The 72,089-nt window shown below is 38.0% G+C and overlaps 3 protein-coding genes across 8 annotated transcripts; 2 read left to right on the forward strand and 1 right to left on the reverse strand.

The window, feature by feature from the left end:
- Window positions 1-12,286: 12,286 nt before the first annotated feature.
- Window positions 12,287-21,439, reverse strand: PIE1 (SNF2 domain-containing protein / helicase domain-containing protein). Of its 3 annotated transcripts, none has more exons than XM_079028970.1 (21): window positions 21,176-21,439; window positions 20,648-20,743; window positions 20,241-20,321; window positions 20,021-20,128; window positions 19,829-19,909; window positions 19,643-19,731; window positions 19,437-19,576; window positions 19,270-19,325; window positions 18,966-19,101; window positions 18,793-18,858; window positions 18,665-18,714; window positions 18,448-18,576; window positions 18,336-18,374; window positions 18,142-18,210; window positions 17,959-18,021; window positions 14,975-17,867; window positions 14,801-14,865; window positions 14,658-14,719; window positions 13,816-14,557; window positions 13,231-13,730; window positions 12,287-13,081 (listed from the first exon to the last, which is right to left on the reverse strand). In XM_079028970.1, the coding sequence occupies exons 2-21, from the start codon at window positions 20,705-20,707 to the stop codon at window positions 12,667-12,669; spliced, it is 5,844 nt and encodes a 1,947-aa protein (XP_078885096.1). In that variant the 5' UTR covers window positions 20,708-20,743; window positions 21,176-21,439; the 3' UTR covers window positions 12,287-12,666. The 3 variants fall into 3 exon arrangements, with proteins under 3 accessions (XP_078885096.1, XP_078885089.1, XP_078885101.1); XM_079028963.1 differs by lacking the exon at window positions 21,176-21,439 and adding an exon at window positions 20,960-21,154; XM_079028975.1 differs by lacking the exons at window positions 19,437-19,576; window positions 19,643-19,731; window positions 19,829-19,909; ... (2 more) ...; window positions 20,648-20,743; window positions 21,176-21,439 and having other exon boundaries at window positions 18,966-19,097; window positions 19,270-19,302.
- An 18,288-nt stretch (window positions 21,440-39,727) lies between these two features.
- On the forward strand, window positions 39,728-41,885 carry LOC145091305 (uncharacterized). 3 transcript variants are annotated; one of them, XM_079028988.1, is made up of 4 exons: window positions 39,728-39,880; window positions 39,967-40,103; window positions 40,238-41,464; window positions 41,567-41,885. In XM_079028988.1, the coding sequence occupies exons 3-4, from the start codon at window positions 40,278-40,280 to the stop codon at window positions 41,676-41,678; spliced, it is 1,299 nt and encodes a 432-aa protein (XP_078885114.1). In that variant the 5' UTR covers window positions 39,728-39,880; window positions 39,967-40,103; window positions 40,238-40,277; the 3' UTR covers window positions 41,679-41,885. The 3 variants fall into 3 exon arrangements, with proteins under 3 accessions (XP_078885114.1, XP_078885132.1, XP_078885124.1); XM_079028998.1 differs by having other exon boundaries at window positions 39,734-39,880; window positions 39,978-40,103; XM_079029006.1 differs by lacking the exon at window positions 39,967-40,103 and having other exon boundaries at window positions 39,730-39,880.
- A 3,365-nt stretch (window positions 41,886-45,250) lies between these two features.
- On the forward strand, window positions 45,251-46,667 carry LOC145091319 (maltase-glucoamylase, intestinal protein). 2 transcript variants are annotated; one of them, XM_079029024.1, is made up of 5 exons: window positions 45,251-45,403; window positions 45,518-45,746; window positions 46,036-46,094; window positions 46,161-46,214; window positions 46,359-46,496. In XM_079029024.1, the coding sequence occupies exons 1-4, from the start codon at window positions 45,284-45,286 to the stop codon at window positions 46,191-46,193; spliced, it is 441 nt and encodes a 146-aa protein (XP_078885150.1). In that variant the 5' UTR covers window positions 45,251-45,283; the 3' UTR covers window positions 46,194-46,214; window positions 46,359-46,496. The 2 variants fall into 2 exon arrangements, with proteins under 2 accessions (XP_078885150.1, XP_078885144.1); XM_079029018.1 differs by lacking the exon at window positions 46,161-46,214 and having other exon boundaries at window positions 46,359-46,667.
- Window positions 46,668-72,089: the final 25,422 nt, after the last annotated feature.

Raw genomic sequence — 72,089 nt, forward strand, 5'->3', positions numbered from 1 at the left:
AGAATGAAATGAATTAAAAGCTTTGATCCATGATTAACCTAATCTAGCTTAATAAAGCATAAAAATCACAATTTTATTTTATAAGGCCAATGATCACCCAAACTAACTCTAATATTGGGCTTAGGGGCAAAAAGCCCAAAAATCCTTTCTTCCCTCTCCATTCTCGGCCCAAGCCCAAGGAAAAAGGGAGAGTTGACTTTGGATTGCCACCTCACTTTTATTTGTTGGGTCTCCATGCAAGCAACTCATATTTCCAAGCAAGTATAATTCAAAGATCACTTCTCCTTTTCCCTCCCTCACTCTCGGCCGAAACACACACACACATACACAAATCTCTTCCAAACTCTCTCTAGAATACTCAAGAACACATCCTTCCTCTCCACTTAAAAATCTCGAAAATTAGGAAGCTTTCAAGAGGATATTTCCACAAACTCTTCATCTAAGGTAAGATTATGCTTGGATCTATGACTTAGATTCTTTGTTTTATCAAAATCTTTTCCTAATCCATGCAAAAAAATCGTGATCTTACATCCTAGAAGCACATCAAACTCGAGATCTCCAAGAAAAGGGTGCTAAGGCCAAAAATCACCAAGTTTTCTTCCATCTTTTCTTCAAAAACCGAAACCACACCCTAAGGTGAGCTTCATACCCCCTATTTTCTGTTTTTATGAGTTTTGTGGGGGGGGGAATACAAGTGAAAGTGTAGATCTATATGTGTTTTGTATGCCTTGTATGATTTATATGCTTATATGTGTGTTTTTGTGTGTTTATGATGTTGGATCTGGCCATAAACCCCTAAAAATCGAGATATACTCTATGTTAAATGATACTAGCATCAAATATATTTCTACATACAAAGTGTTTCAAGAAAAATAGCTAAATGGCTTAATAACATTTTCTTTAGGCTAAAAACTCAATTTTTGGACATAAAATGTTAAAAATATAAAGTTAAAGGGCCCAAAATGAAATATTTCGAAATCTGATGGGTGAGATGAGTCAAAACAGTTTCCATAATGTATTTTCTGAAAATATACTTTTTGGAGGATTAAAAACATAAATTTCAAGCTTAATGGGCTAAAAATGGCATTTTCGGCCCAATAGGGCCCAATATGCGAAATTTTCTGTTTTGGAGGGCCAAAACTGTGTTTTTCTGTAAAACAGTGGACTACTAGTGTTCCAAGTACTTTTCAAAGGTTTAAAATGTTTTTCAAATTTAAAAAGGACCAAAGTTGCAAAAATTTTCCAATTTGGGCCAAAATTGTAAAAACTGCGAAAAAGAGGGGTTATAACCGAGAAAACTGTATTTTCAGGGACTCAAACTGTTTTCAATGAAAAATATGCTGAAAAATATCAATTTCAATAATTTTTGGTGTTAAAATGTCAAGAAAAATGATTTAAGGACCAAACCGGAAAGTTATTTAATTAGAGGGTTGAAAAAGTATATTTACAAACAAAGAGGGGCTGAAAACAGAAAATTTTCAAGGCTAATTCAATACACTCAACTTGATCAAATATTGGCACCACGACTACCGACGAAATATAATACACAACAATACCAAAAATCGTTGTTAAACGAATTGGTTCGGTCTCGAACCAATAAAAATCCGAAACTACTAACGCGACGATACCTCGATCCACACAAGTAACATTTGGGAATTTAATACACACGTGAGAGTGGACAGACGTCGACGCAACATCTTTGGGCCCCAAAGTGTAAAATCTTGTTTGTTGGGCCTAGCTAGCCCAATGACCTGATCTTAAGGCCCGAAGACTTCTACCTTACGAGTTGTTGGGTCTTACACGATCTAACACAGCGTAAAAGGACTTTCAATGGCTTTTATACTATTGGTCCCCAAGGGTCCTTTGGTACTGCTAGTAAAGTCGGTTATTTTAATGCGAGGCGGGTCAAGGGCCCCTCGTACTCTTTTTTTTATCCCCAATCGGCTACGGAGTTATCGAGGTCTTCGTGACCTCTATCTCTTCGGATGTGGGATTACCTGAAGTCAGGGCGGTTGGATAACGTGATTAGTACGGACGACGCCTACAGGATCGTTAGTATAGTTATAAACTGGTCGTTTGTGTAACGCGTGTTTATAGCAACTCATCATGCGCAAAATAATTCGACGTCGCCTGGAATTGATGACTTCACACGCTGCAATGGTTTTATTTTCAACTTCATGGAATTCAAAGAATTAGGAAAACATTGGGTTTTCCTAGGGTTTTTCAATACATACGGTTTCGAAATGTACACAAGTTTAATGAACATTTTTTTACAACTATAGAAACAAACAAGCATACTTATGGATCTTCACAAACGTTTTCAAAAACTCTTTTCAGAAAATATCGGATTTTCTGGTGGTTTTCAAAATAATACAAAACGTTGCTTTTCAAATACCGCTTATGAACTCACCAACATTTCACATGTTGACGTTTTTCAAAATACTTGTATTCTCAGGTAACAAGTGAACCAAAGGAAAATGTACTCAGTGATGGCTTGCAGTTTACTTATTTATGAATCGAACAATTTATTTTTGGGAATGTAATGTTTAAACAATGTACTTCATGTAAAATTTATCGGTTGTACTATATTAATGCATGATGACGAATGTTGTTACGTTTCATATATATTCAATGTTATGGTATTCAATTAAGTCACGACAGCCCTCGGACGTTTCCGCCGTCTGGTTCGGGGGTGTGACAATCTATGAACATCACTTTGTATTATGAGCAAAAAAAATAGCAATGTAGTTTCATTAACATGTTTATTGTTGTGTCTTACTTTAATTTTCTTCATATTAAACCATGGTACTTGGAAAAGTATACCCAATTACAAAAAAGTCTCAAACTTAAAATGTATGTTACAATGAGAAAATGGTCAAATCATCACCAAATTTTAGTTTGGGACTTATTCGTAAATTATGATAAAATAATGGGACTTTAATGAAACCTGGTAAGTAATGAAACCGCTAAACATGAAAAAATGGGTCAACTCGCCATTTTTACCGGTAATTCATGCTTTTTCGTAAACAAATTTTAGTTTTGGACTTTTTTGTAAATTATGGTAAACTTTTAGGACTTTTTCGAAGATTTCTCAATTATTTATTGCCATTTATTAATCATATAATAAATCAATAAATTAACCTCTTTCTCCACTAGTCAATTACTAGTTTTGAAGGCAACCCAAAAATGACTTAAAATCCCAAAATCATAGTAAAAATTTTCATTTTTAATTAAAGAGAAATCATTTTTTCCAATCAAACCCAAGTCATAAGAACCCAAGATCCAATATATATATTTTCAAAATCAATGTATTATAACATCTCCAAAACATGTCACCAAAGGATGTGTATGATCACGCATTTGCTTTCCCCCGATCATCCGAAGTACCAGAAACATAACACTTAAACCGTAAGTCAAAGCTCAATGAGTTCCCCAAAATACCACCACACAAACATATAACAACATGTATATTGGGCCCATAACCATCAGGATGGATTACCCCCGAGCCCATAACATGAGTCTGGTTTGCCTTTCTGGCCCACAGTTCATGTCTGGATTGCCCTCAAGCCTACATCATAAGTCTGGCTTGCCTTTCTGGCTCACAGCTTATGTCTGGCTTGCTCTTGGGTTTGTTGGCTTCCGCACAAAACAATATTGCCTCAACCCAACCGCACTATGTCGACATATGTAACAAATAAACATATAACAATAATAGTTAAACATGTAGATATTAATAGATCACTATAGGGGTGAGCATTTGGACCGGCCCGGACCGAACCGGACCGGACCGGCTCTTGGACCGGACCGGTTATGGAGAATTTTGTGGACCATGGACCGGACCGGATGAGTCGTGTCCGTGTCCGGGTCCAGGTCCGGGTTTTTCGGTTTTTGGACCCGTTTGGACCGGTACAACTTTAATTGCATAGAGTATAATAAGTAATCTACATTGATGTATAATATTATAACTTGCAAAATTAATATGTTTCCGTTTCATGTCTAACTAATCTACATTGATGTATAATATTATAACTTGCAATTTGCAAAAATTAATTTTCCAAATAAAAACAACTAACTTATAAATCAAGTTCACCAACAAAAGTTAAATAATTTTAAGACAAACATACAAAAGTATTACCGTAACAACAAAAATCATAGTTTAAACTTTAAAATCAATCAAACTAACAAATTTCATAAACTCATAATCTAATCTTCCATTGGCCTCTTCCCCATATCAATGTCGATAAACTAGTTTGATCCTCACTTACAACTCTACCACAAGTGCTAAACGCGGACTCGGAATTATAGTATAAAATAATACTAAAAAGCTGAAATATTTCAGTTTTGATAGTTCTACTTTGAAGGATTGTAACTCAATGAATATAATACCAAAATAAACAAAATTATAGTCTAAATTCATCTACAAATTGTAAACTAAATGTTGGAAAAAGCCGTAGGTCAATCCGACTTAAAACGAATGAGTTATGGGTGTTTAAAAAACGTCACAGATTATAAAATCTTGCTAAAAAGCTGAATTTTTTCAACTTTGATAGCTCTACTTTAAAGGATTGTAGCTCAGTGAATATAATACCAAAATAAACAAAATTATAGTCTAAACTCATCTACAAACTGTAAACTAAATGTTGGAAAAAATCGGAGGTCAATCCGACTTAAAACGAATGAGTTATGGGTGTTTAAAAAACGTCACAGCTTACAAAATGTTGCTGAAAAGCTGAATTTTTTCAGCTTTGATAGCTCTACTTTGAAGGATTGTAACACGGTGAATATAATACCAAAATAAACAAAATTATAGTCTAAATTCATCTACAAACTGTAAACTAAATGTTGGAAAAAACCGCAGGTCAATCCGACTTAAAACGAATGAGTTATGTGCGTTTAAAAAACGTCACAAAAATCTTAATCATGTCCAACCGGTTCTAAACCCGGTAAAAACCGGACCGGACCGGACCGGCGAGAAATCTTAGAACCGAGAACCGGCCCGGGGGTCCAAAAAAACGGTCCGGTCCGGTCCAGTCCACCGGTCCAAATGCTCACCCCTAGATCACTACTGCATAACAACATCCTAAACCACGATACATAATCTACTGGGTTGGTATTGGTGCCTTCGAACCCCAAGTATAGTGAGGAAACTCATCTTACAATTTGAAAATATAGCAGAAAAGAGTGATGCTCCAAATGTCAACTCCACATGTTACCTATACAACAAACGGTGACCTAAACTCAAATTACAGCTCAAAATACCCAAAATGCCCCTAAGTCAAACTTGGTCAAACCCTAGGCCAAAGGTCAAAGTCAACAAGTCAAAAAGTCAAGGGAAGGTCAAGTTGACTGCGTACGCCCTGCGTACTCAGCTACTACATTGGGTGAAGTCGCAACTCATCCAAAACCACGGGTATCTAACCCAGTACGCGCAGCGTACCCATTGGTATGCATAATGTACTCCGTCTGAATCCAAATCTTCATATTAAGAGCTTATTCCTTAAAGACCTTTTTCCCAAACTCATATCTAGTCCCACAACATCATTCTAAGTCATAAAGTTTCCATCTTTATGACTTTCCATGGCTAGACAAGGTCCAAAAGCTAAAACCCTAACTTAATAATCCATTAAGAAATCATAACTCTTGCATGGAAGGGATAGAAGGACCAGAATCACATTTTTATGGTTCCTAACACCTAAAAATGTCTGAAAGGATAGCTCTTCTGGTTAGAGTAATCCATACTCATGAACACCAAGCTTATGAGACCAAAATGAACATTAACTCAAGGATAACAAGATCTAAGCAAATAACTCATCAAGTTTCAAACTTTATACCTCCAAATGATGCTTTGATTGTGAAACACTTCTAGATCCAAAATGCCTTGAACTTCCAAGATGATTTCCTTTCCTTCTCATTCCTTCAAGAACACCAAAAATGCACACTCTTAAGCTCAAAAAGGCTCACACAAAGGATAAAGGTTTGTTAGAGATGAATTGGGAGATGGAGGTTGATGAGGGTAAAGGTCTTGAGAAGTTAACAACTCTTAAATAGAGCTCAAACCCTAAAAATTAGGTTTTGGGCATCAGCCACGTACGCCATGCACGCGTCCCTTATACAAGGGAGCCATGGGACCAAAATGCAAGAAAAATCTACTTTGGGGTCAAAATTGAAAATGTACCTAAATAATGAATGTTACAATTCTCCCCCACTTGAATCAGACTTCGTCCTCGAAGTTCGGTGCCACGAACAACTCATGGTAGTGCTCTCGCATCGCCGTCACGGGTTCCAAAGTCCATTCAGAAACCTTCTGATGTTGCCACTGAACCTTAACCAATGATACCACCTTGTTGCGTAAGGCCTTCTTCTTCCTATCCAGAACCATCACTGGTCTCTCAACATAATTCAGAAAATCATCAACCTGAATTTCATCAAAATGAACAACTGTTGAATCATCAGCCACATACTTCTGAAGCTCGTCGGGACTGTAGAAACGCATCAAAGATATTCGTTTATGTGGTTTTGTGAGCTTAACTCTGATAATGTATGGTTTTCAATCAATCAAATTTTATTCAACAATTTTTGAAACAAAGCTTAAATTGGTTAATCTATTTTTAAAATGAAAAATCTCTTTGTAATTTTGGGACGTTACATAATCCCAAGGACTACCACGTTCTATCAAAAAGGGAATGACCAGATAAGATCATATTAGATGTAGGACTTGTTTGGTATATAAATATATAGTCTGAAAAATCCACTTTAAGCACCTCACTAAGATCTTTACTAGACATTACTCCCGTAAGTAGATAAATTAGTATTATAAATGTAATTACTGATAAATCGTATTCATAGGTTCATAACAATGACAATGAACATAAATATAAGTTACACTTAGAAGCATAGTAAGTGCAACTCAACTTACAGGTTTTCTAGCAAAAACTCAGAAACTTCGTGGGCAGAATGTAACAACCCAAAAACCATGATAAAAATTTTCATTTTTAAATGAGAGTTACAGTCATCAAATTGTTCCAAAACCATCACATAGTAAAAATGTCAAACCATCAGAGTAACAATAACAAAATGTGCGAAAAATAGTGAGGGGAGAACGCTATGTCGCCAAGTCGAGTCATTCCCCTTAGTACAGGAAGTACCTGAAACCATAAATATAAAGTGTAAGCAAAATCTTAGTGAGTTTCCCCAAAGTACCACATACCATACATAAATAAGCTAGTGTTATGGGCCAAATCATAGTCTTACAAGTAATTCCTCCCGAGGGCCAAATCCTATTCTTCCATACATGTGTCAGGGGCCAGATCCCGGTCTTTCATATAGATGCTAGGGGCCACATCTTGGTCTTTCATTCAATTGTCAGGGGTCAAATCTTGGTCTTTCATACATATATCACAAAGATAGCTAGCATCCTATATCACAAATAATGAGTTGGCCTTGGTGCCTTCGACCCATTGATACAGTGAGAAAAACTCACCTCAATCCGTTGATAAATAACTAGATGCTCGGCTACAGATCCGGAAGATCTCACACTAAACACAAAAAAAAAATAACCCTAATTAAAATTAGGTTATAAACCATAACCGTGGGTCTGAATCCCAAACCCAAACTCCTAGGATAAAAGACCATTTTACCCTTCCATAATGGGCCTAACCAAACTTGGCCTAATAACACAATAATGGCCCCCAAGGTCCAAAAATGCCCAACTCATACAACTTAAGGTCCACTAACAAAATCATGAGGCCCCCTCATGCTTCAAAAATTCCAAGGCCCAAAACCTAACTAAGGCTCAAAAGTCTAAAGCCCAACCAAGGACCAAAAGCCCACAAAGAGCCACTGCGAGGCGTACGCTCGGCGTACACGATCAATCGCCAGTACGCGCAATGTACCACTTGGTATGCCCAACGTACCGGGCTGCTTGCCACCCTAAGCCATTTAGTGCTTAATCCATTCAGACATAAGGTCCAACTCTCATATCTCTTCCATTTTAGGGTTCTAATACATAAAGTTGGAAGCTTTAACCCTTAGCATGTCTTAATGGAACCCAACATCCATTTTTGTCCAACAATATCCATAATAAGAACTCAAGCTCATGCATGGACCAATAACAACCATCAAGATGACATTTTTATGCATCATGAATAATAAAGAAGTTGAGATCTAACATATCTAACTCCTAGAGTTGCTCAAACTCACAAAGAGACCCCATGGGACCAAATAAAGCTAAAAAAAAACAAGCCCTAATCTCAAACTATCAAAATGAATCATCAAGGTGAGAACTTTTCACCTTCTAAAGCTCACAAAGTTGATGAAGACTCTGGATCTAAAAGTTTAACCTCCACAAATTCTTGGTCTCCAAGTTCCTTCTTCCTGAATACACACAAAAATGTCACAAAGTTACTTTCAAAGCTCAAGAACACTCAAAGAATGAATTAGGGTTTCAATGGGACGAAATGAACAATGGAGGTTGATGAGGGTTGGTCCAAAGGCTATAATGATGCTTAAATAGGGTTCAAACCCTAAAAATTAGGGTTTGACCCTGGCATTCGTACGCCTAGCGTACACCATGTACACCCAGCGTACGTGGGTAAATCCTCGCGACCAAAACTATCTCGTACTCTAAGCGTACCAAACGTACGCCCAACGTACGAGGGACCAATTTTTCCTTTTTTCTCAAACTTAAAGGACAAAAGAAGTAGTACGCGGAATCGAATGTTACACAGAACTTCGACGATGAATACTTCTTTTTGCCGGGCTTTCCAATACTGGCTGAAAATCCTGGAAACTCATAAAAGATGGATCCCGAGGGTGCGGGAAAAGTTGAGAGAGAATGGTGTGAAAAAGATGTAGAAAAAGTGTCCATTTATACTAGTTTTTTAAAAACGCGTCATGCCCTACCATGTATTGCGTTTTAAGAGGTGCCACAACGTTGCTGGTTAGGTTGGGGAGTTGGGTCTCCAGGTGCCACATGGTGCGTTCTTATGGTGCCGCGTCACCCTTCACAAGCAATTTCTTGAATTCTTCGAAAAATCATAACTTTCGCATAAGAGTTCCATTTTCAACGTTCTTTATATCTACGGTTTCGTAATTATGTGTGCTACAATCAGATTTCAACAACTATTTCGCATTCTATTTTCACTTTATAGTTTATAAAGATTATATTTTGAATGACCTTGCGAAATTCATAATTTCTTCATACGAGACGTCAGATTTTGGCGATCTTTATATTCACAACTACTACAACTTTCATTTGGATCATTTATTCTAAATAAGCTTTATTTGAGGATTTTGATTATCCAATAGAAATGAATAATCATAACTATAATCCCTTTAACCAAAAGGCTTCTAGCACAGTGGTATCAGGTGTTGTCCCTCCTCCTTCTTGAGATCGAGGGTTCACGTCCCGTCTGGGACATAGGTGGATTAAGGAGTAGTGTAGAAGTAGGTTAGGTTTTCCATTCTAAAAATAGCTATAATCCCTTAAACGTCTAACTCAAATTTATGGGTGTCACAACAATGATCCATATTCAATCCATTTAATAAAATGGTAAATGGGTATGGATCATAAACGGGTAAATGCATCGAAAATTAAAATCCAAATTCATAAAATTCATACAGGTTTGGAGCGAATCAATGTTAAAACTCACCCTATTGACAAATTTTTAATCAGATTTCGGACATGTTCTTAAAATTCATAATATTTTTTTTCCCTTTTATGTATTGCTTGGTCTGGAATTTGAATTTGAGATATATATTTTTTTGGAAAAAAACATTTTTGATGTGAGTAAAGTTAGTATGAAACAAATTTGATCTAGTTCGAAATGTCTTATTTTGAACAGGACAATAATTTTGTAAAGGACTCAAAAGTTGGCTATAAGGAGATAACTCCACGTTTTTAAAGGTTTTTAACAGTTTCATATTATTAAGGCTAGCAAGTAACTAACAAGAAAAAAAGAATTACATAGAACTATTCATGATGGGGTTTTGTAACCTGCCATTCCAAGTAAAAATATAGTTTTTATTCTTATTCTTAATCCACTCAAAGGAATGAAGCACTATTCTATCAACAAAGATATTCTTGGGAAACTTTTGCAAGCCAAAAACGAGCATATTTTGATATGTCCACAACACCATATACCAGTGATGCTTATAGTATATGAAGCATTCATTCTCTATCTCACCATCACCATAGTATCCATCCAATTGAACAAATTATGGACCTTGTCAATAAACGGAAACGGGCAATTAAACCACTTGAGCACAAATAACCAAACCTGATTAGCAACTTCACATTTCATGAACAAATGATTGACATCTTCCACTTCTTTCTCACAAATCGGGTGCATCGTTGAAGGTGTATCGATTCCTTTAGCCTCCAAGTTTATCTTTGTAGGAATTCTGTCGTTGAAGGGGTATCGGAACACTTTTGTTCAAACGACTTATAAAACTCCCATTTCCCAACATAACTTCATCAACATATTGTCTCGTACAAACAACATATAAACCTCGGTTGGACTCAACTCCCAAATCCAACCATCCAAGTTCGAACTAAAAGCAAAGGCAGTCACTATTTCCTCCAAAGTTGTGACGGAGTTGAATCAATTTTGTCCTGCCCCTCCCCTTCTCTAGTTCCATTCTCAAGTACCATTTTGTCAACGATAACTTATGAAATAGCCTTTTTATGATTCCATCTCATATAATCTTTTGTACCTATCTTTAAACATTGTCCTCCCCCCCCCCCCCCCCCCCCCCCCCCCAATCCACGTTTCAAACCAAAAATGAATATAGTTCCCATGTCCAACTCTCATTATCAATGTGTTGGTAGGGATAATCTATTTTTCATTAAGACAAAGCATAGATACCACAATCGCATTCCATGCTCTTCACATTCTTGGTTTCTTCCCCTCGTACCTTACACACCCACAAGACCCATGAATCTTTTTTATAACTTTTAACCATAAAGAATTTATCTCCGAATGAAATCTCCACCTCCATTTTTGTCAAAGAACGCTATTAAACACCGAAAGGATACCCCACTCCTAATCCACCCTTCTCTTTCGATCTCAAAATTAGATCCCATTTGACCCAACTAATTTTCTTTTCATTTTCATCCGCTCCCAAAAAAATCTAGCTCTAATCGCTTCCATATGTTTGCAAATAGTTTCAAGCACTTTAAATAATGACATGAAGTATATCCCCAAGCCGCCAAGAACCGTCCACCAATTGATATCATCTTGGTTTTCCATTTGGACATTCTACTTTTAAACTTGTCTAGTTTCAACATATTTAAAGCAACTAGAAGGTCAAGATGCTTGAACAGTAACAAGGTTGTTCTACAAGCCGTTATGATCGCCATATTTTGAACATCAGCTAGTAAAACTCCAATACCCAACAAGTTTGAGTTTTGCAAGTTAATGTCCACACCTGAAACAATATAAAAGCATTTTAACAAGATTGCCAAGTTAGCGATATTGGCTTCATTTCATTCCCTCTTGAATAGAGCATCACCTACATAGAAGAAATGAGACACACTCGATCCTTCTATTGCAACCTTAGCTCAACAAAATAACCCATGAACTAGAGCATCGTCCATGGTAGCATGCAAACCCTCCATAACCGATATGAATAAAAACAGAGAAAGAGGGTTACCCTGTCTAAGGTTACTATGTAATTGAAAATTTTCAGCTTCAAAATTGATGGTGGTTAGAGATGGTTGGAATCAAGTTTTAACTATTAGACCGTTGTTATTTCAACCAAGTCGCCAATCAAGAAGCCTAGGCCTGAACAGCTGTCTGAGAGCCAAATGGTTGTGATAGGTAGGCATTGGGACATGTTAACCGTTTCAGGCCCTGAACCGGGCATAACCGGTTCAAATGGCCCTATGTTGTGCCATCGGTGGATTCTGTGAATATTATGTCTTACAAATGCACAGGACAAATAACTTTCGCAATCTTTTCCTTTTGTACGTTGTAATCAAGAAAATAAATATCCAAATAAAAGATTTGTTTACAGTTTTATTTGCATTTTTTCTACAATTCGTTAACGTTTGTAACCATATCACATTGTACTTCAGCCAGGGCAAAACAGAACTAAACAAAAGCAATCAATATAACCCCCGAGTTTCACCATCTAAAACTACAAACCTAAAGCTGCAAGATCCGATTACTTTCATAAATCTTCACAATTTGACAGATAAAGAAATCAAAAAATAAAGCTCTAAACCTGCGAAAAAAAATGGTCACCATGAGAGAGAGAGAGAGAGAGAGAGAGAGAGAGAGAGAGAGAGAATAAATTTCTTTTTCATTCAAAGACTAATTTCCTGTTTCTAATCCTACACTATGAGAGGGGAATGTGCCTAAAATAATTCAATTCCAACGATTTCCCACCCACCCAACCAACCAACCAACCAACCAGAAAAAAGTTACAATGTTAACGGGCCCACATGCTATACAATGTTACATTTTATGTGCAAAATCTTGTAATCTTCCAAGAATCATCATCGCGTGCCCCTGCCCCATCTTCGGTCCGGTCAGCATTCCAGATACACCAAGTTAGTCTTTCTCTTCTTTCACCAACCCAAAAACACCTGCCCGCCAGGTCATCAAACAATACACAATGTGGGTCCCATCAAAACACACCACCCTGGTTACCTTAATTCCAACCCTATCCAATATCAGTAAACTCCCGAGATAACAAACAATCTTCAAGACCCCAGGTGAATCCCGGGTCGTAATCATGGGGCACTATATCAAACGAAACTTCATTGCCTAAATCGATCGAAGATGCACTTAGAAAATCATCCATTGAAGATTCCGTATCCGTATCAAACCTTGAACACAAATTAACGGGTGGCATCGATGGTTGTAAATTGGGATCACGGAGTAGGGAAAAAGCTTCGTTGGAATCCGTGATTGCTTTCCTTGATTTGGATTTCGACGACTTCGATGGTAATTCAGGATTCCGATGATGCTTTCCGGATAATTGAGATTTAGCTGGTGTCCGGGACTTCACATCGGTTGCCGGAGAAGCCGATGGCGGCAACCCTAAACCACCATCAATGGCTGCTCTTGATGCATCCCTGCAGAAGAGTTTGTGTACAACATTAATATAGTGATGTTTACTTTTTACTGAATGTTAAAAAGGTAATGTTTCTTTATTTACTAAATGACCATTTTACACTTACATTCCAAAAAACAAATTTCACTTGTATGGGTTAATAGAGAGTACCTGAATCGGCATTCAACGGTATCCTTGGATGATCTAAAACAATGATTCCCGCCCACGGGCAGGTTTTCGGGCAGCACGGATTCCATGTCATTTATGGATAAAGATACGACGGAAGGCAACGGAACACTTTGATCATCTCTGCCCGGAGGAAACTCAAGAGTGATTCCCAGCTGCCCGACAGGTCGAACCTCACGTCTTTCACTAAAACTTGAAACCCTATCTTCCCTTGGTATATTTTGAGAACTTTCAAGTGCATCGGATACTAATCTGCTAATCTGCCTTAGGTTAGTGAACTCCATTCTTTCCAATTGTGACCTGACCGGATCGCGAGAAGTATGGTTCACCCACTGCCCGGTTCTGAGAGACAATGGGGTTTTCCGGTGACCGGAACGAGCGGTTGATCTCCAGACAGATGTGAGTAGGTGGAAGAAATGCTTTTGAAGAGTGTAAGCTTGATCAGGAAGTTCCGACACCATATCCAACAACGCCTTTGCATGCTCCTACATTAGAGAAATGTCTCACTGTTATAAAAACCACCAAAAAATTATAGGTATATGCATATGCATAGGAATAGAGGAATGTTACCTCAGTTACTCTTAGAAGAGCTTTCCCAACACCAACATTACTGGCTTTTTCATTATGAACATTATTGTCAGAAATAGACAACACGTGTCTCTGAACAAGCTCTCGATACCTCTCACAACAATGAACTGGGTGCCTTACAATCCCCCGGTAAAACCCGCCAGCTGTCATCCCATTCAAAATCTCACTTGCCAAACTCCAGTTCACACCGTATTCATGTACAACTGCACACAGCATAGCATCCTCCGATGACAACCAAGAATCTGGCGTAGGGACACAATCATTAGGCCATATGCTTCCCTTCTTCAACTTCTCCAATCTTATAGTCATCACCCGTTTCACCGGCATCGTAGTGACTGATATTTTTAGTCCCGTTTTGCCCCTGATGACAGGTTTATGATCAATTTCAAGATTGTTATTTACACACGGTTTCAAATCTCTCGGTTCATCTTGTTGCTCGATTAAGGAATTGGAATCCATGTCTAATGGGATTGGTTCCGGGGTCTTTTTGGGCTTTTTTGACTTTTTGGAAGAACTCTTCACTTCTGAGGTGGATTCGTCCAAAGGTTTTTTGCGTTTTTTTAAAAAAATTATTTCATCGTCAACATAATCATCATCGAATTCTATTGGTGATTCTATGTTTATTGGCTTTGTTTCGGATGATAAAGCTTCTTTTTTCAGAGATTTGAACTTTGTTTTCTTCGTCTTTTTCTTTGACTTGGGTTTCTTAACAACCGGTTCATTCCTGCTCAGATGGGAAGAATAAGAAGTAAATGACCATTTTACCCTTTACACATTAGGAAATGAGAAATGAGACCTAAAAGCTTTTCAGAATACAAACTTACTTCAGTGAGTCAGATTCCTCAAGTTCCTTTTCTCTAGCTTCCATTTCACGCTCTTCCATCAACTACAAACCATTAAAAAAGTAAAGATAACTGTTTAAGAGTACCTATTAAAAATTAACGTAAAATTACCAAACTACCCCTACCTGATGTTCAGCCAACGCCTTGACTTGTTCTTGGTATACTTTAGTCGCAAACTCAGTATCCCATGCTGATAATAACATCACAAAAAGTTGTAAGAAAACTAGTTACCGAAATAAAATGTAAAATTTCCAAGCTACCCCTAGTGGTAATAACGAGAGCACAAAGAAGGAGCTTACTTTCATAAACTAAAGGTTCCTCGTCATCATCACCTTCAGCTTCCATATCCTCCTTTAACTTCTCAATATGATCCAACTCCCATTCCTCTCCCTCAAATCTATCCTTTGACTCAATAACCACATTATCAACAATCGGGTCCCACATCTCAAGAAACCGAACCGCATACCGATCAATCGGACGCAATTGATTCTCAAAAGACAAAATCTCCTGCCCCGAGGCTGCAGCCGCCACAGCCATCTGTTTCACATCATCCGCCATGTCATCATCATCACCATCATCACCCTTGACCAAAGTCAAACCCGGGTCCCCATTCGGGTCACTACAAACAACCATTTCCCGATTATTACCCTCCACCTGTCCCGTTCCCAACTCCTCAAATTTTCCATCTTCTTCATTCAAAAGCTCATCATCTTCAAGTTTCCCAATCGCTTCTTCAGTAAACTCCTGGTTGTCCACAGCCTCTTCCTGCTCCACTTTCTTCAACGCCATGTAATCCGCTTCATCTTCCGCATGTTTCAACGCCGCCTCAACATCGGCATTCGACACCGGAACCGGAACTGGAATCGCAACTCCGGAACCGGAATTCTTCCCGTGACCGGAAAACAACTCCAAAGGATCAAGCTTCTTAAAAAACTCAGTGTTATACTCCCCACTCTGAATCACCAAATCATCTAAAGCCCGTTTCTGTTTCGCCTTTTTCAAAATATTCTCTTCAATCGTGCTTTCACTGATCAATCTATAAATATGCACTTCACGTGTTTGCCCAATCCTATGACACCGATCTTGAGCTTGTTGATCCATGGCTGGATTCCAATCACTATCATAGAAAATTACCGTATCGGCCCCGACAAGATTAATCCCGACCCCACCACTCCGGGTTGACAAAATGAAAAGAAAATACTTCGGGTTTGTATTGAACCGTTGCATTAATGTCTGCCTCTCTTCGGGCTGGGTCGACCCGTCTAACCGCATGTAAGTGTACCCGTATATATTTATAAAAGCTTCCAAAACATCAAGCATTTTTGTCATTTGAGTGAAAATCAAAGCCCGATGACCTTCCGATTTTAACCTTCTTAACAAAACCGCAAGCTCTTGAAGTTTACCACAATCAAACTGTATTAACCGCCTATCGGGAAAGTAAACTTGCCGCCTGACAATGGCGGGTCTGATCGGTGTTAATAGTGGGGACAAAAGTGTCAAACATTTTGTTTTATAATCTTGGTTGACAAACACAGTGGTGCCCGATTTGCTGCACCACCCGACCGGTGGTGGTGCTCGGGCAGCGGGGATCGCAAACATGAAACTTTCAACCTGGTCAGCCATTTGATTGAACCGGTCAACCGGAGAAAACACAATGTCATGTAAACCCGTAAGGGTAGAAACGGAATTTTCCACCGAAACAATTTCCCGTAAACCCGTTGAATACATTGGTTTTCTACGGGCCCGCAACGAATTCCACCATGCAACCGATTTGGCCCGTGCTTTCATTTCTTTGAGTCTCTCTTCCATGAGCGCTTTTTGAATCTCTTCAAAGATGTTAAACCCGGTTGACCCGGTCTTGATCTCGAGTCGACTCATGGATTCTTCTACTACACGTGATTTGATTAGTTCTGAAGGTGTGGCGATTGATTCAACTTCTTCGGTTTCCCATGATGTCATGTCAAAATCAAGATGAGTAAACACAAACCCTAATCCAGTAAGATCAACGGTTGAAAACGGACCGGATTCAAGAACCGAGCAAACCGAAGAACAAAATTGGGTTTCGATTCCATTCATATCAAATGAACTGATAATCGGGCGACCTTCGAATAAATCCGGATGATTACAAACTTTTCTTAATTGCATTATAACACTAATCATCCCGAAAAAGTTAGAACTTTGAAGGGTTGCTTGAGTCTCTGAGCTGGCAATGAAATCTTCATAGAGATTTCGTTGTCTACGCGAGAGTCTACAGTAGATAACATGTTCGTGTTTTGAAGGTAATTGTTTTTCAACATCCCGTTTCAGTCGCCGGAGGATAAATGGCCGGAGAACATTATGCAACCGGTCAACAACTTCTTTGTTGACTTTTTCTTGACCTTCAACCATTCCTGTTATCGGATTACTAAACCAATCTTTAAACTCTTGATGAGATTGAAATATATGTGGCATCAAGAAATGCATTAGAGACCATAACTCCATGAGATCGTTCTGTAAAGGGGTACCCGTTAAAAGTATGCGTCTTTTTGTGTTGAAATTCAAAAGTGTTTGCCATCTTTGAGACTTCCAGTTCTTTATCAAATGGGCTTCATCCAAAATCAAGTATCTCCATTTTTTTCTCTTGAAAATCTTGGAATCTTGAATAACGAGTCTGTAGGTTGTGATGCAAACATGAAAAGAATTTGGTTTCAACCACCCTTGTCTTTTATGTTTCCGTTCTTTTGCACTTCCAAAATATGTCAAGATTTTGAAAGCAGGACACCATTTTAGAAACTCGGTTTCCCAATTGAGCATGACACTTGTGGGGACCACAATCAGATGTGGGCCCCATATACCCTTTTCGCATGCCAGGTGTGCAAGAAGCGCGATTGTCATGATTGTTTTCCCAAGTCCCATTTCATCTGCTAAAATCCCATTAAGTCTTTTTTCATACATTGTTACAAGCCAATCTAACCCGATGTGTTGGTATTCACGAAGAGAGAATTTTAATAGAAAAGGGTATTTTGTCCTGACTTTGGTTGTTAAAAAGGTGTTCCCTGTCGGCTGTGCTGACCTGGCGGCGGCGGCTGCGTCAGCGATGATGTCATCGTTCTCCCCGTCATCATCAGCAATCTCATCTGGCTTCTCTTCCTGATCGGGAACTTCAATTTCGGAGCCTGAATCATTTTCATCACTTTGAATAGTGTCTGGATCCTGTTGAAAATAAAATTTGAGACAAAAAGAAAAGAAGATTAGAATGTATCTAGAAGTTTCTAGAAGCAAGTTTTCATTTTTATCAACATACCTGTCTATACCTTGCAAGCAACTCCTCTATTGGAATTTCACTATCCTTTTGCAACATTGCAAGCTGAAAGATGATAGCTTGGTTTATAAGATTCATTTCAACTTTTAAATTTTTATACTAATAATAATATAATCATGGGATTAATGTAATAATAAGATAAAAATGTGCAGCCAAATCATTCACCTCATCTACTGAATCATGATTTTCAGTCTTTGCTAGTTCTTCTTCCTCCAATAAGGTCGTTTCATCATCCTGTAAATCCAAATACAGATAATGAAATAACATGTTTATGTTATTAGATAAATTCAGAAATCAAAAACATAATAAATCTCATAACTATGTATACTTAATCATATCATGATAATTAGATAACATACCTTTTCCTCTCCATTTGCAAGTACAAAGTCGACATCCTCCTACATAAAAGAAATCATGAAATCATATGAGTATTTGGTATATGTGAAGACAAGATGTTTCTTTTTTACTTACATTTTCATCATTGAAGTCCAATTCCAAATATTTTTTTTGCTTCTTAAGACCTTTACGTTTTCTAACATAATGTTCTTTGACTTCTGGATGATGATTTTCTAAAACTGATAATCCACCATTACTTTCAGCCTGCAATAAGAGCAAGAAAAGTATGATGCTCAACAGTGAAGTACTTCACATTTTAGGTTAGTAACCATAATGAGGACCTACAACTTACACAATGACGACTCTCTTTCAATCCAAGGTCAGAATTGTCATTTCCATTACCTGCAAAAAACAAATCAGTTATAAAATATGATTATATGAACACGCTATTAATAATTAAATTCAAACAACATTACTTACACAGTAAGTTGTCCTCTGGTGCATGGGCTAGTTCTGCTTCACCTTCAGTCTTTCCTGGAGTACTTTCTGAAAATATTTTCATATTAAAAGATAAAAGAATAAAAGTTAAAACCACCATACACATCCAATGAGAAGATGATATGTGGCAGAAGAAGAAGCTCACAAGAACTAACCTTCATTAACAGTATAACGACGAAGTAATTCCTCAAGGGGTAAATCCATTTCATTTTGCAAAGCTGTTAATTCCTCTCGCCTTTCATCTTCTGTTATGAGGGCTTCATCTTCCTCAAGGGTATGCTCGTCATCTTCCTAAAGCAGCAATAAAATCGAGATATTTGAGCTCAACTTCAGCTCATATGAAATATTACAACAAGTTAAAAAGAAACTGATAATGATACTCTATTTGCATTTTTCTTCCCAACAAATAAAAACAAATGAGGTTTCTAACAATTAAACATAAAAAGAGCAAATACTTACAGGTTCATTTTCAGCCTTGTAGTCTTCGTCAGTTTCTAAAATATTTGACTGGGACTCTGCCAAAAGATTTAAAAAAAAAACATGTTTAAAATGGGATTTATGTCATGATTTGGTAACCAAAAAGAAAATTACTTAATTTAAAATGAAAACCAACACTTTCTTCATACCAACATTTGGTTCAGCACACCCATTAACATCACTCTGATCTTTATATTCAATAGCAGGTCGTTGTTCTTGTACAGATGACAGCTGGACATGCTGACGTGGCGACGAATCTACAAGGTTTTCTGCCAGCATTGTTGAATACCTGTTTCATTGAAATAATTAGATGTTAAATGTTAAAAAAACAAATCTTTATTAAAAAAAACGTTACCTTTCTGTTTGGCCTAGAAGAAATTCAAGTTGTTTATCAAGTGCTTTTTTCTTCTTTTGATCAAGCTCTAATCGATGCTTGTATAGCACCTGAAATCACATAATATTTCATGACCTATTACAATTTTGGACCCAAATTATAAAGTAATTTAAAATTCCAACATCACTAAATCATAGAATAACTTGCCAGCTTCTCGATTTTTGTCCAAAATTTCTTCACATCCTTTGAAATATTAAGTGCAACTTTTTTCATCCGAAGCTCTTCCTCCTGTGAAAGCATTGACAATAATGAACACCACATTCATATGTAATTAGATTTTTCATACGATTGAATTTAAGAATTTTCAAACTTAGAAGAGCAAGAACAAGAACAACTAACCTTCACTCGTCTTTCGCCTCTTGTAGCTTGATCCACCATACCTTTGCTGGCCCTTATGGCAATCCTCTTTGCCAGGCCTAATTTAAATTTTCTCTCAGACTCAAAATCCTGGAAGTAAATCATACATTGCAACAAAATTTCCACTTAATTAATCTAATGATAAGAGAGAATATCTAATATTTTGACAAAAAAAAACATTTGATATAGAACAAGATTGTACCTTTGATAACCACACCATCTCTTCTAAAAGATGGTCCCAGTGTGTTCGGGGCCTCTGGGGTTCCTTGGGTGGTTCAAGTGCCTATGATAATCAGACATAATCACATAAATATATCAATGTCATTGACTTTAGTCAAAGTTATCACCTTCTGTTTTTAATTTCTTCTTTCTTATCATTTGACTACAAGAAACCTCTCATCTATAAATGAAAACTAAATGCATTTGGCAGATGAAAAAAGCACAAAGAAAAAAAAAAAGGCAAGATTGAATAGATGAAATGATGAAATACATACACAAAGTAGGATTTCAACTTCGCTAGATGCTTAAATGTAAGAAAGATTCAGCCATGAATAACATCTAAAATTGGGAGAAGATCTATATGCAACATGTTTATGTTCTGCAAATTACCTTTTGCCGTTTGGCCCTTGTCTCATGATCAAGTCTAGACCTTGGACCTTTAGAGGCCATGACTTCCTCAAAATTCAGGACATTACTTCAAAAAATCTGCATCAAACAACAAAAATCAAGAATTTTTCTTTGAAGTTCTTAATCAAATGGCATACAAAGTTTTTAATAGGTGTAAGATTATTTGGAGGATTAAACTTTGGAAGTACAAACAAGGACACAGACATGTACCATTTAAATGGCTAAAAATAATCCCAATGTAGTAAATTACGGTTTTTAGAAGAAAATTATAACTAAAATGTACTAAACTAAAACCTTCAGAATTAAATTTTCGCTCTTCGCTGATAAGAAATCATAAGACAACCATTCAAGCTTCTATTTTTCTTTCTTTTTTCTTTCTTGTTCGTTCTTTCATCCTCGGGAAAACCCAGAAAAGAAAAAACAACAAATCTTGCTTAGAGAACATACGCAAAATCAACAATTGCATGCATGTATACACGTATATATGTATGTACAAATTCAAGAACTCACCAGCTATAGAACAAGAAAAAGGAAAGCTCTTCGATCTTTACCGAAGCAAACCCAACTCAAGGAGCAATCAGTTGAGTTTTCTGGTAACTTTTAGGGTTTCGGAGATTGATGAAGAAGACGGGTTTAAGCGCCGACGAGTAGTTCAGATCCGGTAAATTTATGATTTTTGAATTAATTATATAAATTTAAAGAAAATAATTTTGGGGAAAAACGAAGAGAAAGAGTCTGTGAATCTTGGTTTGATGAGGAAGGATTTGTTAGGGCAAAGAGGCGTGGGAGGATTTAACGAATGGAGATTGACGGAGTAAAATCTTGACGGCTGAAAATTTTGAGTATTTTATATTATTATCGTAAAAAAGAGAATAATCCATTTACCAAAAAGGGCTAAACAATACACCAATTTACCTAAATTCCCATTAAAACAAAACATGTTTTAGTAAAAAAAAGGGTAATTTGGTAAATATATATTGGGATAATTTTTGCCCAATCGTCAAGTATATATATTTTTGCCATCAAAGTGATTTTATTTTCTACTCATAAACCTTCTACATAGGACTGTTCACTATTTGGATAAAACCGAATTGTCCAATTGGACAATTTGGATCGGACTATTTGGTTCGGATATTCGGATTTTTGGATTGATTTTTAGCAAAACCGAATTATTATTTTGGATTTCGGATTGGATTTGGTTTATAAAATAAAAAACGAATAGTCCAAAAAAACCGAATTACAATTTATTATTTTGTTCTTTTTAATATATATCTTTAATAAATTATAAATTTACTAAATTATTCTTTTAATATATTAAAATTTTTCATCTATTATAATCCTTTAATATGCTCTTCTTATCAAAAAAAATTGTCTATAAAGTAGTAAACTATAATATATTTTTCTTGATAGTTATTTATAAGTTTTAATTCACAACTAATTAAACAATATTTTTTAGTTGATATTATAGAGTAAGTTAATACTAAAGTTATATATTTGTTGAAATGTCTTGATTCTTGAAGACCGAATTGTAAAAAACCGATTCAACCGAATTATAATTTGGTTGGATCGGATCGGATTTGAATTTAGTTTGGACTATTTGGATCTACGTTTTGAAAACCGAAATTAATTTGGATTCACTTGATCGGATCAGATTAAACCGATCCATCCAAATGAACACTCCTACTTCTACATTTTATTTTGGCAGCAGTTGAGAAAAATTTAGGTTTAATCAATTATCAGTGTTTGAATATCAAGTACATTTTCGGGTTGATGATGGAAAAAGAAGTGATTATTGAAGGGATACATCAAATCACATAAATACCCCTAGCAAAAAAAAATTGAGTATTTTACATTAATGGTCTATATGGTTTGGCTAACTTACAAATTTATCCTTAAAAAAGTTTTTTAACTTAGATGATTCTCAAAGCATAAACTAGTTACACACTTGGTCTCAGACTTAACAATTTGACATGTTTAAAGAGTTAAACCCATCGCATGTCTTGCACGCATGGGCATTTTAGTCATTTCCAATTAGATTCTCTATACTACATTTTGAAAACTAAAACGTTCATGAAAACTACACTAGGGAAAAAAGAAAAGAGCGTGTACCATCCATATGCGTAAAACCCTCCCACGAGAAACCCCTAATACCAATACTTCAAGAACAAGCTTAATGCAGTGATCACTTGGAACATACATGCTAGAATAGAAAATTTTGATGTTGATCCTAGATACGGTATGCTTACACTAACATTTTTAACTTGTTCATTTATCCAAAGTTTTAATCTTTTACCTCATTAAAGAGTTAGTTATCTTACAATATTTCCCATTCGTTCACACCATGGTGTGGAATTCACAAAAATTTCAGGAAAAAAGTATCTCAATGGGAACCAACTTTATGTTGACTTCGGATATTGACACATTTTCTGTTCGCGATATTGACGAGATGATGGAAGAACTTAGGTATGTTGGCGAAGGTAATTTTCTATACTATCATTATCAAAGACCATTCAACGATTTGGATTTCAGAATGTTTTTTTTTTGTTGGTAACCAGTATGTTCACCATTCGGGTATATTTGGTCGGGAAAACAAGTTTGCATGCATACTTAATGTCCCCCACTTCTAAGGTACATAAAGATGAAATTGAGCAACCTCAACATGTTCAAAAATATTGTTTTTAAATTGGCATGACAATGTTACACTCATAGTTGAGTTAGACAAATAACAACAAAAAGTTAAATCTCCTCCGCTTGAGTTGGACAAACAGATACAACAGCTTAAATCACTTACTATTGACTTGGACAAAGACCCACAACAAGTTGAATCGACCTACAATTAACTTGGACAAAGACCAACAACAAGTTTAACATAGGGGTTTTACAAATAATATTGATTTAGAAAACGATTTTGACGATAATAGTATCAGTTGTGATAACTTTAACGATGACCATACTGATAGTAATGATGGTTATTTTCTTGTGGATGGCGATAATTTATTGGATGATGTTAATTTCTACTGTAACGCCCGCATATTTGGGCTAATCAATTTAGAGACAATGAATGTCAAAAATGACTTTTTGATAGAATATTATTTAGAATAAATAATATTAATTATGTTATAGTATATGTCACAAGGGTTTCGTGTATATAAAGAACGCTGAAATCCGAGTTATAACGAAAAAGCTATGACTGTCGAAGTGTGACAACCCAAGTTGTTCCGTTACATTTCCCCGTTACCGTTAACAGAATATTCCACTGTATAAAAGTTCCGTTACTTAGAGGGCGTCAATTTATTAAACATTCCATTTGGTTGCAATTAACATACCGTTAAGTCGTGATAAAAGGAAATAAAAACACAGGACACACATTTCCATTTATTTGGAAAATGTCAAGTTTTATTATTACGACCACTAAATCGGGTGCAACCAAAAGCCCCGTTTAACGGCAGTATCGGGTAAAATCCCACTGAGCCCCGACTCAAAACCCTATATAAGGGTGAGTGGAGTCTATTGGAGACTTTTTACACTCTCTCTCTATACTCTCTCTCTTTAGACCCGTTTTCGCCCCGAAACCACAACCAAACGCTTCCAAATTGTAAGTCCGCTTACCCTAGCTTATTCTAAACATATTGACTCATGTTTATAGCCCAAAATTCGGACTTAGAAGCTGTTAGAAAGGAGTTTACGGCCTAAGCTCCTCCTTAGGCCGTAAACCCCTTAAACAAGGCCAAAACGACCCAAACTTGTCCCTAATGGCTAGGAAATAAATTAAGGTATTAGCCTAGGAGTGTTTAAACATTAAAACTCATGGATTTAGGGGGTAAAAGAGAGTTTACGGCCCAAGCACAAGCTTAGGCCGTAAACCCCTCAAAACATTGTTAAAATGCCTCCAAAACACTCCCAAACCACCCTAGGGCTTAGCACATAATTTAGGGACTTAGTATCTTGGGTTTAACACAATTAAACACAATGAAATGAAAGGGAAAAAGGAGTTTACGGCCCAGGTGTATACCAAGGCCGTAAACACCCCTAAATGTGCCCAAAAGTGTGGTTTTTGTTCCCCAAATGGTCTTAGACAATTACCATAAAATACTAGGAAGGATTTAAGGACTTAAACACATGAATTGGAGGGGTAAAAAGGAGTTTACGGCCCAAGCAAGTGTCTCGGCCGTAAACTCCCCAAAACTCGTTCAAATGATAGATTTAATCCTCCAAAATAGCACAACACTTCATTAGAAATCACTAGAAAGGCATTAGGGGCTTTAAACTTCACAAAACTCTAAGGATGAGAGTTTACGGCCGTAAACTCCCTTAGGAGTGGTCCCTTGGCCGTAAACTCATACAAAATGTCCTTAGAAGCCTCAAACCCACTCATGCCTTTGAGGAAAAGTGCTTAGAATAATCCCTTGATGCAAGTAGAAGCCTTAAACACCATAGAACTCATCACCATGAGTTTACGGCCGTAAACTCATGGTGAGTAGTCCCTGGGCCGTAAACTATGTATTAAGGTTGTATTCTTGGATAGTAAGCTCCATTCCTTAGTCATACACACCTTTAGACACTACCCGGGACACCCAAACACTTAGCCAAAGTGTTTTCCGCTCCTGTGAGCGCGTATATTTGTTTAATTAGTATTAAATATACTAATTGTATGTGAACATATGTTATCATATGTTAAATAGGTCATTGTGTGTGTTCAAGTCCTTACGTGACACCGAACGCCCAAACGGCACCTTCGTCGGACCTACTTACACCAGGTGAGTTCATACCCCTGAATGAACCTTTTAATGTTTTTAAATGTTTTATAGGGGGGAATACAAGTTAAACATACCAGTTATCATATCAATCACAAGTGATTGATAATCCGCATGCACAAGATTTTACCATTTTACACTGTTTTACCGAGTGGGACACTATAATGATTTTTACTTATTTCGTAACTTTTACTTATACTGATTTATCCAAATTCATTCTAAATTGGTTTATGAAAGATTCTCTAAGGTTTTTAAACATATTTTACAAAAGAATACAATTTGTGATTTTCTCTGTACATAAAGGCTTTTCATTAAAGATTTCCTTTTTTGACGTATACTTTTACTTGTTAAATACTGCTGCTTCGCTTATACTTATTTTATACTCCTACTCGGTAACGCTTTCACTTATACTTGTAGTCGCTTATACCTGATGACGCTTATACTTATTCACGCTCTTACGTAGAGATACGATTCTACCTCGCTTATACTTGATATCGACCCTACTTCACTTATACTTGATACACTCTTGCTTCACTTATTGTCGCCTCTACTTCGTGATACGCTTATACTTGTTCTACACTTCTACTTCACTTGCGACCGTTTCTACTTCACTTGTTAGACACTTCTACTTCATAAAGACCACTTCTACTTGATACACACCCAGTCGTAATTAGATGTATGTATGTGCTTATATAGGTACATATAAGTAATGGTTGAAAGGCTTAGGAAGGCTCGTCTGCCCTATTTCCTTTTCTTCGTTGAGATGTGGTCTGGTGGGATCAGATGGCCGTCCGAAGGTCGTTTGACCCATTAGTTATATATTATCTATATGAGTATGGACATATAGGAATTCTCTAGTCAGTTCAGTTAAGAGTCTCTACCTCTAGTCTATACTTACATTAGAAACTCACTATTGGGAAGTCTCTACCTCTAGTTCAACACTTACCCACTACCCACTATTTGGAAGTCTCTACCCACTATTTGGGATGCATCTTCAGGACACGGCCTTCTCCGTCGTCTAGTTGGTAACCAGAGTCTCCTGTAGGGAGAACGGACATTGTGTGTATAGATCTATACGGGATTAACACCCCCGACCCTGACTGCTAGCTACAGTCCACGGCCCACCAAGCCAAGGGGTGACAAATGTCACAATCTCAAGACGCTCGTAGGGCGTCTGGTTCTTTAGTGTCGGTTAGTATGGTTACGAGTATCCCGGGTTACCTTATAATTCTTTGGCCTTAAGATAACGGTATTTCACCGGCAATCTACACTGCATGCTGGTAATTCATTTTCAGAGTCACACTGTTTTGACCTTACAAGACGTATCTTTCATTTGATATTGTCTGGGGTCTGTTATCTCTGTTTTGACCTTACAAAACGTATCTTTCATTTGATGTTGTATGGGGTCTGTATCCACTGTATTCACAGAATCCACTGTATTCACGGTATTCACTGTGTTCACTGTTCTAGACCTTCCTAGACGTATCTTTCATTTGATATTGTCTGCGGTCTGTATTCACTGTTTTAGACCCTACTAGTTGTACCTTTCATTTGGTACCTTCTGGGGTCTGTGTCTCCACTTGTTAGACTGAACCAGGCATGTCGTTTATTTGACACTTTCCTGGAGTCTATGGTTCCTTGCCTTAGTCAGCAGTCCTCACTGCTGAGGCATATGATATTCCCTGATGTCGTTTGCTTTCCTCAATAATCAAATTCAGTATTCTGATAATGATAGCAATTTAGGGAAGACTACTTTTTACCCCACATCACTGACCAGTCTTGGTAGAAGGCTGCTTTTATTAAAGAAAATATGGGATTTTCTGGAAAGGACTCTAATACACTGAAATCTCTTAAACTATTACTTTATTAAGTTATTTGAATGAAATGTCACTAAATGCTTATGAACTCACCAGCATTTGTAAAAATACTGATACTCGCTTTTCAAATAACTTGTATTCTCAGGTTAGCATTAGACAGGTACATTCCCGGAGCTGTTGATGAAGATAGCTTAGTACCACGCTGTATTTATTCTATTACTTGTATTACTTTAAATTGTTGTAATGTAACCTTGTAAAACTATTACTATTAATGCAATGTTTTGTTGTACTTTGATTACTATAATTCATGTGTTGTGATACTTGACATGACGTCATCCACCCCAGAACGTTTCCGCCGTTCCGGTTTTGGGGTGTGACACGAAGTTTTACGGCAAAACCGGCACGACACGGGGAATCGTAAAAAGTGAGTTTACGATAAAGTACTTTTTAGCCTTAGTGATCTAAACTAAAGTTATAAAGTACGTTTCCACCTACATGTGGATATAAAGAACGTCAAAAACGGAGCTCGTATGCAAAAGTTATGATCTTCCAAAGATGTAGCTGTCTGAGGGCATTACACGTGGCAGAAGCCCTAGCCGCCTCAAGTCCACGACGTGAAACTAGTCAAAGACATTGATCGAGGCTTGAAAACACATGGTAAGGCTACGGGATAACTCATGGAAGTTCACGACGTGAACTTAGGTATTTCACGACGTGGAAATGTCATCCGGACACCTTTCGAAACTAGAACGCATATGACAAGCCTACAAAGTGATTCAGCCATGCGCCACAACGTGAACATGTCATGTCCACGACGTGAACTTGCCCATAACACCCTATAAATATCAAGTTCTACCCCTTCATTCCCTACACCAAATATTCTTACCTCTCTCTCGTTTGCTAAAGGCGTTCCATATCCTGAGGCCGACGATCACGAACCGCTGACCGTTTCTAATTAGATTCTATCAAATCACGCTACTAAGGTGAGTGCATAGTTATTTTTCACCTAACACATAAATATGAAGTATTTAATATAAATTATGTGCTATGTGTGCATATTATCTGTGTTCTTGATATCTATGATGGATAAACAAAATATACATGTTTTATTTGATTTAAACTGCATATGTATTTTATATCTACGAAAATGTTTGGTAAAACATAGGTAGATGAAATAGTTGATGTGTGATAAAATGATGAGATGCCTCGATGTTTAAGTTGATCCTGTCATTTAGAAGAGTATAGATGACGACCACAGACTATTCTAAACAGTCCAGTGGAACACTAGCAGACTTGCAACCTGTAGGTGTTGTGAACGATGTGTTCACCAGATGTACTCTAAATATCCTGGCAGTTGCGCCTAAAGGATAATATTGGCAACTGTTCCTAACCTTTAAACTACGTGTTCACTATTTGTAATTTAAAAACTCCGGCAGCTATGTACTTACTACCTTATGAATGGACATTGATAGTTATAGACTTAGTACCTAAAGGATAGTTCTGGCAGTTGTGTCTAATAGATAACATCGGCAGCTATGGACTTAGTGCATGTTAGATAAACCCTAGCAGCGATGGACTTCGTGCATATTCCTTAGGAAGATCCTTATGAATGAATGAATGAATGAATGATAAATGATTATTAGGATAAATCCTTAATAATAAAGAAGATAATGAGGATGGGTAATTGGGTTGATTGTTTGATTATTAAACATGATAATTATATTATTGTGGGTTGAAAACCCTATGTGCTCACTAGGTTTCCCAACTTGACTCACTCAGTTTATTTATATCACAGGTGTCGATACAAAACTACATTACACTGAGAGATTAAAAGAGATGTGGATCACTAGTGTAAATGAATGTAAGATCTATTTATGTTTATGTTTATGTATTGACAATAAGATCCCAACGTTTTAATATAAACAAAATACATTTATTCGTAAATGCTTTGATAATATATTTATCATGTTTTTCTATGAACAAATTCCGCAACACTTTTCTTTAAAAAGATACTTTGATTTAAAAAATAAAGCATAAACAAATCGGTCTTTTTTTGGCCATGAAAATGGGGATGTCACGGTTGGTATCAGAGCATTAGTTTAAGTGAGCTAGAAATTTGTAGGATTTCTAGACTTAAACTTAAAATATAAGCGATGAATGTGAGATGAGTGTCTACTATATTTTAGGTAGTACACCTGAATTGACACAAGCACTAACTTACTTTAGGACTAGATGCCTAAATTGTTTTTATGTGCTAAATGATTTATGTTATAGCTATAAAGATGCCTTATATTCTATTATTTGATCGGATCTATGGACTGTTGCCGACCGGATCTGGAAACCTTATGTGTTTATGATTCTAAACGTTTGATAACGATTTTAGAACTGGGATGTAACAATTCGGAGTGACAGGGAGGATTTAAATGTCTATCATAAATAAAGTTTTCTTATCTAAATTCTCGTCATTGCACACCGAACGTCTGATTTAGTGTGTAGATCAACATGGCAAGAACCCGAAGCAAATTGGGAAACGTCAATGGAAATGATAATGGCAATCGGCAGCCTCAACCCCAAGTGATTGAGCGTGCACCGGAAGTAGCAGTTGCACCCGAGCCAATCACGGTGGCAGGAGTGCAATCCATGATTCAGGATATGATGGCCGAACAAAGGGAAGAAATGAGGCAAATGTTGCTGAATAATAGGGATGAACCTACGATGCCTGTTCAACAACCTGAACTGAATGAAGGTCAGTCGGAAGAAGGGAATTACAGTAGGACCATTAGTCAAGCCATCAACTTTCACTGAGAAGGAGGATCCAGTCGGAGTTATGGACTGGATCTCGGAGATAGAGTTAACCTTCACAACATGTGGTTGCAAGGGCAAGCTACAAACCACATATGCAATACGTCAGTTTAGAGGTGGCGTTGTTCACTGGTGGAACACTCTGGGGAAGACCATAAGCCCCAATGAGCCACTAGAACTGACTTGGGTTAAGTTCTTGGTACATTTTAAGCACAAGTTCCGCTCGACCTAGAACATGTTAGAGCTGGAGAACCAATGCTTGACATTGGAGAAACGCATTGTTAGATTATGTGTCTAAGCCTATAACTATAATTGGTATGTACCTGACCCGATAATAGCATGGTCCTTTTGGGTTGCCTCCACCGGAGCAATTTAATATGATGGATAATTGAGAAAGATGTTATTTGTGATTTATTAATATATTATATGAATAATATATGAATTAAGAAATCATATTATTTAATTGGTATTAATCAAGAATTAATTTAGTAATCAAAAGATATTGATTAAATTTACAGGGACTGATTAGGTAAATCAGTAATATTTATAATTTGGGCTAATGATCCATGTTGGTTAGGGATGGACTAAACCTATATGAGATTCCGTGAAGGTTTAGTCCAAAGGGAATATCAAATGCGAAGAGTCATGGTGAATTAGGGTTTACATGTAAGAAACCCTAGGAATTCCACACTATAAAAGTAACCCCTAGCATCCCTAAAATCGGCCATAAGAATTCCAAGGTCAAACCTTAGTCGATCTGTGCTTCCTAACCTCTCTCTAACAAGCCCCCTTTTTGCTTTTGGTGTTTGTAACTTATTAAAGGTATCACACTTGAGGTACTAAGCTCTTGAAAGGCCAAGAACTACAAGCTATAACTGAGAGGTATTCATTTAACTAGTTTTTATGTAGTATATCTCTAATTGCATGCTAGCTATGGTATATGCTTTAGATAAAATGAAACTGCATGTATAACTTGAGAAAACTTAGATCCAAAACATTAGGGTTGTATGTGCACCATATGATTGTCATATTGCTCAAAACCTATCAGTGGGATCAGAGACTAAGGGGATAAAGGGTAAATTTTGGATTTAAATTGAAAAAGATCTTGTGAATAGGGACTAATCTTGGAAAAATGGACCAAAGTTTGAAAGAACACGGGATTTAAACCAAGTGTCCCTTCCCCATCGTCTAACCCGAACTTTACACTTGTTCCTCAGCCGTTATGTGAGACCTCCAGCTGCTAACCTCTTTCCTTCACTCCCAACCGCCGCTACTTTGCCAATGAATGCCACCACCACAACCTTACGGCTGGAGATGTCGTGAGAAGTCGGAAGAGCCACCGAGACCAACGAGGGAGGCTGTAAACGTCGATACTTAGGTCATGAACGACCTGGAGACTCTCGGTAAGGCTAATTGTATTTTAATCCTTCTCCATCTACCTTTAGCCGTTACGTCGCCGCTGTCGTTCTGGCGGCCGTTTCATTTCCGTTATCTCATCTGAATGCCATGTGTCACCGCGAGACATAGATGGGGTGCATTTTTCCGGTGTGAACTCGTGTTTTGAAGGTGTGTGCATGTGTTGACGTGTTTGTTGGGCAGGAAATCAAGAGAAACCATCGCCACCACCGTGCGGTGGTGGCTGTCACCTCCAACCACCGCCTACCACCACATAAGTGGATGTGTATGCCGCATGGTGTGTGTGTGTGAAATTCCTTTAGGATGACATGTTGTATGGGTGTGCTTGGCTGGAGAAAAAACAAGGAAAACTTGCTGCCACCACCACCACCGTGAGGTGGTGGCTGCAGGCTTCTGCTGCCACCAACCGTCGTGTTGGGTGGCGGTGTGCATTTGAGTGTGAATGGATTGCTATTTGAGATATTCTTGGACATGTTTTGGTCTAGAATCATAACCACCACCACCGCGAGGTGGTGGCTGCTGTCGTGAGCCGCCATTGACCACCACTACTCGAGGTGGTAGTAGGTGGCGCCCGACTTAATTACTACTAAGTAACCAAAAATTTAACCATTTGTCAAAATTGGCATGTGATTGGGTTGGAAACCCTAATTAGAGTTTAGAAAACCCTAATTTTGGATATATTGGTTTTGGAGTTGTTGGGACCTGCATTTTGGACCATTGGAATTGAGTTATGAATTACGCCCGACCACACCGTATGATTAACTTAGTAGAATGATGGACTTAATGGATTAATTCCTTAATGGGTTAAGTGTTTTTAATTAATCCAAATCGTCATTTTATGTGAAAACCCTAATTTTGGTTGGGCTTGGAGTTGGGCCTTTCTTTTGAGTTTTTGTGATTGGGCTATTGATGGGCTATCCAATAACAAGTATATGGACTAGGGTTTTGGATGGGCTTTAAGGTAAGGCCTATGTGAGAATTTGGGCCCAATTTGGAAAATTGGGCCATTGTTGGGCCTTTGTTGATTATTTAGCTTTTGGGCCTTCAGAGTGTGAGTTTGGGCATGGGTCTTGGACCAAGCTAGGTTAGGGGTAAAATGGTCCTTTTACCCTAAGTGTGAATTTATGGTCATGAATTAAAACCCAAATGGTTAATTGGGTTTTGTTTTGACGATTGATAGTTCGGGGATCTGTCAGCCAGCAGCCATAAATTTATTCGCAAGACTTCAATAGTGCGAGGTGAGTTTCCTCCTCTATGAACGGGTCGAAGGAACCAATGTCGGCCCGTTTATGTATGTTAGTATGTTCCGGACTAAGGTCCGATGTCGGGCAGTACCCAATGAAGGTTTATATGCTTACTGGATTTCGGTCCGATGTTGGGCAATGCCCGATGAATGTTTGTATGCTTGATGTTGTAACATCCCAAAAATACAAGCTAAAAATTTCATTTTTAAATACATTATTATAAAACCAACATTATAAGAAAACATTCATAATATCATGTCATGTCGAAACCCAAGTAAAAATAATCAAAACATGTTATCATCAAACAATATCAGAGTGTAATCCCAAAGATCTCGTGTGTGGAAAACCATAGTGTGACGCGCTGCAATCAAACCGGCTCCTTTCCTTTAAACAAGAAGTACCTGAAACCAAAACTGAAAACCGTAAGCATGAAGCTTAGTGAGTTCCCCCATCATACCACATACCATACAATCACAAATCATACATACTATCGAGCAATTATGGGGTGCCCGACCTACCCGGTACGACCATTCTGGGGTGCCGACCTACCTGTGTCAAGCCATTGCCGACCTACCTGTGTCAAGCCATTATGGGGTGCTGACCTACCCGTCGGTCCTAACAACCGAACCTCGGGGACTATTCCACCCCCTACGACTACTATCACATATATCATAACATAAACATACTATCAGACATATCTGGGGTGTCCGAACTACCCTTCGGTCCTAACAACCGAACTTGGAACTTGGGGACTATTCCCCTCCTACTAGCACTATCACATATAACATATCATGTCAGCATATAAACATATCATCACATACTGTCAGACATATCTAGGGTGCCTGACCTACCCTTCGATCCCAACAACCGAACTCTACTACTATCACATATAACATATCATGCCAACATATAACATATCAGGTAGTAGCAAACCTAGATGATATCACAAAGACAATCATATAACATACAACTCCTACTGGTGGGCCGACATTGTGGCCGTAGACCCACCGCTACTGGAAGGTAACTCACCTCACACTGCTGAAGTCCCGTAGACATAACCCCACATTGCTGAAGTCCCGCAGACTTCACCCCAACTGCTAGATGACAGATTCCCGAACTGTCAACACCAAAATAACACCCAATTAATAATTGGGTCCCAACACATAATCATAGATACTCACTTGGATAATTACTACATTACCCCAAGGTTGGCTTTATTCAAGCCCAAGGCCCAAAAGTCAACTACGAGTCAAAGCCTATCATATGGCCCAATTTTCCAAATTGGGCCCAAACCCTTACAAGGTCTTACCATAAGGCCCAACCATTTAGTCTAGTCCAACATTCAACATTCTAATGGCCCAATATGACATAATCATAAAGGCCCAGACTATGGCCCATCCATGGCCCAATTTTCCAAATTGGTCCCAACCCCTTACATGGGCCATACCTTAGGCCCATTAAATTATTTTAGTCCATATGATTATTCTTGGATGGCCCATTAATAATCCAATCATCAAGGCCCAATAGAAAGGCCCAACAATAAACCCAAGTGAAGTTAGGGTTTCACATAAAATGACGATTAGGGTTAAGTTTCCTACTTAACCCATTGAGGACCTAATCCACTAAGGACTTAATCCATTAAGTCCAATATTGCTTAGATTAATTTCTGCCAATTATTATTATTTAATATTTCAAGTTATTAAATAATTCTCGAGTGTGTCCCAAACAATTCCCACAATTAAGGTTTTATGCCCTTAGGGTTTTCCAACCCAATACTAGCCCATTAGTGACTTGGTTGGGCTTTTAGGTCACTTTGGGCCTTATTGGGCCTATTAGGGTCTATTAGGGTCCATTACACCCATTAGGGTTTCCTTTAGCCCATTGATCACATGTTTGAGATTTTATGTCCATTAAGCCTCATTGGGCTCATTAGGGTTTCAAGGCCCATTAGGGTTTTAGTCCTTTGTCCAAACATCCCCAAACTAGCAATCCCAACACAACTAAGCACACCGCCACCCGAGACGGCTACCGGTGGCGGCAGCCACCACCCTACGGTGGTGGTTTTCAGTTTCTTTTTCAATATTTTTCTTTTCGGTTACAATTACAATACTTTAATCCAAAACTAAACACACACACACACACACTCACTAACTAACATACTAATTAATACACACACAACCACACTATGGTGGCCGGCAGTGGCGTTTGGCGGAAGCCACCACCTCACGGTGGTGGTGGCGGTTCTCGATTCCCGACCAAGCAGATCACACACAACCCACGTCATATGCACATTAGAGGAACCCACCCACTCACCTGGTGGCATAAGGCGGCGGTAGGGGCACCAGAAAAAATGGCAGCAGCGACGTTGATGATGGAAACCACCATGGTTGGCCACCATGGTGGCCCTTCACGGGTTTCACTGGCCAAACGAGCCTTTTCAGTCGAACATCAACCGCAACCCACCCTCCAACATGCATCCCACGGGCTGAAGCACACCAAAATAGCTCCTTCGATTTAATGGATGGCGACTGGAACAGTGGAAGAAGAGTTAGGCGGTTGCGACTATGTGAGGTACCGGAGATCCGAGAAGAAATAAGGGAGCGAGCACGAGTGGCAGTAGCGACATAGGAGGGCGTCCACTTGGTCTTCGTCCTCTACACGGAGGCGAGTAATGGCGACAAACTCCGATCATTCGTGTCTCGCACCGGAGGTTCACAGCCTGTCCTCAGTAAGCAACGGTTCTTCCTTAAAGATTCGCTACAGCTTCACGGTGGCGGCGACTAATTGCGTCGGTGGGGGGGGGGGGGGGAAGACGACATGCTGTCGGACTCATCTGATCGGAGCTTCAAGGCAGGGTGGCGGCTGGAGAATCCCCACCATAGCGGCTGCAACATAAGAGGCATAGGGTTAGGGTTTGTTACCTATATACCTGGCCCCCATAAGCATATTTCCATAATGCCACAATCAGTCCCTCTCTTCATATCCTCTTTCAAAATAAATCCATAAATTACCTTTTCAACCCTGCCCTCTAGAATTCTTCTCAAATCAATCCCAAAACTTACGCTTTAGCCCCTGACCCATAAAATCTTTTCACTTTAATCTCATATTTACCAAACAGCCCCTTATCCTCATAATCTCTTCAAATGAAGTCCCACAAATTACCATTTAGTCCCTGCCTTCATAAATACTTACAAAACTAATCTGGAACTTGCACTTTTAACCCCCAAAATCTAATTTATAGCATTTGGCATTAAAATACTCATAACGATTACATCTCGTGGCTTCAGAGTTTATTATTTATTTAATAAATAAACGGGGTGTTACAAATGTCTTCGTGATTCTTGCATGTGTCTGTATTGTATGTTTTCGGATTACGGTCCGATGCTGGGCAATGCCCGAGGAATGTTTGTATGCTTCCAAATTTCGGTCTGATGTCGGACGGGGCCCGGTGAATGTTTATATGTTTATGTTATGTGATTGTTTATATGTATCTGTTGATATGTTTATATGTATACCGAGCTTTGCTCGATGCCGGACGGGGCCCGATGCCGGACATTGTCTAATGATGGGCGAGGCCAATGATATGTTATTATGTGTATGGTATGTGGTAGTTTAGGGAGACTCACTAAGCTTCGTGTTTACAGTTTTTAGTTTTGGTTTCAGACACTTCCAGTAGCAAAGGGGAGAGCTCGGGGATGACTGCATTGCACACACCATGATGTTTTAGCCTGGGATGTTTCTCTGATATACATTTGACATATGTTTCATTGTTTTGATATCGATATACTGATTTTGATGTTTTGAGATATTATGGTTTCTGTTTTGATAAATGATTTTTATTAAATATGGTTTATTCAATGATTTAAAATGAAATTTTTGGTCATGATTTTCGGGATGTAACATAGACCCCATAACCGGTTGGAATACACCGAAGGGTAAGTCGGGCACCCAGATATACCTGACAGTATGTTTATGCTATGTTATTATGTGGTAGTGGTAGGGGTGAAATAGACCCCGTAACCGGTTGAAATATACCGGAGGGTAGGTCGGGCACCCAGATATGCCTGATAAGGTAGGTCGAGCACCCAGATATGCTTGACAGGGTAGGCCGGGCACCCATATATGCCTGCCAGTATGTTATTATGTGGTATGATGAGGGAACTCACCAATGGCGAATCTAGAACCAAAATCAACGTGGTTCCTTATATAAATAAATTGAAAAAAATATGAAAATGTAGATCTTTTGGCAAAAATAAGGTAGTTATTTATGTTTTTTTATATAGAATTATTGTATTAAAAAAGAAAAAAAGGTAGGTCCTAGGACCCACCTTCATATAATGTAGCTACGCCTTTGGAATTCACTAAACTTTGTGCTTACAGTTTTCAGCTTTTGGTTTCAGGTACTTCTTCTTCGAAAGGAAAGGAGCCGGCATGATTGTAGTGCATCACACCATGATTTCCGTACATGAGATCTTTGGGAGTTATATATTCTGATGTTGTTTTATTGTGACATGTTTTGATTATTGACATATTGGTGTTGACATGGGATGACACTATGGATGTTTTTAGAATATTTTTTTTATAATTACTTAATTAAAAATGAATTTTTTGGTCTTGAATTTTAGGATGTTACAGTTATGCATGTACTTGATTTGTTTGAGGACCCATGCAAGTGTGTGATTTCAACTCTTCAGATTTAACTGAGTTTTCTCATTTTATTGCTTATGTCATTATTGGATCCTCTGTGTATATGATGCCTATGTAATGCAATGTTTATGGTTATATGATTAACTAGACTAATGAATTATTGTTTGTTTGTTTGTTTGTATGAGAGGTTTGCATGCTTTGTATGAGATGATGACGCTACTGGTGTAGTATCGTGAGCCTACATGCCAAAATGGGTGAGGTTCATGAAAGTGGTCGTGAACCGCTAATCACGAAAGTGGTCGTGAGCCCATGTCACAAAAGCAAGCATGACCGTTTGTCACAAAAGTAGTCGTGACCATATGTCGTGAGAAGTGACCGTGGACAACTGTCGTGAAAGTGGTTGATGAGAGACCTCACAAAAGTGGTCGTGAGTAGTTATCATGAAAGTAGTCGTTATGTTTGTAATTATATGTGTAACTATTACACGAATATATGTGGTATTTTGGGAACTCATTAAGCTTTGTGATTACATTTGTTGATTTAATGTTTTTCAGGGAGACCTGCTGACAAGGGGAAGAGCCTAACGTGACTGTACTGCATCCGCATCGATAATGATTTTATGATTTAGACTCTCGTTGTTTTTGTGATGATTATGATAGATTTTTATGATATGATTTGGTGATGTCAAAACAATTTCGTTACCTTGGTTTTTATGGAAAATGGTTTCGGGTGTTTTACTTATGTTTTTAAAAAATTTGGGTTGTATCCCATAAATCAACTTAATTAATTCGTATTCTAGAGAAAAATATTTTTTATAAAAATAATGAAAATCCATTTTTTTTAAATATGAATGATTTTTTTTAAACTTAAGATCTGAGTGAATTTTCAAAAATATTAAAAAAATAAAATAGCAAACTATCAAATAAACTATTGAAATGTAGTATTTTTATTTTTTTTAATTTTTTTGGAGTAGATTGCAAATTTGGTCTATATGTTTACTAAAAACCATGTATATGGTTTAAAAATTTCTTACTTGCATTAGCAATAAAAAACAATATAGTTTTGTGGATGTGGTCCCTCATATACTTGAAAAGACCATTATACCATTTTAATTTTGTTTTAATATTATCTAGACTATGTGTGAGATCCATGTATTACATGAGTTTATTTTAAAAAAATTAAATATAAAATTTTAACAATTTGAAAATTTTGAATTTATAAGAAAAATAAGAAATATTTTGAATTATTAAAATTAATGAGGCTTTAATGTATTGAATACATTACATATATAAACCATTTCTAATAAATACGTTACATATATATTACCTTACATATTAAATGTGGAATTTTAATTTAATAAAATGAAAAATACAATAAAATGACAAGTGGAAAGTCAAAAAATTTAAAATTTTTAGAAAATGCCATGTGTCCAAATGAATGAGAAGATGACATGTGGCAAAAAAACTTTCATTTATTATAGTAGATTTGTTGTAATATTTTAATAATTCTAAAATAATAAATCGGCCGACAAACCCTATCTTTCTCTCCATAACTAGTGTCTTCCAATTTCACCACCATCACACTCCCAATCTCCACCATCATCACCTTCATCTTATTGGACAACTAACACTAACCAACTATAAATCGTTAGGGAATCAAATCTAAGTTGAATTAGAGTAATTTGAAGCTTATTGATGCACACAAAACACAATAGACCTAACTTTTAGGTATACAAAACACCTAATGGATTTAACCCTCTAATTAGTTTTAAAAACCATTTATTGTTGGTGTGCTTAAACCAATTTCAAAAAATCCAACTTGTTGGCTTCTCTAAAAAAAATCGACAAAGAAACCCAATTAATAAACCCATATCAAACAAAAACCACATCAAGAAACCCAAATAAAATCAGAATCAAAATTAATCTGTTGTACCTGCAAGTCAAGAACATAGATTAGAGCAATGCAAGTCATGAAGAACATAGATTAGAGCAATGCAAGTCACATGAAAGACATTGCAATCTTGATTGAAGTCTCGAAACAACATCCACGATAAATCAGTAATACAAAATGATTTAAAGATTCTTTTAGAAATTTAACAGTATTGTGCTGTTTTAATCAAGTGGATGGATTGAAGGGTAAGCATGACTGGATTGAAGTGGAATTTTACAAGTTCTTACCAACTCATTGATCTTAAATATGAACAATGAAAATTGGATTTGGACTAAGGTTAATGCACCTTTATGGGCTGGTCATCAAATAATAGCCCACTTTTTGTATTTTAAATCAGCTAAAAAAAAGTCCTTAGCCCAAGTCCCTTTTAATAGCAGCCCACTATGTGGATTATGACTCACGTGACTATTAGAAAAAAAAAAAAAACTTTCATCACAACTTTCTTTTGGAGGGATCGGTTTTGGGGGTATACATCCACGCACTGATCAGTTTCTTCGGGGCTTCATACGTTCGACAGAAAGAGAGAAAAAAAAGAGGATCGATTTGAAGGGTTCTAGCATCAAAACAATCTTTGATTTTTTATTTGTAAGTATTATTTTTTGTTGATTGAATTGTAGTTTCAGAGGTTTAGCCCTAAACCATCGGGTTTGATGTTTGAATTAATTGTTTAGGTTTGTTTTAGATCGTTCTGTGAAATTGTTAATTGAATCCGTATTGGAGCGCATAATTTCTGAAAATAAACTCGATCTCAAAAGGAGCTACCTAATCAGGGGATTTACCGAGGCAATCGATTCCGTCGGTTGAATTCGTAAGCATATTGTAATTTTGTAGTTCTCTTAAGTCGATTTCGTTCATTAACTCTAGCTTAAGAACATTTTATGGGAAGCCATACGATTATAATCCTATTCTTTTCTACATTTCACTTTTGATTTTTCGTTCCAGGTTTCAGGAAAAAAAAACTAGGGTTTAGTTGGCTGTAACGATGTCGGTAACGGCGGGTGTTAGTGATACTGTCATAGCGGTTAGGGATAAGCTTCGAGGCAAAATCGGGCAAACAAAAGTGAAGAGGTATTGGCCTGGAAAAGCTCCTGAGTGGGCAGATGATGGCGATGAAGAAGGTGATATGCGGATGGCAAGGTCAGTTGCTTTGGAGAAGGCTTTTCCTAGCAGGGAAGATTCCAATATCATGAAAAGAGATGATCGAAGGCTGCGTCGTTTGGCAGAGAATAGATTCGATAATAAGGAAGAAATAAGAGCAGATCATAGAAGAATCAGACAAGCTGAGATCATTTCAACAGAGGAAGAAGAACAGAGGAGACAAGAAAGGATAGAATTTGAAGAAGATGATGAAGATGCTCTTGATGAACGAAGGAGAAGAATCAGGGAAAAGCTGCTTCAGAGGGAACAAGAGGAAGCTGCCATGATTCCTGAAGAAGAAGAAGAGGAGGAAGAGGAAGAAGAAGAGGAGTCATCTGAATACGAAACAGATTCAGAAGAAGAGCAAATGGGTATGGCTATGGTGAAGCCCGTGTTTGTTCCCAAATCAGAACGCGACACCATTGCTGAACGTGAAAAGATCGAAGCAGAAGAACAAGCAATTGAAGAGTTAATGAAGAGAAGAGCAGAAGAAAGAAAAATCGAAACAAAACAGATAGTTGTGGAAGAAATCCGTAAAGACCTACAAATCCAGAAGAACCTTGAAGCAGAAGCCAACATTGCTGACATAGAAACAGACGATGAGTTAAACGAAGCTGAAGAATATGAAGCATGGAAGGCTCGTGAGTATGCAAGAATCAAAAGAGATAGAGAAGATAGAGATGCAATGTCAAAGGAAAGAGAAGAGATTGAAAGAGTTAGGAATATGACTGAAGAAGAAAGAAGAGAATGGGAGAGAAAGAACCCGAAACCTGCATCTGCACCTAAACAGAAATGGAGATTCATGCAGAAATATTATCATAAAGGTGCTTTCTTCCAGGATGATCCAGATGACACTGCTGCAACAGTTGGTGCTGATGGAATATTCCACCGTGATTTTAGTGCTCCAACTGGAGAGGATAAGATGGATAAGACTATTTTGCCCAAAGTTATGCAAGTCAAGCATTTTGGTCGAAGTGGAAGAACAAAATGGACTCATCTTGTTAATGAAGATACAACTGACTGGAATAATCCGTATGTTTTCATTATCTTTTTAGCAACTCACATCTTTTTGCATTTATTATTCATGTTGTGTTTGCTTAATTTTACAGATGTTTTTTTGTTGATGTTGTGCAGGTGGACATACAATGATACACTTAGAGCTAAATACAACACAAAAATGGCTGGTATGAATGCTCCTATTGCTAAACCTAAAGGAAAAAAGATCAAGGATTGGGAATCTCGTTGAAGTTTAATGGAATATGTAAGCATTTAGACACTTGATCATTAATGTTTATCTGTAATGGTATCTTGCCTAAAAATTTCTCTTGTTTTGTACACCTTAAGTTTGATCCATTTCTTCTCTTGTTAGAACAGTTTGGTTGATATTTGATCAATCAGCCATCGTTTTAGAAATATAACATGAAAATGGAGGGAGATATATGTTTTTAGTCAATTGTGGGTTTCCCATTTCTTGACAAATTACCTGAACATGTGGCTATATGCCTTATTGATCCTTAGGGCAAATCGTGTTTGATGTTAAAGAAAGTGGAAACCATCGTTAAACCCGAAGCTACAAGCTTGAATGAATCATGAATGCATATCACCTATATGAAACTGCAATCTCTGTGGCTTAAGTCATAAAGCCTGTTGAAATTGAAATTGCATTGTTTTGAAACACTCATTGAAGTGCTTGAAAATCGAAATACAAAGGAACTATGGTGTGGAACACTTAAATCAGTACTTTAATTCGTGGTGGGTCAAAAGAAAAGCTTTTCACCTTAGATAGTTGTGACATTTGAGCAGTTGCAGCTCCAGATGTGAGATCACAAGATTACTGGTTATGCTCTTCTTTCATTTTACATAACTAGATGTGGTGTTGAATCATTGCTTCAGGTAATTTTTCATAAGTGGAACATTAAAATAGTTGATTTTGTTTATAGATGGTTTAAGGGGGTGTTTGGATTAGATTTTTAGCTTATTGCTTATAGCTTATTTGTGGTGGGAATAAGCAATAAGCAATAAGCATGGGGAGGAATGCTTATTAAAATTAGCTTATTTAGCCTAATAAGCTGGATTTTATCCAAACACTTAAATTAGCTTATTGTAGGAATAAGCAATAAGCAAGCTCTTTTTTTTCTATCCAAACACCCCCTAATTGTCTGTAATGAACGTGTTTAGCTTGGAAATGGGAAGGCGTAGGGGCATTATGCCATGAAGTTTGTGATTGAGAGTCTATCATTTGAATTATGTGATTTTTTGTTTGTAATTATAGTCTTATCATTTGAATTATGTGATTCTTTCTAATTTATTTGATTATAAAAGGACGATGTGTAAAGAATAGGAAATTTGATGAAAATGATGGTTGTGGTTTATACTTCAGAGCTTTTGTATTTAGTTGTTTCACATACTTTCTCCATCAGCATATAACAAAAATGTAATTTAAATGGGTTGATTAACAATTTAACATTTTCTTTGAACATGAATCTAAAGTGTAATGTTGGTTATTTTCTAACATGTAATTTATTTGTTAATTTAAACCTCTAACTAAAATGAAATACTGGACTAAAAAAAGTGGAGAAATATAAAAATACTTAATATGACAATGCATGGTAATAATATTCTTGTAAAAGAAAATTGTTTGAAAATGATAAAAATTTTAAGAAAAATCATTTCCATTCCATTATTTTCTTACAACCAAACAAAAAAATTGATCCTAGGTACATATCTCAGGTGAATTCTTTCTTGGTCCAAACAACAAAATCAATTTTTTTTGGGATAATTTGTTGGACCAAACAACAAAATCAATTTTTTTTCGGGATAATGACTTAAAAGGGTAACATATTATTCGATTGGTACACATTTGGTCACTGAGTTTTTTTTTCGTCCATATTTACCCCTTAAATTTGTTAAACTGTACACATTCAGTCCTTATGATCTGTTACTCCAGGTTAGCCGGGAAAAATAACTTGATAGGGTAATATATTTTTCATTTTGTACACATTTAGTCCTTAATATTCTTGTACATATTTAGTCATTAACATTTTTTTTTGTTTCAAAATAAGTCATTTTTTTGTACTCATTTAGTACTTATGAATGATTTCTTTAGGTTTTTTTCACGACATCTTACGTGAGATAATCATTGATGACGTGCTTGGGTTGTTGATGTTTATGTCCAATGCGATTTCGACTGCTTGGTTGCATAAGTTTTGTGGTTTGGCTTAGGTCTTGTATTTTGAACATTGTAACTTCTTCATACGGTATCAGATTTTAAGGATCTTTATCCACGTGTTCATTTTTTGAGTCTACTACAACTTTCATTAAGATTACTCCTGTTAAAATGTAATATTTTTTTACTAACAATTTTATAAAAAAACATACATACATGCATTCATAAAAAACGTATGGACAGGGGAAGACGCAGTAATACATAGTAGGTGTTGTCGAGATGAAATAGGTGTTGCCGATACATGGAAAATAGGTATAAACGTAAAAAAAGCGAAAATTTTTCCAACGCGAACAGAAAAAACAGGTATTGTCGGTGCAACACCAGGACCATACTAAATCCGCCACCGCATATGAGTATAAAAATTGTAAGTAAAAATATATTATTTTTTAATGGGAGTAATATAAATGAAAGTTGTAGTAGACTAAAATCCGAACGCATGAATATAAAGATCGTTAAAATCCGAGATCATATAAAGAAGTTATGACGTTCAGAACACATGACCTAAACAACAAAGTAGTCGAGCCCGTGATGGATATAAGCATCAAAAGCCCCATACACCTCATTAATGAATGTACCACGTAAGATTTCGTGAGAATAAACTAAAAAATCATTCATAAATACTGAATGAGTACAAAAAAATGACTTATTGTACAAAAAAAAGACTAAACGTGTACAAAAATATTAAAGACTAAATGTGTACAAAATGAGAAATATATTACCCTATTAAGTTATTTTTACCGGGTAACCTGGAGTAGCCGGTCATAAGGACTAAATGTATACAGTTTAACAAGTTGAAGGGGTAAATGTAGACGAAAAAAAACTCAGTGACCAAATGTGTACAAATCGAAAAATATATTACCTTTTTAAGTCATTATCCCATTTTTTTCTCTACATTTCCTACTTCAATTCCATTTCTCTGTATTGGGTTGGAAGAAAATTACTAGCACTATTTTATACACATTTTTTTTATCAATCTATTTATTTATTATACTATAAAAGAGATAAAATTCATTACATCATATTATTTTGAAACTTCATAATTTTTCAAATTTCTAATAAACTTCTCTATAATAATACATAAATTGGTTTGCTATTGTGAAATAAGCACAAAAAAAAAATCATACATAAATTTTAGTATTCTATAAAATTTGATAATAATAATAAGCGATTATAAAGTTAAGTAATAATAATAATTTGCAACAACATAAAATTTTAAATTACATTATATTATTTTATAAACATTGATATTTTAAATAAGGATCCAAAGATTAAAAAACCAAATAAGTAATTTTTAAATTATTTAATCATAACAAAAATTGAAACTATAATTTAAAAATTATATTTATTTTTATTTGCAAGTAAGACACACATGAATGTCCTTAAATAAATGATTTGATTTTAATAGATTTTTTTTGGAAACGATTTGATTTTAATAGATAACTAATAACTTGTAAATTTGCTTTAACAAGAATCCGTTAAATTTCTCTTACACTAACACAAAATAATGTAGAAAGTTAATACAAGGGTCATGTTGACAAAACACGAAAAGAAAAAGGGCCAAAACAGATTTTTCTCTTAACTAATATCTGACCTTAGAATAGTCAAACACTCGAACCTTTTACTCGATGAACATCAACCAAACCCCTATCTGTGATTCAATCTCCGGTATCTCAAGTCACAACTCTCCCATGGCAGAAAATGGTGAAAAATCGGAAGTCAGAGATTCACCATCAGTTCCAGCATCTGTAAGCCTCTCTATCTCGATAATTCTCTTTATATATCAATAATAATTCAGGCTGTTACTGTTCGAATTGACTTTATTCATGTTATTAATATTTAATCACGATGTTTACTTACAGTATCTGGAGGTAAGTTGCAGAAGTTCAAGCAAGATCAGAAGGTTTTCTTCGGGTACGGAGGCCGGATTTGCATTGAATTTGATTAACATAAAGCTTGATGAAGGATTGCCGCAGGCGTTGTATATAGAAGCAGTTAAAGAAGAGGAAGAGCCAATCAATTTCGGTCCTAATTCAGTTCTTGTATCTTACGGCCATGGATGGAAGCTGCGGACAGTTACTGAAACCGAAGGTACAAGTTTGCTTGATTAGTTTGACTTGCAGACGTGTTCTATGTTTTTTAAGTTTACCAAATTTTCAGATCAATAATCAGAAAACGATAACTATTGTGAAATCGTTCTATAATATCAAGTTTGAATATACAAATTTTAGGGTTTACGTATAGATTGAAACATGTCAAAGTGTACATCTAACTTCGTGTGGATGCCAAATTGATATCATAGCAAAAACCTTTTGTTTTTCTAAATTGTTTCTTATTTACTAGTGTTCTTCATTATAATTTTGTGTTCTTGGTCTTGAAGGAGGTCCAAGAGCTAGAACAAGAACCAGAAGAACATCAAACCAAGAATCATCTTCACCGGTATGTGTAATTCTTACTGTTATCAGTTCGTATATTCAGAATATATTTCATTATGTCTACTTGCAGGGATTTAATCACGAAACCTCAATAGGTCTCTGATAAGAATATCTGGATCATCATGTAATTCTTACTGTTATCAGTTCGTATATTCAGAATATAATTTTGTGTAAATGTTATGAAACCTCAATAGGTCTCTGATAACAATATCTTACATTTTTTTCATGGAAGTCGTATCTGACTATATTTCATCATGTCTACTTGCAGGGATTTGATGATATGCAATCAACAAAAGGACTATTACCATCTGTTATAGGTGCCAATTACATTGCTAAAGTATTGCTGGCTTTTGTTTTACTTTTTTTGTTTGGGGCAATTTTCACATTAGCTCTTGAGAACCTTCCCAGGTTTCTTATTTCCATCAGCTCTTCCATTTAAGTACATCAATATATATTATTCCTAGCATGCTTTTCTAGCTATGAAACCTGTTTAATTCTGTAAATTCCCATATCTAAAACTGCTGGAATTGGTATTTTTATGATTTACCCGAAATACTGAAACAGTAACTTAGTTGCATACTTGGTGTTGATTATTGTACTTGAAGTTTAGAAACTTGGAATGTGCATATATTCTAGAGGGATCAAGGACTATGGGGTTGTTTCTTTTTTACTTAAAAAATGACTTAATGAGTTAAGCCCTTAATCTCGATAACTATATATGGTTGTTTCGTTTTGACCTAATATGGAGAGAATGACTTAATGAGTTGAGCTAAAATAACCTTGGTATAATTATTAAGACACCAACCATCTACTTATTACCTTTTTCCTACCAACTTCTTTCACATTAAAATTGATGCATATTTGTGTGTTCCATATAAGGGTTTACCATTTACCTATCTAGGGTATGTTTGACAAAAGTAGCCGGTAAATGTATTTGGGTGGAAGTGTTTGAAGTAGCTTTTGGACAAATTTTTTTTTTGTTTAAAATAAAAGATTTAAGTTCGTACTCCGGAACTTTTTTCTTTTTTTTTTTTTTTTTTTTTTTTTAATTTTTAATTCGAACCTTTTCTTAGAAGTTAAAAGCTGGTTGTCGAACATTAAGTTAGTTTCATTAGACCGTTTATTCGGTCTAGACCATAATACATCACTTTGTCAATACATATATCATTACTTATTCATTTACTTTCAATTACTTTACCGTACAATATTTATTTTTTTGGAAACGGAAAATGAATTAAGCGGAAACTTACTCGCAATATTTTAGCCAACACCCCGGGTTCGAGCTCATTTACAGGGCAAAGTCAGCCTTCATAGGGATTTCTAGGAAAAAATTTCTTAAATGTGACACCACAAGAGGTAGTTTACGGGAATCGAACTCCCAACTTCATGTCCCACATGAGTTTAAGGGAAAAACTTCTAACTCTCCCAAAAAACAAACTTCTAACTCTCCCAAAAGTAGGCTGGTAAAAAAAGACACACATAATGTTTCCCTTACCCTTCCATTCCATCCCCTTTCCATCTCTTTAAAAAAAACATATTTCCATTCTAAATTACTTTCCTTATTTTCCATTCCACTCACTAAATAAACTCAAGAAAAAGGTGTTAAAAAGTCTCAACAAGTCAACAACTATTTCTCATAAAAACTAGCGAAAATGATGGCTATTATTGGAAACCCCTTGATTTTTGGCTCAATCTTAAAACAATTTAAGTATAAGGCCATGTGTATGGCATATGTTTTTACGCGTAAAGGGTGAGGTGGCAGGGATGTTCACGCGTGAACACCGTCCCCCTAGCCACTAAATGTGGTGTGGATTGGAATGAGTTAAGCGCCCTTATGACCAATAACAATCGATTTTACAAACAGTCACTTTTTGACCCATTAAACAAATTAAAAAAAATTCTATCTTTTTAACTTTTAAACTAAACCCTATAAATACCAACACTTTTATACATTTCACACCACAAAACCATTCAAATATACTTCTATTCTCTCATTTTTTTTTCTCAAAGTATGGATCAAAATCAAAATACCCCAATCACTTCAAACACCCCAACAACCCCAAACACTCCAAATGATCGATATCAAGGTTACATGCAAATGTTAACATCTCAAATCTAACAACCACCTCTATTTACCAACATTTCATATCAACCAAACTACTTCCAACAACAAAGACCACAACAATTCAATCAACCTCAGTTCCAAGCTTTCCCACAATTTCAACCTCAACAATTCCAAACACAACCATCTCATCAATTCCAAAAACAACCATCTCAAGTCCCCTTATCTCAATCCCCACCTATAAACCTGGACAATGACGACGACGAACGGGTCGAAGAAACACAACCATCTCAAGTCCCCTTATCTCAATCCCCATTTATAAACCTGGACAATGACGACAACGAACGGGTCGAAGAAACACAACCATCTAGAAGAAGGCAACCAAAAGGAAAAACTATATAAAAAAAAAAGAGGATCGACTTGGAATGAAGATGAGGAGGAAGCTTTAGCTAAACTTGGATTTTTATATCGTGTGACTCGAGGACGGATAACACGCAAACGAGAAACAATTTTTGGCTTCGTGTTTTAGATCAATTTCATTTGCTTTTGGGAAGGCAAATGGGTCGAACGCACGACGCGGTCAATGGAAAATGGCGTGAACTACGGGCGGCTTGCACCAAGTTTAACGACGTATTTGAAAATTTGAAAAATATGCATAAAAATGGTAGCAACAATTTCAATATTTTATCAACCGCTTGCCAACTATACAAGGTTACCAACGACGGTAAAGTGTTCGACCACCAAAAAGCGTGATAAATTTGTTGTAAGGGTCCAAAATGGGTCCTTAACCTGGAGACTTCGCATTCAGAATCGACCACCGGCTCCAATAAAAGGCCAAGAACTTCTGAGTCGGATGTGGGTTTTGGTGTCGACCTCAATAAATACTTTGATGACACCGAAGGGGAGGGTCCACTGGAAGTCCAACTTCATCGACCATCGGGAAGGGGCAAAGAGAAAAAGGCGACGTATTCAAGCGGAAAAGCGAGTAATGAAGACGTACTTGCGGAAAAAATTGAAAAAACTCTAAGGTTGTGTTTAGTTGCGGAAAAATGGGCCGTTTTTCGAAAAAAATTTCCAAGAAAAATGAGAATTTCGAAAACGCGTTTAGTTCGTTTATTTTTCTAAAATTTTCATGGAAAATGAAAATTTTTCGTTTTCTAAAATTACAAAGAAGTTGGAAATTTTTAAAGAGCAAATACTCATTGTTTTTCATATTTTTTCAATTCCAAATTTTTTCCAAAATATAAACACACACCCACTCCCAACTCATCCACCTCTATCTACCCCCACCTTAACACTCCAACCCACCACACCCCTACACACCTACCCACCCATAAACCCCCACACACATACCCACCCTCCACAAACACACACACACACACACACACAGACCCATACCTACCCCCACCCCCACAAACAAACACACCCACACACCCACAAACACTCACCCACCCACAAACACACACACATACCTACCCCCACCCCTCCCTCCACCCCCTACATACACCCACACCCACCCCATCCCTATAAACACACACACTCACACACACACACACAAACAAACCCACCCACCCAACACCACTACCACAATTACCAACCTACCATCACCACTGTCGGCCGCTATCACCACCACTGTCACAATTGCTGCCACCACCGCCATCGACCCGCTACCACTGTCGCCGCCCCCACCCCCATCCTACCATCACTACCGTTTTCTAAAAATGAAAAATCGATAAAAATATACACATCTAAACACATTTTCTAATTTTCTAAAACTGAAAATGAAAAATGAATAAGTTTTAACTAATCGCGTTTTCTAAATTTCCCAATGAAAACTGAAAAGGGAAAACGAAAAACGGAAAATGAAAACTATTTTTCCGCAACTAAACGCAACCTAAGTTTTTTACAAAAAAAAAATGAAGCAATGGAGGGAGCTCAGCGCCGGAAACAAGCACTTACCGATCTTTAAATTTTAAAACACTAAGCCGCAACCGGATATCGACCCGGAAAATCTAGCCGTGTTTCTGAAAATCCAACAAGTTCGTGACAAGTATGGAAATTAGGTTTTAACGCTTTAACTTTTATGTTTAATTTTCTATGGTTTTTTTGTTATTTAGGTTTAAATTTCTATGATTTTATGTTTTTTAGTAATTTAGGTTTGAAATTTTATGTTTTTATGTTTTTTTTAGTAATTTAAGTTTGCAATGTGTTTTTATGTAATGTGAAATATTTAATTATGCTTATTTTATTTTAATCTAAACATATATATATAAAAAAAAGATAAACAATGTGAAATGATAATTTTCCAATGGTTAATGAACATGTAGCCGAGAAATACTTCCTAATTTTAATCTTATTTATTTATTTTAAATTTGTATATATAGAAAGTCGGCCGTATTGAAAATGATAAAGACCGGCAGTGACTAGGAGGCAGGATGGAATGAACCACATGGGCCAACAAATTTGAAATTTATGACAAAAAGTAGAACCAGCTTTGTGGGTGCCTGAGCATTTTCCTGGCCTTAGAGACCCAGCTGGGCCATACTTCCTCATAGTTATTGTCCATGTCTTAGTTTTACCGAACCATTAGATTAGAACCGTTTTTTATAAAAAATTGAGAACCGTTTTTATTTTCTCCGTTAAAAAACGTAAAAGAACTGATTTTTTTAACCAAAAAACCTTTTTTTTAACGTAATTTCAGTTCTAAAAATCTAAAAACCCGAACAGATAATAACCAAAACAGATTTAACAGATAATAACCGAAACCGATATAAAGATAATCGGTTTTAAAAAGTCAGAACCGGTTTAAAACGGTAAATGTGCAAATAATATTAGAAAGATAATATCACCGGTATCGGTATAAATTGCATGCGACATTAGTATTTTTGTAAATGTTGGATGACTTTTATCAAAGGTGATTAGTTATGAGTAATGTTTTTCGTATAAAATATATTTTATTGTCTTATATATGATAGATGTAAAAGTGTTTTTAAAAAATAAATTAATATTTTAAACAAGAGAATTACCTTATTTTTATGTAACTGGAATTGAAAGTGAACGTATAGTTGAGGAATTTTGTGGGAAACCAACCACGTGATATAAGTTGGTTGTTAACGTGTGAACCTAAAAGATCAATTTTAATATGAAAATTATTAAAATACATATTAGGTAAATTTAACGTTTTTTTAACATGATGGTTGTTAATGTGTGAACTTAAACACCATTTTTTTTTCTTTTTTAGGTTTTATACTATTTTTTCTTATTAATTTCATAAAATGTCATTATCATCACGTGCCTTGCTTTTAACAAAACTTAAAAAACTATATTTCAAGTATTTTGTAAACTTCGAATATCTTAATTAAATGATTCATCACCGTATATTTACAAGAGAAATAGACAAAAAAAATGCTAATATAAATAAGTCATTTCCAAAATGTAGGCACGAACCAAACAAATTACAAAAATAACAATGAATATTAAAGATATTACTTAAGAATTCATGAAATGGATGGCAAAAAACGTACATGGGTATGAGAAATGCTAAAATGGGCTCGATCAACTTATCGGTATTTCTTTCCAACAAAAATGAGCACAATTCGATTTCTTATAAATTAAATTGGTGTTTCCGAGTTTCATTAAAGTTATCATTTAATGCTAATATAAATTTATACCCGTCCAAAATGAAAATGAATTGCCTACGCCACAAAGTAGAATCTAATCTCAGTTAAGATTTATTTGATATATAAACATTTAATGTTATAAATGAGTAAAGAACTATATGTTTTTTCTTTCTATAAAATACCATGGTCCTAAAAAAAATACCATAAACTTGTAACTAATTATTTATTTTTAATTTTGTTTTAATTGTTTTTTCACAAGATACCTTGAAATAATGGTATTTTATAAGCACAAAACTCCCGGCTTACCAATAATATTTTTTAACAACAATAATAATTTGTTTCCCACACTGACACAAATATAAAACAATAAATTTGAACAGAGTAGAAATAATATCTTCAAAATGGAGACAAATAAAAGAAGTGGGTGGAAAAAGATGCGTGGCTGCCTTGAAATTACTTTGAAGTGGGTATTAGTCAAAGCAACATGATGGTTGACCCTTGACCTATCAATTAAAAGGACCAGTCAATTGAATAAATGAATTGTAAGATATACAACATTATGTTTATTCTAAAGGTTGATCTTCATAAAAAACAACTAATTATCTTCCAATATTAAAAAAATACACATGTTATTATATTATATATTAAAATCATTTTTTTAAAAATATTTTGATTAAGTAAATATTCCTAATGCAAATAATCGAAGAAATCAGGTTACATAGTCTACATATATAATTAAATTCAAGAAAGGGTAATGATATTACAAAAATTTGCTACCATTTTGAAAGAAACTATAACATCCCGTTTTCGAGTTCAACTTAACGAGTGAAAAGAAATGAAATAGGTGGAAATGAGAGGAAAGTAAAAGAAATTGGTGTTCTTAGGTTTTATTAACACCCCGTTCCCGAGTTCAACTTAACGAGAGAAAAGAAAAAAAATGAATGAAAATAGGAAGAAAATAAAATAAATTTGTGTTTCCGAGTTTCATTAAAGGAAGAAAGTGAAAGAAAATGGAATGATCACTTTCCATTCTAACTTTCCTTCCAATTTGGAATGATTTGAAAAGAAAGAAAGAACAAAATAATTAATTTCCCTTCCACTTCTCTCAAACTCGGGAACACAAAATAAAATTTTCTTTTCTTTTCCTTTCCGTTCTCTTCTTTTCTCTCTTGACTTTCTTTTCTCTTCTTTTCCTTATATTTTCTTAAACTCGGGAACTAGGCGTAAGGGCACATAGTGGCATCTGAGCATCCCTTCGGACCACCCATACCAAAATGAATGGGTAGTGTTCTCAAACATCTCGAATACCACCTTACTCTACACCCACCATGTAACATCCATCAAATTCGTGAAAAATTTATGTTGAGAGAAAAACTTTGAGAAACACTTGAACAAATCGTTAGAACAAGTATATAGCGGAATAGTTAATCTCGAAGGATCTGTTAACTCAATAATAATATTAAGTGTTAGAAGTTAGTGAGTTAGATGCGGAAAAGTAAGGAAATGTAAATGACAACAATTGTTATATCAAGTATACACAAAAGCAGATTCATAACAAGGAATGCATTCAAACCAAGTTAGTAAATGAGATCTAGCTTAGTGATTAAGTCACAAGTGACTTGCTCTTTAAAAGAGATGGTAATCAATTATGAGAATAAGAAGATTTGATAAGTAAGATAGAATGAGAACTGATGTGTATTATAATTTGAGGATAGATTCACACCGGTACCGATTATATGAGAAATGAACTCTATTTATAGAGACAATTTTACAACTCTAAAAGTAGCCATGCAAGGCATACTGGACATTAGAGTGTTTTACGGAAAAGACAAAATATACTAAGTAAATGTAAGGACTGCGGTGCTGATGACTTCGGATGGCCAGATGATAAGATTGCTTGACTGCGGTTGCTTATGAGGCTGCGGTAGCTAAAGTTCAAGAGGGTCACTTTTTTGATTTAACAATTTAAACTTTTAAAACAACCCGTAAATCATCATTATTTACAAATAGTTTTCAAAACATGTTTAATATCAGAGTTTTTCCAAAATCATAAAACAAAACTCGAGGAGATGCACGATCACGCCTTCTCCTTCCCGCGACCCTCTGAGGTACCTGAAACATAATCCAAAATTGTAAGCCCAAAGCTTAGTGAGTTCCTCCAAAATATCAATACATAAACAAATAGCACATATATAATAACAACATGCAATGGGTCCACAACTAACAGACTGGGTTACCCCTGAGCCCACATCATAAGTCTAGCTTGCCCTTAGCCCACAACTTATGTTTGGTTTGCTCTCTGAGCCCACAACATAAGTCTAGCTTGCCCCTCAGGCCCACAACTTATATCTAGCTTGCTCCCTGGACTGATCAGTCCTTTGACTGAATTCCACTAAGCCCTCAGTACGAGTTTACATGCCCTTCTCGGCCCTCAGATCGTATCTGGAATGCTCATGAGCCCTCAGTATGAGTCTGGCATGCCCTTCTCGGCCCTCAACTAATATCTGGTTTGCTCCAGGGTTTGTTGGCTATAGCACGGAGCAGTACAACCTCAACCCCACCCACATAATATGTCGACATATAACAGATAATATCAGATACAGATAAATAGACAGTATCACAGGTAGTCCTAAAGATCTACCAGACTAGCATATCAGAACTAGCATGCATATCTATTCTATACTCAGCATATCAACAATATCATGTTATCAAACCAATGGGCCGACCTTGGTGCCTTTGACCCGAAAGTATAATGAGTAAAACTCACCTTACAAGCTGAATAGAACTGATAAGGCCCGACTCCGAATCTCAGCTCTTTACTCAATCGTGACCAATTTCCATTAAAATCCCAAAATACCCTTAAAGTCAAACTTGGTCAAACATGGTCCAACTTGGTCAAGCTCAAAGTCAACTGGTCAAAGTCAATAAACCCACTGAGTTGACCCAACCGAGCCGAGTTAACTCAATATGGGCCAACCCAAGTGAGTACGCGGGGCGTACTATGGAGGTACGCTCAGCGTACATGAAGCTTCGCAGAAACCACCATCATGGTGGCTAATCGGGTACGCAGGGCGTACACCAAACTACACGGGGCATACCCTCGCAGGTCTAAATTCTTCGTTAAGTGCTTAATGCCTTTAGCACTTAAGATCATACTTCTGATCCAAGGTCCAGAGGCATACTAGGGTCATAAAGTTTCCAACTTTATTACTTTACACGTCCATAAAGTCCTTAACACAAGGTCGTATCCTAGTAAGACCTTCTATAAGATGCATGGAGCCATACTAACTAAAGGGACCTCATTTTTATGGCTTAAGACCCTGCCTACGGTCTGAAAGGACATCTCAAAACGTCTTAATACCAAACATGCATGAAATGGGACTTTTGAGACAAGAAGAACAACATAAAGTTATCGAAATGAGATCTAAGAAAACAAAGCATCAAGGCGAAGACTTTTTACCTTCTGGAGCTTCCCAAGAAGGTAACGATCCAAGATCCACAAGCTTGCTTCAACTTCTAAGCTCCTTGATGCAACTCCTTCTTTAAGCACACAAAGAACACACTTTTAGCTCAAATACACTCTTAAGGGACTAGGGTTTGCCAAAAACGACTCAAAGGTTTTGGAGGCTGAAAAGGTGGGAGTAAATGAGCCATAAAGATGTTTAAATACCCCACAAACCCTAAAAATTAGGGTTTCTCTCGGACATGAGTACGCCCAACGTACTAGGGCGCACCTTAGTACGCTTAGCGTACCCACATGTACGCTTAGCGTACTCCTGCTGCCCCAAAATTACCAGCTTCCCACTAGGGATTCAAGGCTCATTTTCATGGACTTAGGGACTAAAATATCATATGATGAAACCATTAGGATGAATTTAGAAGTACCTGAATCTCGGGATGTTACAAATCTCCCCCACTCGAACTAGACTTCGTCCTCAAAGTCTGCTGTAGAGAACATATCTGGATAATGCTCCTGCATCTTCGCCTCCGGCTCCCAGGTCCACTTGGAGCCCCTCCGATGCTACCATCATACCTTTACCAAAGGTACTTCCTTACTACACAAAACCTTTACTTTCCTCTCCAGAATAGATACTGGCCTCTAAACACAATTCAGACGCTCATTAATCGGAATATCATCCAAGGAAACCACCACATCCTCATCCAGTATGCACTTCTACAGCTGCGAAACATGGAAAGTGTTGTGAATTTGACTGAGCTCCTCAAGAAGATCCAATTTGTACACAATCTTGCCAACCCTGGCGATCACACGAAACGACCCAATATACCAGGACCCAACTTCCCCCTCTTCCTGAAGCGAATCACACCTTTCCAAGGAGAGACCTTCAGTAACACCATGTCGCCGACCTAGAATTCTAACTCGGATCGGTGCCGACAACATAGTTTTTCTGCCAACTCTGAGCAGTATGCAATCTCTGCCTGATCTACTGAATCATCTCCTTTTTCTGAAGGACCACTTCAGTTCGCCCCATATCTCTGTGACCAACCTCGCTCCATCAAATCAAGGTACGACAAATCCACCCATAAAAGAGGTTAAAAGGTGGGGCACCAATGCTGGAGTGATTACTGTTGTTGTAGGAGAACTCCGTACGAGGTAGGTAGGAGTCTCAACTCCCACCAAAATCGATGACACAGGCCCACAACATATCCTGAAGGGTCTATATCGTCCGCTCACTCTGGCCATCGGTCTGCAGATGATAAGCTGTGATGAAGTGAAACCTCGTGCCCAATTCCTCATGGAACTTCTGCCAAAAATGGGAGGTGAACCGAACATCACGGTCTGAAAAAAATGGAGATTGGAACCCCATGGCGAGCAACAATCTCGTGAACATACACATTGGCCAACTTCTCGGCTGAAGAACTCTCCCGAACCGCCAGGAAGTGAGCACTCTTGGTCAATCGATCTACGATGACCCAAATAACATGAAAACCCTTTGCCGTCTTCGGCAACTTGGTGATGAAATTCATTGAAATCTGCTCCCATTTCTACATGGGAACCTCCAGAGGCTGTAGCTTGACACGTGGCCTCTGATTCTCAGCCTTGACCATCCTGCAGGTCATGCACCTCTCCCCGTACCAGGTGATCTCCCTCTTCATACATGGCCACCAATAGCCTAATCTTAGATCCTGATAAATCTTGGTGGCCCCCGAATGGATAGAAAAACGAGACTTATGAGCCTCCTCCAATACAATTTGTCTGACCCCACCAGACATCGGAACCCAGACTCGACCACATCGGGTCAACAACCCACAACTATCTGGCACAAATCTGGTAATCTCACCCCTGATCCTCTTTGTCGTCTAATTCTCTTCCCGAACACCCTCGGTCTGAGCCATCCTAATCAATCCCCAAAACGGGGAATCCACTGATATCCTCATACACGATACCCCATATGAAGACCCAGCCGCCTTGCGGCTCAAGGCCTTTGCTACCACATTCGATTTACCCGAATGGTAAAGGAACTTGCAGTCATAATCCTTAACTACATCCAGCTACTTGCGCTGCCTCATGTTCAGGTTCGGCTGATCCATTATATGCCTTAAACTCTTGTGATCCGTATAGATGGTACAACGGACCCCATAAAGATAATGCCTCCAAATAGTCAGGTCAAAAACCACTAACCCCAACTACAGATCATGCATGGGATATCGCATCTCATGCGACTTCAGCTGCTACAAAGCATAAACTATCACCCGTCCACTCTGCATGAGGACCACCTCCAAAACAATGATGGATGCATCACAGAATACTATAAAATCCTCAATTCCCTCTGGGAGGGTCAAAACCGGGGCCTCACATAATCTTTACCGAAGGGTCTCGAATGATGTATGCTGCTCAGGGCCCCATCGGAAATCCACCCCCTTCCTTGTTAGACGAGTGAGGGGTACTGCAATCTTGGAGAAATCCTGAATGAATCTCTGATAGTACCCTTCCAATCCCAAGAAACTCCTGATATCTTAGGGAGATTTTGAAGCCTCCCACTGCATCACAACCTCGATATTGGCCGGATCGACCAATATCCCATCCTGGTTAACGAGGTGTGCAAGGAACTGAACCTCTTGTAACCAAAACTCGTACTTCGAGAACTTAACATAAATCCGTTCCCGCCTCAAAACCCACAGAAGCTCACACATATGCTCCTCATGCTGCTCTCTAGTCTTGGAATATACCAAGATATCATAGATGAACAAAATAACCGAAAGATCGAGCATCGACCTGCATACTCGATTCATAAAATCCATAAATATTGTATGCACATTGGTGAGCCCAAATGGCATCACCAAGAACTCGTAATGCCCATAATGAGTCCGAAACGTGGTCTTCTCCACGTCCTCCTCTCTCACCCTGACGTGATGATACCCAGACCTCAGATCTACCTAGGAGAACCAAGATACACCCTACAAATGATAAAAGAGGTCATCAATCTGTGGAAGGGGATAACACTTCTTCACCATTAGCTTGTTTAACTCCTGGTAATCTATGCACATCCGGTATGAACCGTCCTTCTTCTTAAAGAACACAATCGATGCTCCCCATGGAGAACCTCTCGGTCTGTTAAACTACTTGCCTAGCAGCTCCTGTAGCTGAGATGAAAACTCCTACATCTCAGGCGGTGCCAAGCAGTACGACTCCTTGGAAATCGGGGCCGCACTTGGCACACGATCAATCCTGAACTTGACCTGCCTCTCAGGAGGCACACCGGGTAACTCCTCTGAAAACACATCGGCAAACTCCCTAACAACCGGGACCTCTGAAACTGAAACATGATCCCCAACACGTGTATCCAACACATAAGCCAAATAACCCGCATACCCATGCTGAATATACTGTCGAGCTCTGGCTGCATAACAAAACCCTGAACCCAACCTGGTGCCCTCTCCATAGATAACCAGTTCTCCCCCACTTGGGGTTTGAACTACTATACGCTGGCCCTCACAATCTATCATAGCATCGAAACGACTCAGCCAATCCATACCCACAATCACGTAAACATCGCATATGGAGATAGTGATCGAATCGATCGGATAAGGCACCCCGAAGATCTCCATAATACAACCCTGATATATTGATGATGTAGAAACCCCATGTTCGTTGGTAATAGAAACTCACAACGGACACTCTAACTCCCCAATGGGCATATCAAACTCTCTATTGAATGATTGAGACATAAAAGACTGACTCACACCCGAGTAAAACAACACTAGAGCAGGCAAAGAGTTCACCAGGAACGTAGCTAACTGAGGCACATAGATAAGCATAACATAAATACGTAATCAACATAATAATGGATAAAAACATATCAGTCACAACATTTGGAGTTGGTCTAGCCTCCTCGACAATGAGCTAGAAAGCGTGGCCTCGTGCCCTTGGGGGCTCCACCCTTCCTTGACTCCCATCGGTGATCCTTAAAGTAGTCGGTGTTGGAGCCTACGCTGGCCTAGCAGCAAGCAAGGGATAATTGGCCTTCACTTGGTCAACCTGATATCAATGATAAGAAATCCTGGAATTGAGTGCTAGGGCCTGTTGGCTGTAATTCCTCATCATAGGGCCCTACCGGCCACAATTGTGGCACCCAGAAGACGATCGACAAGCACCCGCATGCACCTTACCGCACTTCCTACAAGTGCGGCCCTTCCGACCCCTAGATCTGACATTAGCGGTCTTAAACCACTTTGGCAAAGGCTGCGACTGTGTCAGGGGACAACCTCTGCTCCCTTTTCTGCAAATCAATCTCAATCTCACACCATCTGGCAGCCTCCTGCATCTCCAGTAAAGAACCATAACGTTGGGTGGAAAGAATCTTCCTAATCTCCATCTTGAGCATGCTCATGTAACGGGTAATCTAAGCCAACTCAGATGCATTGAACTTAGGACAAAACATAGCCCTCTCTGTGAACATCTTGGTGTGTACTTATTGGCTCCGGCTGATCGTACACATCTCATCCTCCTTGATTATTTTGAAAACCATTTGAAAAATTGTTTAAAAATATTTTTTCTTAGTTTGAGACTGGATTCACACGAGTGTTCCTCCAATTCAATCAAACCAAGGCTCTGATATCAACTTGTAACATCCATAAAATTCGTGAAAAACTTAAACTTTTAAAACAACCCATAAATCATCATTGTTTACAAATAGTTTTCAAAACAGGTTTAATATTAGAGTTTTCCCAAAATCATAAAACAAAAATCGAGGAGGTGCACGATCACGTGAAAGAACCCCTTTCATAATTTACATTATAACTCCAAACATGCTACATGCATATTCATAAACATATTTTACATATATGGTCTTATTACAAAAGACTGGATACAAACCGACTAACGAGGTTTTTACAAAGTTTTATATATGTATTACATAATTTCCCAGGAATTTATACACAAAATAAAAAAGCTATAATATTATCTATTCTACATCTTCTAATAGTATTTAACTATATTGGATGCTTGTCACCTGCAATAATTAAATACTAAGAGGGGTAAGCGGTGACGCTCAGGGAGTTCAATAACAGTTACAATATAACGTTATGCTATATATATATATATATATATATATATATATATATATATATATATATATCAATATGACAGAAGCAAAGGGGAACAAGGAACAACAAAGGCATATGAGTATCATATGACATGCTTTCCATATCAACAAATAATCTGATTCAAAGATTTACAATCAATGAAATACGACAATTTCAACATGATATACATCAATAATACTTTAGCCCATGTGACATGAAAAAAATAAACGATTTCTAAATAAACATTTTGGCTATAAGGCTTTCAGCCCTACTTAGCCTTCTGCCAATGCCAAAGTGAATGCTTACTCATTCACTTCATGGATAAAGGCTACATACCAGTACCAAAGTGATGCTTACTCATTCACATTTGTTCAAAAGTATAGCTCCATTATCATAATAACATGGGAAAGCACATTGCACATATAACACATAACATATAATTGTCCCTATATTGAACTCACCGTGAAATAACCAAATGATAAAATGATAATTTGGGCAGCACTTCGCCTCTAAAAATGACTTTCTTTGACGTGGCACCTGCTCGATTGCCGAGTCTCGGATGTGCCATCCATGCGAGATACGTGGCTTTACACGAAGGAAGGATCGACGTGGCTGGCTTCGGATCGCTTACGTGCGAAGTACGCTAGGCGTAGCCTCGTGTACGCTGGGCGTACGACTTCGGACCAACCTCGAAGTTTGTGTCAAAAACTTCAAAAATTCGTATCTTTTGCATATGAGCTCCGTTTCTGATGTTCTTTATCTCCACGCGTAGGTAAATTGATGCTCTACAACTTTCGTTTAGACTCCGTCGGCTAATTTTGAATTTATTTTTAATAGTATATTTTAAACGGCCGGGATAGGAAAAGTTCGTTAAAAATTCATAACTTCTTCATCCGACGTCCGTTTTCATCTGTCTTCTTACCGTTGTATTACTATTGACAAGATCTTCGATTCTCGTTTAGGTCGTGACGGCTAAAAATCACTCGATCTTTATTTCGAGTTTTTAGTTGTATACTGCTATACTGAAACTTCGAAAAATCATAACTTCCTCATACGAAGTCAGATTTGGACGTTCTTTTTATGAAAATTCTCGGTTTAATGAATACTACGAATTTCATTTAGATCACAAAAACTAAAAAGTAGTTTTTTGTAAACTCACTTTTTACGTCATATGACGTTGTGCCGGTTCTGTCGCGATAATTCAATAAGTCATAACTTCTTCGTTATAACTCGGATTTCAATGAGGTTTTCGCCTAAACGTTTCTAACGAGATAATTTACAACTCTCAATAACATTATTTCTACTTATTTCCAACTTAAAATTTACATTTTCTTTAATTTTAGTATTTGACTTCTGATTGGAATCTCGTAAAACTTCCAATACTTTTCTGAATGATTCTAAACATAGTTTTACTTCAATTCTCATAAAACTATCTTGTTAGAACTCAATGCTCAAAACCATATATTACTTAATAATATTCATTTAAAAACTAACAAAACACGATAACTGCACATGTATGTTAGTTTAACGCGATCCTCTGAGGTACCTGAAACATATTCTCCTTCTCGCGATCCTCTGAGGTACCTGAAACATAATCCAAAACTATAAGCCTAAAGGTTAGTGTAACGCCCTGTTCTGAATCACTTTTCTAATTCGGGATTGTGGCTTGAAGATGGGTTATCATAAGGCTTAGGGCCTTTGGAAAAAAGAGATCTAGACCCATTTAGGTACGGATAATGTAATTGAGGTGATCCGAGAGTTTAGGTTGTGCCTTGGAGCCAAGGGGTATATCGGTAAAGTGGCAGTTCGAGCTCTTTATGAATTTTGGATTTTTGTTCAGAAGGTTTTGAGGTGAGGATAAGTTGATAGATGTGTAGAGCTTCTCGCCACCTTTCTGTGGATATAAAGAACGTCAAAAACGGAGTTGAAACGAAGAAATTATGGCCGTTTGAAGTTGGAGTAGTTCGGGTGAGTGATCGTTGACTTGTTAATCAAGCTCATTTAAGGCTCATGATGTGAGTAGCGCCTGATGCACGAAAACCATAATTTTTGGGTATTTAAAGGTATGAGATGATTAAGGTTGCTTCTCCTCGGCCTCTTTCACTCCCAAGACCTCTGGAAACCCTAATCTCATCCCCCATTGAAGTTCTTGGTCATTCTTGGTGTTATTCAAGAGATTTTGAGGCTTTGAAGCCCTTTGAGGAAGAAGAGGATCATTGGTGGTGCGTTTGTTAGCATCTTGGCTTCATCATCAGCTAGTTGAGGAGCTTTGGACCTTTGTAAGTCCTCAAGCTCATTCCTTTCCTTTCCTTGCTTACTAGATCTAAGTTTCCATGCATTTCATGGCTTGTAATGTTGGTTAGCATGCATGGGGTCCATAAAGTTGGCAACTTTATGGATCATGGTGGTACCATAAGTCCTATATGTTCTAGATCTGGACTTTGGTCATGGTTTTGGACTCCAAGTTTGAGTCTTGTCCCTTTTCCTTCATTTTGATCTAAGTTGGTGTTTAAGTCATGTATTGGACATATGTGACTGGAAAGCTTCGATTTTTATGGTCCTTGGGGTCAAGGAAGGACCTCTAGACTGCCCCATGTTAAGGCTTAATGGATTAGTAGCTTAATGCTCATTTTTGGTCAGATCCGGACTTACGGCGTGAGGAATGAAGCCTCACAACGTGAGAGCGTGTTCGAGGAAGTTTCTGGGCCAAAGTCATGACCTCATGACGTGAGCATAAGGTGCACACGACATAAGCATCACCTGTGCTAGTTTTTGGCTCTTTGATTGTGGGCTAGCTTGGTATTGGACTTATCCTTTGGTTTCGGCTCTTAGTAGACTACAAATTTTAGAGTAATGGAATTCTGGTTGGGCTTGGCCTTGGATGATGAATTGAGCCTTAGTGGGCCCAATTTAGTTAGGCCTTGATTGGGCCCAATGGGCTTGGACCTTTGGGCTATCGGAAAATCATTGGTTTAGAAAAGTAAACGGGCTTTAAGGAAAGGCCCATGTAAAGGTTTGGGCCCAATTTGGAAAATTAGGCCATTGATGGGTTTTTATGGATTTTATAGTTTTGGGCCTCAGTTGTGATTCTTGTTGGGCCAGGGGTGAAATGGTCATTTCACCCCAAGTACGGGTTATGGAACATGGTTTGGAACCTAATTTCTAATTGGGTGACATTTTGGTATTGATAGCTTGGGGAGTCGGCAGGGCTGTAGCCAAGGATTTCTTACAGTGAGCTTCAACATTTAAGGTGAGTTTCCTCCTATTTGAACAGGTCGAAGGCACCGATTCTGGACCATATTTATGTTTATATTTTTCCAGATTACGATACGATGTCGGGTAGTGCCCAAGGAATGTTGATATGCTTGATGTTTTCATGATTCTTGCATGTGTCTGTATTTGTATGTTCCCAGATTACGATTCGATGTCGGGCAATGCCCGAGGAATGTTTGTATGCTTTCTGGATTACGGTCTGATGCCGGGCGGGGCCCAAGGAATGTTTATATGTAGGATTCCGGACTACAGTTCGATGCCGGGTGGTACCCAATGACTATGTGCATATTTAGTTATACTTTTTGTCTTTGTGATACTTGTATGTGCCTGGTAGGGAGGTGAGTATGGGCGAGGTTCCGTATCTCATCACTAGATGAGTGTGGACAAGGTTCCATATCTCATCATTAGTAGAGTAGGGGCAGGGCCCATGATAGGCGAGGCCTTAGGATTGGAACATATAGTATTGTGTATGATTCTTTATGTGCTAGCATCATTATATGATATTGTTGTGTGTATATAGCGGGCGAGGCCCAGTGAAAGGCAGGGCCTGGGAGAAACAGATCTGTATACTGAGCGGGGCTCGATGCCAGGCGGGGCCTGATGCCGAACATTGTCTGATGCCGGCGGGGCCCGATGAAGGGGCGGGGGCCCAGTTTATGTGATTATGTGTATGGTATGTGGTAGTTTGGGGAGACTCACTAAGCTTCGTGCTTACGGTTTTTAGTTTTGGTTTCAGGTACTTCCAGTTGCAAAGAGAAGGGCTCGGGATGACTGCATTGCACACACCATGATGTTTAGCCTGGGATGTTACTCTAATGTTTTGATTTGGAAACTCTGATAATAATGTTTTGAAATACTTTGACTCATGTTTTGATGGAATAGTTTTATAACTATGGTTTTATTAATGGTTTAAAATGAAATGTTTGGTCATGATTTTAGGGATGTTACACTTAGTGAGTTCCCCTAAAATACCAATACATAAACAAATAGCACATATATAATAACAACATGCAATGGGTCCACAACTAACATATTGGGTTACCCTTGAGCCCACATCATAAGTCTGGCTTGCCCTTGGCCCACAACTTATTTATGGCTTGCTCCCTGATCCCACAACATAAGTCTAGCTTGCCTCTTGGGCCCATAACTTATGTATGGCTTGCTCCCCGGCTTGATCAGTCGTCTGAATGAATTCCACTAAGCCCTCAATACGAGTCTACATGCCCTTCCCGGCCCTTAGATCGTATTTGGAATGCTTATGAGCCCTCAATATGAGTCTGGCATGCCCTTCCCGGCCCTCAACTGATATCTGGTTTGCTCCAGGATTTGTTGGCTACAACCGGGAGCAGTACAACCTCAACCTCACCTACTTAATATGTCGACATATAATTAATAATATCATATATAGATAAATAGACAATATCACAGGTAGTCCTATAGATCTACCAGACTAGCATATCAGAACTAGCATGCATATCTATTCCATACTCAACATACTAACAATATCGGGTTATCAAACCAATGGGCTGACCTTGGTGTCTTCGACCAAAAAGTGTAGCGAGGAAAACCCACCTCACAAGCTGAACAGAACTGATAAAGCCCGACTCCGAATCTCAACTCTCTACTCAATGCCTACAATCACCAAGCGGCCAATTTCCATTAAAATCCCAAAATACCCTCAAAGTCAAACATGGTCAAACTTGGTCAAACTCAAAGTCAATAAACCCATTGAGTCAACCTAGCCGAGTTAACTCAACATGGGCTGACCCATGCGAGTATGCGAGGCGTACTCCGGAGGTACGCTCAGTGTACATGAAGCTTCGCAAAAACCACCATCAGGGTGGCTGACCCGGTACGCGGGGCGTACACCAAGCTTCGCAGGGCATACCCTCGCAGGTCCAAATTCTTCATTAAGTGCTTAATGCCTTTAGCACTTAAGATCATACTTCTGATCCAAGGTCCAGAGGCATACTAGGGTCATAAAGTTTCCAACTTTATTACTTTACACGTCCATAAAGTCCTTAACACAAGGTCGTATCCTAGTAAGACCTTCTATAAGATGCATGGAGCCATACTAACTAAAGGGACCTCATTTTTATGGCTTAAGACCCTGCCTACGGTCTGAAAGGACATCTCAAAACGTCTTAATACCAAACATGCATGAAATGGGACTTTTGAGACAAGAAGAACAACATAAAGTTATCGAAATGAGATCTAAGAAAACAAAGCATCAAGGCGAAGACTTTTTACCTTCTGGAGCTTCCCAAGAAGGTAACGATCCAAGATCCACAAGCTTGCTTCAACTTCTAAGCTCCTTGATGCAACTCCTTCTTTAAGCACACAAAGAACACACTTTTAGCTCAAATACACTCTTAAGGGACTAGGGTTTGCCAAAAACGACTCAAAGGTTTTGGAGGCTGAAAAGGTGGGAGTAAATGAGCCGTAAAGATGTTTAAATACCCCACAAACCCTAAAAATTAGGGTTTCTCTCGGACATGAGTACGCCCAACATACTAGGGCGCACCCTAGTACGCTTAGCGTACCCACATGTACGCTTAGCGTACTCCTGCTGCCCCAAAATTACCAGCTTCCCACTAGGGATTCAAGGCTCATTTTCATGGACTTAGGGACTAAAATATCATATGATGAAACCATTAGGATGAATTTAGAAGTACCTGAATCTCGGGATGTTACAAATCTCCCCCACTCGAACTAGACTTCGTCCTCAAAGTCTGCTGTAGAGAACATATCTGGATAATGCTCCTGCATCTTCGCCTCCGGATCCCAGGTCCGCTCGGAGCCCCTCCGATGCTACCATAATACATGAAACACCCAGCAAAACTGTAAGCACGCACTAGTGAGTTTCCCAAAATATACAAAACACATAACCGTATAATGTCATGCACATATACACATAAATCTGCCATGGACTCCCTCCATGGTCTTCAACCGGGATGCCGTGGGCTACCCCCATGGTGTTATACCCAAGGGTCATAGGCTCCCCCTCATGGTCTTAACAAGTGCCATGGGGTCCCCCATGGTCTTCACATAAATCAATACATACCAAATAACAAACCATTGAAAGTTCAACTATAGAAATCTCATATCAAGTAATGGCCCGACATTGGTGCCTTCGACCCATTGGTATAGTGAGAAGACTAACCTCAGTCCGCTGAACACATAAGCTAATTGAATACTAGCCCAAAATCTCACACTAAACAAATATACAAACAACCCTAATTAGAATTAAGCCACAACTTTGGCAAAAGCCCAACATCTTAATCTAAGGCCCTCCATTAAGGCCCAAATGTCTATCCTACATTAATGGGCCTAAGATCAAAGTGCAAACTACAATGGGCCACATGTCCCAATAAGGCCCAATCATGACATCAATGCCGAAAACTAGAACAAAAGTCCAATAACTCTGAATGGGACCAGGCCTAAGGTTGAATAGGGCCAAATAAGCTTACAAGACCAATGAAGCCCAACTCATCCATGGTGTGTACGCCCAGCGTACCACATCAGTGCGCTTAGCGTACTCAACCCTTTGGCCGTACGCGTGACGTACGCAACCTTATTCCTGGCGTACAAACAATCCACACATAAAAGTCCATTAAGTGCTTAATGCTTGAGATCTCAACGTATAACTTCATATATGAGTCTATTAAGATATCCTAAGGCATAAAGTTGGTAACTTTATGCCCTTTCATGCGACATGGGTCCCCAATAATTCATTTTTCCCATTAAGACCACTTTTGAGACTTTAAACTCATGCATGGTCTCAATACAACCTTCAAGATGGCATCTTTATGCATCAAACATGCTCAAGGAGCTTAGATCTAACATTCATAGACTCTGGAGTTTCTCATCTCACAAGAGAGAGTCCATGAACCAAAAATGGACTTCATAATGAAACCCTAACTCAAACTAGCAAAAGAGATGGCAAGGCTAAGACTTTTTTACCTCCAAAAGTTCTTCAAGATGAACTAGATGCATGATCTAGAAGCTCAGTAACATCTAAGGCTTGATTACCACCTTCTTCTTCTTGAAACCCACTAAAAATGGCCACCAAAACGCTTTTCAAGCTCAAGGACTACACTCTCAAGAGAATGTGGGGATTTTAGGACGATAATAGACTATGGAGGCTGACTAGGGTAAGGTACAAGCAACATAAAACTGTTTAAATAGGGGTCTTGCCCTAAAATTAGGGTTTCAGTCCTGAGCCATGTACACCCCACATACTGCTTGGTACGCCCCACGTACATGGTGCATGCTCACGACCAACCTTCCCTCAGTACGCTAAGTATACGCCTATGTACGCCTAACGTACGTAGGGCCTTTAGCAAAGAAAAATTCATTCAAGGGGGAAAAGTAATTACCTCAACTTCGATCATTACAAATGTCCATCACTTGGATTAGACTTCATCCTCGAAGTCCGCTGATGCGAATTGGTCTGGATAGTGAGTTCTCATCTCGTTCTCTGGCTCCCAAGTCCATTCGGATCCCCTCCGGTGCTGCCATTGCACCTTTACTAGCTTCACCACTTTGTTTCGTAGAGCTTTAGTTTTACCATACAAAGTTGCAATGGGCTTCTCAACATAGTTCAGGCTCTCATCCAACTGAATATCATCCAATGAAATAACCACAGCCTTATCGGATACAGACTTCTGTAGTTGAGACACATGGAAGGTGTTATAGATCTGAACTAGCTCATCCAGAAGATCCAACTGATAAGCAACTCTGCCACCTCGGGCAGAGATCCTGAATGGACCAATGAATCGGGGCCCCAACTTTCCCCTCTTCTGAAACCGAATGATGCCTTTCCAAGGTGACACCTTCAACAACACAAAATCTCCCACCCGAAACTCGAGATCTGGTCGACGTCAGTCAACATAGCTTTTATGAAGGCTCTGCACAATCCGCAATCTATCACACACCTACTGAATCAATTCAGTGGTCTTAAGCACCACTCCGGTGATTCCCATGACTCGATGTCCAAACTCTCCCCAACAAACTGAAGTCTTACACCTCCAACCATACAACATATCAAACAAGGGTTGGTCAATACTAGCTTGATAACTATTGTTATATGAGAACTATGCTAGTTTAAGGTACTATCCCAACTCCTTACAAAGTCTAACACGCATGCCCAAAGCATATCCTTGAGCGTCTGGATCGTCTGCTCGCTTTAACCAACAGTCTGGGGGTGGTAAGCAGTGCTGAAATGAAACTGAGTACCCAACTCATCATGAAATTTCCTCCATAATCTGGAGGTGAATCGAACGTCGCGGTCTGAGACCACAGATATCGGCACTCCGTGCCTGACCACCACCTTATGCTTATAAGTATCTGCTAACTTCTCAGCCGAGATACTCTTGTAAACCGGAATACAATGAGCATTGTTGGTCAACCTGTCCACAATAACCCAGATGGAATCGACACCCCGCACCGTACTAGGTAACTTTATGATAAATTCTATGGTGATCTCCTCACGTTTCCACATGGGGATGGGTAACAACTGAACCTTGCCATGAGGCATCTGATGCTCGTCTTTAACCTTCTTGTAGGTCAAACACCGCTCAACAAACCAAGCAACTTCCCACTTCATGCAGGGCCACCATTAGCTCGATCTCAGGTCTCGGTACATCTTCATGGCCCCCAGATAGATAGAAAACTTGGACTTATGCGCCTCCTCCAATATCTTTTGCCTTACTCCCCCAAATATCGTAACCTAAATCCTACCACATTGAGTCAATAATCCCCGACTGTCTTGAATAAACAATGAAATTTGCCCCCGAATTCGCTTAGTCTTCCAATTTTCCTTTTTAAATCCCTCCACCTGTGTCCCCTTGATCATATCCATCAAAGGTGAGGTGACCGTCATCCTCAAGCAAACATCTCAGATCGGAGCACCTTCCGCTTTATGACTTAAAGCATCGGCCACCATGCTGGCCTTCCCGGGATGATACAAAATCTTGCAGTCATAATCTTTCACCACATCTAACCATCTCCTATGCCGCATATTCAGGTTCTTTTGATCCATCAAATACTTCAAACTCTTATGGTCAGTGAAGATGGTGCATTGAACTCCATATAAATAATGCTTCCAAATCTTGAGGGAAAACACCACTACCCCCAATTCCAAGTCATGAGTGGGGTAATTCGCCTCATGAGGCTTCAACTGCCTCGAGGCGTAAGCAATCACATGCCCCTCTACATCAGAACAGCTCCCAAACCCGAAATAGAAGCGCCACAATCCTCGGGTAGTGCCAGAATCGGGGCCTCACATAATTTCTGTCTCAAGGTCTCGAATGCCAATTGTTGACCTGGACCCCACCGAAAGGTCGCACACTTCTTGGTTAAACGGGTCAAAGGTACGGCAATTTTGGAGACATCGTAGGTAAATCTCCGATAGTACCCCGCTTGTAATATCCCGACTCCCAGGTATATAATTTTACAACTTTTATGCTCACCTAATAAGATCTACTCGACGAGTTGGTGCCCTGACTCGTCATGTAGGGAAGAGTTTGGCCACAAGGTTTAAGTGACCAAACCGACGAGTTAGTGGACCCAACTCAGCGAGTTGGAGCTGGATTGAGAAAAACCTAATCCCCGGGGTTTTGCACCCTATTTAAGGGTCATTTTCCCCTTAGCCTCCCTTACAACCCCCCTTTTGAGTCCAGAAACCCAAAATCCCTGTTTACTCTTCATTTTTTGTGATATTAAGCTTTGAAGGTGGATTGTGGTGAAAAGAGCTTGAAGTACTAGAGCTTGGAACAAGAAGAGGTTGTGGATCCGAGTCCTATTTCATATTAGTATCGTTTTGGAGGTAACAAGTCGTTACCTTGGTGTTACGCCTCGGGATCTTGATCTCGTGACAGGACTTGTACTTGTACTTCCTACGGTTGTGAGTATTACTAACACCTAATATCCCATTGAGAGGAGACTAGGTTAAACTATTGTAAGAGATTAAAAGCAATTGACTTCAAGCATAATTTTATTTCCTGAACAACTACCCTTTAAATAGGGATAAACAAAAGACTCTAATAAGGAAACAAAGATCACCTAAATCGACTCAAATACTAAATGATCCTAATTACCAAATGTAAAAACGGAAACAAGATAATTCCCTAAAATAAGATACTTTCCAGCAATTAAAAATACTTATTATCCATATGATTCATAACATTACTCCCCTCCTCCACATTGAGCTTGGCCTCAAGCTCAATAGTCACCCATTAGCGTCATCTTCCTCATTGTCCATCATGATGCAAAAGAGCTTGGCACATTTATGCCCAATCGAGAATATTTCATCACAGTTGAAGCACAAGCCTTTTGCTCGCCTCTCTGCTATTTCTGCAGACGTTAGTTTTTTCCAGGCCGGATTTGGTGTTTCAGCTTTGTAGGTTCCAGCTCCTCCTTTTCCTACTGACTCTCGTTTTTGGATTGCAATCGAGGTTTGGTTTCCTGTAGGCCCAACACCTATTGGTTCTCCTGCTTCTGCCACCCTTAGCTCAATTTGTCTGGCTAGATTCATGGCATAGTATAGAGTTATGGGACTTGCAAATTCAACCTCATATCTTATCACGTTTATTATCCCCGCACAAAAGTGCCAAATGCTTTGCTCCGGTGTGACCCCTGTCGTCCTACCCAACAACAATTCGAAGCTTTCAAGTAGTCTTCTACTGTCCCAATTTGTCGAAGCCGAGTTAACTCTCCTAAGGGGTTCAAGCTCATAGGCAGGCCGAAATGAATTTTTCATTCTTCGAAAAACTCGACCCAATTCAAACGATTTTTCATCCTTCTCAATTTTTGGTACCACCCGCTTGCCCGACCTTGTAAGTTGAAAGTTGCTTAGCGGACCCAAGCCTGTGGCAATGTTTGTTGTTCTTCGAAGAAGTCCTCACACTTCTATAACCATTCGAGTGGGTCACCCTTGCCGTCATACACCGGAAACTCCATCTTGGCGAATCTAGGCACCCGATTTCCAGGCACCCGATCGTCACGATAATGTAACATCCCAAAAACACGAGCCAAAATTTTCATTTTCAAAACATATACTTTACAAAACATTAGAAATAAAACATTCACCGATCATATCATTTCATAAAAGATGTTGTGTGTCTGCAAACCATTTTATAAAACATAATAATGTCAGAGTACAAATCCCAAGGAAGATCTCATAGTGCGGAATACAAAGCATGTATGTGATGTGCCGGTACCGCGCCAGCTCCTTCCCCTTCAAAGAAGAGGTACATGAAACCAAAACTGGAAAACTGTAAGCACGAAGCTTAGTGAGTCCCCCCAACATACCACATACCATACAATCACATAACATACATATATTGTCAGGCATATCCGGGTGCCCGACCTACCCCTTCGGTCCTCTCGACCGGATACAGACTAGTATATCTGGGAGCTGGCCTCCCCTTCGGTCCTCTCGACCGGATACTGACTAGCATATCTGGGTGCTGGTCTCCCCTTCATTCTTCTCGACCGG

This window comes from Lactuca serriola, chromosome 1 (genome assembly GCF_051521515.1).
Source record: "Lactuca serriola cultivar US96UC23 chromosome 1, Lser_US96UC23_V15, whole genome shotgun sequence".
Lineage (NCBI taxonomy): Eukaryota > Viridiplantae > Streptophyta > Magnoliopsida > Asterales > Asteraceae > Lactuca > Lactuca serriola.

What these genes read in the sequence shown, in the direction of transcription:
- PIE1 (XM_079028970.1), bottom strand. Translation starts at nt 20,707, where the DNA reads ATGGCCTCTAAAGGTCCAAGGTCTAGACTTGATCATGAGACAAGGGCC. An exon ending in GGACAAAAATCGAGAAGCTG is followed by an intron (nt 19,732 to 19,828) that starts GCAAGTTATTCT and finishes ATGTGATTTCAG; the next exon opens with GTGCTATACAAGCATCGATT. An exon ending in GTGTGCTGAACCAAATGTTG is followed by an intron (nt 19,326 to 19,436) that starts GTATGAAGAAAG and finishes ATCTTTTGGCAG; the next exon opens with AGTCCCAGTCAAATATTTTA.
- LOC145091305 (XM_079028988.1), top strand. Translation starts at nt 40,278, where the DNA reads ATGTCGGTAACGGCGGGTGTTAGTGATACTGTCATAGCGGTTAGGGAT. An exon ending in ACAACTGACTGGAATAATCC is followed by an intron (nt 41,465 to 41,566) that starts GTATGTTTTCAT and finishes GATGTTGTGCAG; the next exon opens with GTGGACATACAATGATACAC.
- LOC145091319 (XM_079029018.1), top strand. Translation starts at nt 45,284, where the DNA reads ATGAACATCAACCAAACCCCTATCTGTGATTCAATCTCCGGTATCTCA. An exon ending in GACAGTTACTGAAACCGAAG is followed by an intron (nt 45,747 to 46,035) that starts GTACAAGTTTGC and finishes TTGGTCTTGAAG; the next exon opens with GAGGTCCAAGAGCTAGAACA. An exon ending in ACCAAGAATCATCTTCACCG is followed by an intron (nt 46,095 to 46,358) that starts GTATGTGTAATT and finishes GTCTACTTGCAG; the next exon opens with GGATTTGATGATATGCAATC.